Below are 72,089 nucleotides of genomic sequence, written 5' to 3'. Positions count from 1 at the left end.
TGGGAAAGATGAACCTACAGCCTGAGAAAAGAAGACCCCAAACACAGTAAGTTAAGAATAATGAAAAGACAGAGAAATTGGCGGCAGATGAAGGAGCAAGGTAAAAACTCACCAGACCAAACAAATGAAGAGGAAATTGGTAGGCTACCTGAAAAATAATTCAGAGAAATAATAGTAATGATGATCAAAATTCTTGGAAATAGAATGGAGAAAATACAAGACCCATTTACGAGGACTTGGAAGAACTAAAGGGCAAAAAAAAAAAAATGATGAAAAACACAGTAAATGAAATTAAAAATTCTTTAGAAGGAATCATAAGCAGAATAACTGAGGCAGAAGAATGTATGAGTGACCTGGAAGATAAAATAGTGCAAATAACTACTGCAGAGCAGAATAAAGAAAAAAGAATGAAAAGAACTGAGGACAGTCTCAGAGATTTCTGGGACCACATTAAATGCACCAACATTCAAATTATAGGGGTATCAGAAGAGGAAGAGAAAAAGAAAGGGACTGAGAAAATATTTCAAAAGATTATAGTTGAAAACTTCCCTAATATGGGAAAGTAAAGAGTCAATAAAGTCCAGGAAGGATAGCGAGACACATACAGGACAAATCCAAGGAGAAACACGCCAAGACACATATTTACGAAACTATCAAAAATTAAACACAAAGAAAAAATATTAAAAGCAGCAAGGGAAAAACAACAAATAACACAAAAGGGAATCCCCATAAGGTTAACAGCCAATCTTTCAGCAGAAACCCTGCAAGCCAGAAGGGAGTGGCATGATACACTTAAAGTGATGAAAGGGAAGAACCTACAACCAAGAATACTCAACCCGGCAAGGATCTCATTCAGATTCTATGGAGAAAATAAGGGCTTTACAGACAAGCAAAAGCTAAGAGAATTCATCACCACCAAACCAGATTTACAACAAATGCTAAAGGAACTCCTCTAGTCAGGAAACACAAGAGAAGCAAAAGATCTACAATAACAAACTCAAAACAATTAAGAAACAGGTAATAGGAACATACATATCGATAATTACCTTAAATGTAAATGGATTAAATGCTCCAACCAAAAGACATAGACTGGCTGAATGGATACAAAAACAAGACCCATATATATGCTGTCTACAAGAGACCCACTTCAGACCTAGAAACACATACACACTGAAAGTGTGGGTATGGAAAAAGATATTCCTTGCCAATGGAAATCAAAAGAAAGCTGGAGTAGCAATTCTCATATCAGAAAAAATAGACTTAAAAATAAAAATTATTACAAGAGACAATGAAGGAAACTACATAATGATCAAGGGATCTATCCAAGAAGAAGATATAACAATTGTAAATATTTATGCACTGACAGAGGAGTACATCAATACATAAGGCAAATGCTAACAGTCATAAAAGGGGAAATCGACAGTAACACAACAATAGTAGGGGATTTTAACACCCCACTTTCACCAATGGACAGGTCATCCAAAATGAAAATAAATAAGAAAATAGAAGCTTTAAATGATACATTAAACAAGATGGACTTAATTGGTATTTACAGGACATTCCATCCAAAAACAACAGAATACACATTCTTCTCAAGCGCTCACAGAACGTTCTGCAGGATAGATCATATCTTGGGTCACAAATCAAGCCTTGGTAAATTTAAGAAAATTGAAGTCATATCAAGTATCTTTTCCGACCACAACGCTATGAGACTAGATATCAATTACAGGAAAAAATCTGTAAAAAATACAAGCACATGGAGGCTAAACAATATGCTACTTAATAACCAAGAGATCACTGAAAAAATCAAAGAGGAAATCAAAAAATACCTAGAAACAAATGACAATGAAAACACGACGACCCAAAACCTATGAGATACAGCAAAAGCACTTCTAAGAGGGAAGTTTATAGCTATACAATCCTAACTCAAGAAACAAGAAACATCTCAAATAAACAACCTAATCTTAAACCTAAAGCAATTAGAGAAAGAAGAACAAAAGAACCCCAAAGTTTGCAGAACGAAAGAAATCATAAAGATCAGATCAGAAATAAATGAAAAAGAAATGAAGGAAATGATAGCAAAGATCAATAAAAAGAAGCTGGTTCATTGAGAAGATAAACAAAATTGATAACCATTAGCCAGGCTCACCAAGAGAAATAGGGATAAAACTCAAATCAATAGAATTAGAAATGAAAAAAGAAGTATAACTGACACTGCAGAAATACAAAAGATCTTGAGAGATTACAGCAAACAACTCTATGCCAACAAAATAGACAATCTGGAAGAAATGGACAAATTCCTAGAAATGCACAACCTTCTGAGGCTGAATCAGGAAATAACAGGAAATATAAACACACAAATCACAAGCACTAAATTTGAAACTATGATTAAAAATCTTCCAACAAAGCAAATCCCAGGACCAGATGGCTTGACAGGCAAATTCTCTCAAACATTTAGAGAACAGCTAACACCTATCATTCTCAAACTTTTCCAAAATATAGCAGAGGGAGGAACACCCCCAAACTCATTCTATGAGCCCACAATAACCCTGATACCAAAACCAGACAAAGATGTCACAAAGAAAGAAAATTACAGGCCAATATCACTGATGAACATACATGCAAAAATCCTCAACAAAATGCTAGCACACAAAATTGAACAGCACATTAAACGAATCATACACCATGATCAAGTGGGGTTTATCCTAGGAATACAAGGATTCTTGAAGATACGCTAATCAATCAATGTGATATACCATATTAAACAATTGAAGGAGAACACCATCTGATCATCTCAATAGATGCAGAAAAAGCTTTCAACAAAATTCAACACCCATTTATGATAAAAACCCTCCAGAGAGTAGGCATAGAGAGAATTAACATCAACATAATAAAGGCCATATACGACAAACCGACAGCCAACATCGTTCTCAATGGTGAAAAACTGAAACCATTTCACTAAGATCGGGAACAAGATAAGGTTGCCCATTCTCAGCACTATTATTCAACAGAGTTTTGAAAGTTTTAGCCACAGCAATCAGGAAAGAAAAAGAAATAAAAGGAATCTAAATCAGAAAAGAAGAAGTAAAGCTGTCACTTTGCAGATGACATGATACTATACATAGAGAATCCTAAAGATGCTATCAGAAAACTACTAGAATTAATCAACGAATTTGGTAAAGTAGCAGGATACAGAATTGATGCACATAAATCTCTTCCACTCCTATACACTGATGATGAAAAATCTGAAAGAAATTAAGGAAAGAGTCCCATTTATCATTGCAACAAAAATAGTAAAATACCTAGGAATAAACCTACCTAAGCAGACAAAAGATCTGTGTGCAGAAAACTATAAGACACTGATGAAAGAAATTAAAGATGATACAAACGGATGGAGAGATATACCATGTTCTTGGATTGGAAGAGTCAACATTGTGAAAATGACTATATTACCCAAAGCAATCTACAGATTCAATGCAATCCCTATCAAACTAGCAATGGCATTTTTCTCAGAACTAGAACAAAAAATTTCACAATTTATATGGGAACACTAATGACCCTGGATAGCTAAAGCAATCTTGAGAAAGAAAAACGGGGCTAGAGAAATCAGATGCCTTAACTTCAGACTATACTGCAAAGCTACAGTAATCAAGACAGTATGGTACTGACACAAAAAGAGAAATATAGTTCAATGGAACAGGATAGAAAGCCCAGAGATAAGCCCACTCACATATGGTCAACTTATCTTTGTTAAAGGAGGCAAGAATATACAATGGAGAAAAGAGAACCTCTTCAATAAATGGTGCTGGGAAAACTGGACAGCTACATGTAAAAGAATGAAATTAAAACACATGCTAAGTCCATACACAAAAATAAACACAAAATGGAGTAAAGACTTAAATGTAAGGCCAGACACTATAAAAGTCTTAGAGGAAAACAAAGGCAGAACACTCTTTGACATAAATCACAGCAAGATCCTTTTTGAACCACCTCCTAGAGAACAGGAAATAAAAACAAGAATAAACAAATGGGACCTAATGAAACTTAAAAGCTTTTGCACAACAACGGAAACCATAAACAAGATGAAAATACAACCCTCAGAATGGGAGAAAATATTGGCAAATTAAACAACTGACAAAGGATTAATCTCCAAAATATTCAAGCAGCTCATGCAGCTCAATTCTAAAAAACAAACAACCCAATCCCAAAATGGGCAGAAGACCTAAGTAGATATTTCTCCAAAGAAGTTATATAATTGCCAACAAACACATGAAAGGATGCTCAACATCACTAATCATTAGAGAAATGCAAATAAAAAACTACAATGAGGTATCATCTAACACCAGTCAGAATGGCCATCATCAAAAAAATCTACAAACAATAAATGCTGGAGAGGGTGTGAGAAAGGAGAGCCCTCTTGCATTGTTTGTGAGAATGTAAACTGATACAGCCACTATGGAGAACAGTATGGAGGTTCCTAGAAAAGTAAAAATAGAACTACCATATAACCCAGCAATCCCACTACTGGGCATATACCCTGAGAAAACCATAATTCAAAAAGAGTCATATACCACAATGTTCATTGCAGCTTTATTTACAATAGCCAGGATTGGAAGCAACATAAGTGTCCATTGATAGATGAATGGATAAAAAGATGTGGCACATATATACAATGGAATATTATTCAACCATAAAAAGAAACGAAATTGAGTTATTTGTAGTGAGGTGGATGGACCTTGAGACTGTCATATAGAGTGAAGTAAGTCAGAAAGAGAAAAACGTATACCGTATGTTAACACTTATATATGGAATCTATGAAAAAAAAAAACCGGTCTGAAGAACCTAGGGGCAGGACAGTAATAAAGACTCAGATGTAGAGAATGGTCATTAGAACACGGGAGGGGGAAGGGTAAGCTGGGATGAAGTTAGAGAGTGGCATGGACATATATACACTACCAAATATAAAATAGATAGCTAGTGGGAAGCAGCCACATAGCACAGGGAGATCAGCTCGGAGCTTTGTGTCCACCTAGAGGGGCTGGATAGGGAGGGTGAGAGGGAGAAGCAAGAGGGAGGAGATATGGGGCTGTATATATACAAATAGCTGATTCACTTTGATATACAGCAGAAACTAACACAACAATGTAAAGCAATTATACTCCAATAAAGATGTTAAAAAAAAAGAAAAATGGGAAAAGCACCTTAGAACTGAATAATAATGAAAACACAACATTATGAATTAGGGAAATAGAGGGAAAGCTGTTTCCAGTCAAATTTATGGACATAATTGCTTTTATTATAAAATTAGAAAGTTAGAAAAGGTAATAATTATATATCTATCTCAAGATATTTTTGAAAAGTACAACATAAAATAGGGAGAGGGAAGATAATTCAAATATGATCAGGAATTGATAATATGGAAAATAAATATATAATTTTGAAAAACCAACGTGCCAAAAACTCGTTCTTTGAAAAAGCAGTCAAAAAGCTGGCTATCTGCTAAGATAAAGAAAAAAGAGAAAAGAAATTTTATGTTTACATAGAAATTGAATATATATATATATATTCAATCTAAAGGAGAAATAGAGAAATTTATTCTAGTCAATCTGAGGATTGTAACCCAGGAGAGAGTCTTTCAGAAAACCCTGAGGACTGTTCTGTTTTTAGAAGTTGAAGACACAGTCATATCCATATTTGAACGAAAGGATTGTACATCAAAATAACACACTGACATTTTACATAAAGTTCACTAATGATGCATAGTCCAGATCTGCATGTACAAGGTGAGTGGTAGGTCACGATGACCACTTACAGAATTATGAAAGAAAAATTAATCTTCTCAGGAGTTACATTGTTGGCATCAGCATAAGGAAAAATACATTGATTTTTTAAAAAACATCTTTATTGGAGTATAAATGCTTTACAATGGTGTGTTAGTTTCTGCTTTATAACAAAGTGAATCAGTTATACATATACCTATATCCCCATATCTCGTCCCCCTTGCATCTCTCTCACTCCCACCCTCCCTATCCCTCCCCTCTAGGTGGTCACAAAGCACCGAGCTGATTACATTAATCTTTATGGTCATGCAGGCATTCCCAACTTAGAGGAGATCTGGTTAATATACAATGCAAATGCACATTGCACATTAAGGAGTGTTCAATATGGGCAGGGAGTATGTTATGCTTACATTTCCTTGTCCTGCCTTAAACATTAATTTTTTTCCATCAGATATTATTTTTTATAACACTTTCAACAAACTTTCTACAAAGGACTGGGGAGTAAATATTGTATGTTTTGAGGGCAATATAGACTCTGTTGCAACTATTTAATTCTTCTTAGCAAGAAAACAGCCATGGAGAATACATAAATGAGTGGGCGTGGCAGTGGCTGTGTCCTAATGGAACTTTATAAAAATACTTTTTATAAATTGTAAAAAACAGGTGGCATGCTGGATGTGGCAGAAGCTGTATAATATCTTCTTCTTATATTGCTAATGTCTGTTTTACTTTCATTCCCAATATTAATAATGTGTGCTTTGTCCCGCTTTTACTGAATAGTTTCTGTAGAAGTCTATTAATTATGCTGGCCTTTTCAAAGAAAAAGTTTGTGTTCTTTTATCTCTGTTGAGGTTTAACCGTGCTGTTCTTTTACCAGCTTCAGAAAGACTATCTAAAGTATGTATTTATTGCTATACATTTCTCTCTAATGAGTTCTTAGCCTTATTTAATAAATTTTGATGTATTTGATGTATTATAATTTTAATGATTCAACTAAAATTAAAAAAATCAGTTCCATTGTGATTTCCTCTTTGATGCAAGGGTTATTTAGAAGTGTATTGTTGAAATTTCAAGCACTTGAGGATTTTCTTGCTACATTTTATTTTTTAATTTCTAGCTTTATTTTACACGGTCATATAAGATTCTGAATGATTCAAACTTTAACATTTTTGAAACTTGGTTTATGCCAGTCATGCGGTCATTAAAAAAATATTCCACATGCATTAAATTAATTAATTAATTAATTAATTTTTAACATCTTTATTGGAGTATAATTGCTTTACAATGGTGTGTTAGTTTCTGCTATATAACAAAGTGAATCAGTTATACACATACATATGTCCCCATATCTTTTCCCTCTTGCGTCTCCCTCCCTCCCACCCTCCCTATCCCACCCCTCTAGGTGGTCAAAAAGCACGGAGCTGATCTCCCTGTGCTATGCGGCTTCCCCCTCCCCATATCCTCAAGTCCATTCTCTAGTAGGGCTGGGTCTTTCTTCCCGTCTTGCCACTAGGTTCTTCGTGACCATTTTTTTTTTTTTAGATTCCATATATATGTGTTAGCAAACGGTATTTGTTTTTCTCTTTCTGACTTACTTCACTCTGTATGACAGACTCTAGGTCCATCCACCTCAGTACAAATACCTCCATTTCGTTTCTTTTTATGGCTGAGTAATATTCCATTGTATACATGTGCCACATCTTCTTTAACCATTCATCTGTTCATGGATACTTAGGTTGCTTCCATGTCCTGGCTATTGTAAATAGAGCTGCAATGAATATTTTGGTACATGAGTCTTTTTGAATTATGGTTTTCTCAGGGTATATGCCCAGTAGTGGGATTGCTGGGTCGTATGGTAGTTCTATCTTTAGTTTTTTAAGGAATCTCCATACTGTTCTCCATAGTGGCTGTATCAATGTATATTTCTACCAACAGTGTAGGAGGGTTCCCTTTTCTCCACACCCTCTCCAGCATTTATTGCTTGTAGATTTTTTGATGATGGCCATTCTGACTGGTGTCAGATAATATCTCATTGTAGTTTTGATTTGCATTTCTATAATGTTTAGTGATGTTGAGCAACCTTCATGTGTTTGTTGGCAATCTGTATATCTTCTTTGGAGAAATGTCTATTTAGGTCTTCTGCCCATTTTTGGACTGGGGTGTTTGCTTTTTTGATATTGAGCTGAATGAGCTGCTTGTAAATTTTGGAGATTAATCCTTTGTCAGTTGCTTCATTTGTAAATATTTTCTCCCATTCTGAGGGTTGTGTTTTCATCTTGTTTATGGTTTCCTTGCTGTGCCAAAGCTTTGAAGTTTCATTAGGTCCCATTTGTTTATTTTTGTTTTTATTTCTATTTGTGTAGGAGGTGGGTCAAAAAGGATCTTGCTGTGATGTATGTCATAGAGTGTTCTGCCTATGTTTTCCTCTAAGAGTTTGATAGTGTCTGGCCTTACATTTAGGTCTTTAATCCATTTTGAGTTCATTTTTGTGTATGGTGTTAGGGAGTGTTCCAATTTCATTCTTTTAAAGGTAGCTGTCCAGTTTTCCCAGCATCACTTATTGAAGAGGGTGTCTTTTCTCCACTGTTTGTTCTTGCCTCCTTTATCAAAGATAAGGTGACCATATGTGCGTGGGTTTATCTCTGGGCTTTCTACCCTGTTCCATTGATCTATATTTCTGTTTTTGTGCCAGTACCATACTGTCTTGATTACTGTAGCTTTGTAGTGTAATCTGAAGTCACAGAGCCTGATTCCCTCAGCTCTGTTTTTCGTTCCCAAGATTGCTTTGGCTATTCGGGGTCTTTTGTGTTTCCGTACAAATTGTGAAATTTTTTGTTCTAATTTTGTGAAAAATGCCAGTGGTAGTTTGATAGGAATTGCATTGAATCTGTAGATTGCTTTGGGAAGTAGAGTCATTTTCACAATGTTGACTCTTCCAATCCAAGAACATGGTAAATCTCTCCATCTATTTGTAACATCTCTAATTTCATTCATCAGTGTCTTATAATTTACCGCATACAGTTTTTTGTCTCCTTAGGTAGGTTTATTCCTAGATATTTTATTATATTTGGAGTGTTTTCTTAATTTCACTTTCAGATTTTTCTTCATTAGTGTAGAGGAATGCAAGAGATTTCTGTGAATTAATTTTGTATCCTGCTACTTTACCAAATTCATTGATTAGCTCTAGTAGTTTTCTAGTAACAACTTTAGGATTGTCTGTGTATAGTATCTTGTTATCTGCAAACAATGACAGCTTTACTTCTTCTTTTCCAATTTGGATTCCTTTTATTTCTTTTTCTTCTCTGATTGCTGTGGCTAACACTTCCAAAACTATGTTGAATAATAGTGGTGAGAGTGGTCAACCTTGTCTTGTTCCTGATCTTAGTGGAAATGGTTTCAGTTTTTCACCATTGAGGGCAAATTTGGCTGTGGGTTTGTCATATATGGCCTTTATTATGTTGAGGAAAGTTCCCTCTATGCCTACTTTCAGCAGGAATTTTATCATATATGGGTGTTGAATTTTGTCAAAAATTTTCTCTGCATCTATTGAGATGATCATATGGTTTTTCTCCTTCAGTATGTTAATATGGTGTATCACATTGATTGATTTGCGTATATTGAAGAATCCTTGCATTCCTGGGTAAACCCTACTTGATCATGGTGTATGATCCTTTCAGTGTGATGGTGGATTCTGTTTTCTAGTATTTTGTTGAGGATTTTTGCATCTATGTTCATCAGTGATATTGGCCTGTAGTTTTCTTTCTTTGTGACATCTTTTTCTGGTTTTGATATCAGGGTGATGGTGGCCTCGTAGAATGAGTTCAGGAGTGTTCCTCCCTCTGCTATATTTTGGAAGAGTTTCAGAAGGATAAGTGTTAACTCTTCTCTAAATGTTTGATAGAATTCGCCTTGAAGCCATCTGGTCCTGGGCTTTTGTTTTTTGGAAAGTTTTTAATCACAGTTTCAATTTCAGTGCTTGTGATTGGTCTGTTCATATTTTCTATTTCTTCCTGGTTCAGTCTCGGAAGGTTGTGCATTTCTAAGAATTTGTCCGTTTCTTCCAGGTTTTCATTTTATTGTCATATAGTTGCTTGTAGTAATCTCTCATGATCCTTTGTATTTCTGCAGTGTCAGTTGTTACTTCTTTTTCATTTCTAATTCTATTGATTTGAGTCTTCTCCCTGTTTTTCTTGATAAGTTTGGCTAATGGTTTATCAATTTTGTTTTTCTTCTGAAAGAACCAGCTTCTAGTTTCATTGATCTTTGCTATCATTTCTTTCATTTCCTTTTCATTTATTTCTGATCTGATCTTTATGATTTCTTTCCTTCTGCTAACTTTGGGGTTATTTTGTTCTTCTTTCTCTAATTGCTTTATGTGTAAGGTTAGGTTGTTTATTTTAGATATTTCTTGTTTCCTAAGGTAGGATTGTATTGTTATAAACTTCCCTCTTGGAAGTGCTTTTGCTGCATCACATAGGGTTTGGGTCGTCGTGTCTCCATTGTCATTTGTTTCTAGGTATTTTTTGATTTCCCCTTTGATTTCTTCAGTGATCTCTTGGTTATTAAGTAGTGTGTTGTTTAGCCTCCATGTGCTTGTATTTTTTACAGAATTTTTCCTGTAATTGATATCTAGTCTCATAGTGTAGTCTTTGGAAAAGATACTTGATATGATTTCAATTTTCTTAAATTTACCAAGGATTGATTTGTGACCCAAGATATAATCTATCCTGGAGAATGTTCCATGAGCACTTGAGAGGAATGTATGTTCTGTTGTTTTTTTTATAGATGTCCTATAAATATCAATTAAGTCCATCTTGTTTAATGTATCATTTAAAACTTGTGTTTCCTTATTGATTTTTATTTCGGATAATCTGTCCATTGGTGAAAGTGGGTGTTAAAATCCCCTACTATGATTGTGTTACTTTTGATTTGCCCTTTTGTTGCTGTTAGCATTTGCCTTATGTATTGAGGTGCTCCTATGTTGGCTGCATAAATATTTTCAATGGTTATGTCTTCTTCTTGGATTGATCTCTTCATTATTATGTAGTGTCCTTCTTTGTCTCTTCTCATAGTCTTTGTTGTAAAGACTATTTTCTGATATAAGAATTGGTACTCCAGCTTTCTTTTGATTTCCATTTGCATGGAATATCTTTTTCCATCCCCTCACTTTCAGTCTGTATGTGTCCCTAGGTTTGAAGTTGGTCTTTTGTAGACAGCATATATACGGGTCTTGTTCTTGTATCCATTCAGCCAATGTAGGTCTTTTGGTTGGAGTATTTATTCCACTTACATTTAAGGTAATCATCGATATGTATGTTCCTATTACCATTTTCCTAATTGTTTTTCGTTTGTTATTGTAGGTGTTTTCCTTCTCTTGTGTTTCCTGCCTAGAGAACTTCCTTTAGTATTTGTTGTGAAGCTGGTTTGGTGGTGCTGAATTCTCTTAGCTTTTGCTTGTCTGTAAAGGTTTTAATTTCTCTGTCAAATCTGAATGAGATCCTTGCTGGGTGGGGTCATCTTGGCTGTAGGTTCTTCTCCTTCATCACTTTAAATATGTCCTGCCACTCCCTTCTGGCTTGCAAAGTTTCTGCTGAAAGATCAGCTGTTTACCTTATGGGGATTCCCTTGTGTGTTATTTGTTGGTTTTCCCTTGTTGCTTTTAATATGTTTTCTTTGTATTTAATTTTTGTTAGTTTGATTAATATGTGTCTTGGCGTGTTTCTCCTTGGATTTATCCTGTATGGACTCTCTGTGCTTCCTGGACTTGATTAACTCTTTCCTTTCCCATATTAGGGAAGTTTTCCACTATAATCTCTTCAAATATTTTCTCAGTCCCTTTCTTTTTCTCTTCTTCTTCTGGGATCTCTGTATTTCAAATGTTGGTACATTTAATGTTGTTTCAGAGGGCTCTGAGACTGTCTTCAATTCTTTTCATTTTTTTCCTTTGTTCTGCTCTGCAGTAGTTATTTCCACTATTTTATGTTCCAGGTCACTTATCCGTTCTTCTCCCACAGTTATTCTGTTATTGATCCCTTCTAGAGAATTTTAAATTTCATTTATTGTTTTGTTCATCACTGTTTGTTTGCTCTTTAGTTCTTCTATGTCCTTGTTAAACGTTTCTTGTATGTTTTTGCATTCTATTTCCAAGATTCTGGATCATCTTTACTATCATTATACTGAATTCTTTTTCAGGTAGAGTGCCTATTTCCCCTTCTTTTGTTAGGTCTGGTGAATTTTTGCTTTGCTCCTTCATCTGCTGTGTGTTTCTATGTCTTCTCATTTTACTTAACTTACTGTGTTTGGGGTCTCCTTTTTGCAGGCTGCAGGTTCGTAGTTCCTGTTGTTTTAGGTGTCTGTCCCCAGGGGCCAAGGTTGGTTCAGTGAGTTGTGTAGGCTTTCTGGTGGATGGGACTAGTGCCTGTGTTTTGGTGGATGAGGCTGGATCTTGTCTTTGTGGTGGGCAGGTCCAGGTCTGATGGTGTGCTTTTGGGTGTCTGTGGCCTTATTATGGTTTTAGGCAGCCTCTCTTCTAGTGGATGGGGTCGTGTTCCTGTCCTGCTGATTGTTTGGCATAGGGTGTCGAGCACTGTAGCTTGCTGGTCGTTGAGTGGAACTGGGTCTTGGGGTTGAGATGGAGATCTCTGGGTGATTTTTGTCTTTTGATATTACATGAAGCTGCAAGGTCTCTTGCGGACCAGTGTCCTGAACTTTCCTCACCCACCTTAGAGGCACAGCCTAGTGCCAGGCTGGAACACCATGAGTCTGTCCTCCACACGGCTCAAATAAAAGGGAGAAAGAAAGAAAGCAAGAAAGAAGATAAAATAAAATAAAATAAAGTTATTAAAATTAAAAATATTAAACAATTATTTAGAAAATTTTTTTTAAAGTAAAAAAAACAAAACAAAGAAAAAACGGACAGACAGGACCCTAGGACAAATGGTAAAAGCAAAGCTATACAGACAAAATCACCCTCAGAAGCATACACATACACAGTCACAAAAAGGGAAAAAAAATATATATCATTGCTCGCAAAATCCACTTCCTCAATTTGGGATGATTTGTTGTCTATTCAAATATTCCACAGATGCAGGGTACATCAAGTTGATTTTGTAGATTTAATCCGCTGCTCCTGAGGCTGCTGGGAGAAATTTCCCTTTCTCTTCTTTGTTCACACAGCTCCCGGGGTTCAGCTTTGGATTCTGCCTGCCTCTGCATGTAAGTTGCCTGAGGTCATCTGTTTTTTGCTCAGCCAGGACAGGGTTAAAGGAGCAGCTGATGTGGGGGCTCTGGCTTACTCAGGCCAGGGGGAGGGAGGGGTACAGATTTGGGCCAAGTCTGTGGCAGCAGAGGCCAGCGTGACATTGCACCAGCCTGAGCTGGGCCATGGGTTCTCCTGGGGAAGTTGTCCCTGGATCATAGGACCCTGGCAGTCGCAGACTACACAGGCTTCCAGGAGGGGAGGAGTGGATAGTGACCTGTGCTTGCACACAGGTTTCTTGTTGGCTGCAGCATCAGCCTTAGCGTCTCATGCCCACCTCTGGTGTCCACGCTGATAGCCACAGCTTGTGCCCATCTCTGGAGCTTGTTTAAGTGGCACTCTTAATCCCCTATTCTCACGCACCAGGAAACAAAGAGGCAAGAAAAAGTCTCTTGTCTCTTTGGCAGCTCCAGACTTTTTCCTGGGCTCCCTCCCGGATAACTGTGGTGCACTAGCCCTTTCGGGCTGTGTTCACACAGCCAACTCCAGTCCTCACCCTGGGATCCGACCTCTGAAGCCCAAGCCTCAGCTCCCAGTCCCTCCCGTCCTGGCAGGTGAGCAGACAAGCCTCTCAGGCTGGTGAGTGCTGGTTGGCACCGATCCTCTGTGTGGGAATCTCTCCACTTTGCCCTCTGCACCCCTGTTTCTGCGCTCTCCTCCACGGCTCCAAATCTTCCCCCCTCTGCCACACACTGTCTCCACCTGCAAAGGGGCTTCTGACTGTGTGGAAACCTTTCCTCCTTCAGAGCTCCCTCCCACTGGTGCAGGTCCCATCCCTATTCTTTGTCTCTATTTTTTGTTTTGCCCTACCCAGGTACGTGGGTAGTTTCTTGCCTTTTGGGAGGTCTAGGTCTTCTGCCAGCATTCAGTAGGTGTTCTGTAGGAGTTGTTTCACATGTAGATGTATTTCTGATGTATTTGTGGGGAGGAGGTTGATCTCCACTTCTTACTCTTCTGCCATCTTGAAGCTTCTCCCCACATGCATTTTAAAAGAATGTGCCTAGATATTTTCATCCACCAGAGGACAGACAGCAGAAGCAAGAAGAACAAGTATTGTGTTGCTTGTGGAATGAAAACCATATTCATAGAAAGATAGACAAAATGAAAAGGCAGAGGACTATGTACCAGATGAAGGAAAAAGATAAAACCCCAGAAAAACAACTAAATGAGGTGGAGATAGGCAAGCTTCCAGAAAATGAATTCAGAAAAATGATAGTGAAGGTGATCCAGGGCCTTGAAAGAAGAATGGAGGCAAAGATCAAGAAGATGCAAGAAAAGTTTAACAAAAACCTAGAAGAATTAAAGAACAAACACCTAGAAGAATTAAAGACAAACAAAGAGAGATGAACAATACAATAATTGAAATGAAAAATACAGTTGAAGGAATCAATAGCAGAATAACTGAGACAGAGAAACAGATAAGTGACCTGGAAGACAGAATGGTGGAATTCACTGCCATGGAACAGAATAAAGAAAAAAGAATGAAAAGAATTGAGGACAGTTTCAGCGACTTCTGGGACAACATTAAACACAACAACATTCACATTATAGGGATCCCAGAAGGAGAAGAGGGAAAGAAAGGACGAGAGAAAACATTTGAAGAGATTATAGTCAAAAACGTTCCTAATATGGGTAAGGAAATAGCCCAACTCCAGGAAGCACAGAGAGTCCCAGGCAGGATAAACCCAAGGAGAAACATGCCAAGACAGATAGTAATGAAACTGACAAAAATTAAAGACATAGAAAAATTATTGAATGCAACAAGGAAAAAAATGACAAATAACATACAAGGGAACTCCCCTAAAGTTAACAACTGATTTCTCAGCAGAAACTCTGCAAGCCAGAAGGGAGTGGCATGATATACTTAAAATGATGAAAGGGAAGAAAGTACAGCCAAGGTTACTCTACCCAGCAAGGATCTCATTTAGATTCGATGGAGAAATCAAAAGCTTTACAGACAAGCAAAAGCTAAGAGAATTCAACACCACCAAACCAGCTCTACAACAAATACTAAAGGAACTTCTCTAAGTAGGAAAAACAAGAGAAGAAAAGGACCTACAGAAACAAACCCAAAACAATTAAGAAAATGGTCATAGGAACATACTTATCGATAATTACCTTAAACGTGAATGAATTAAATGCTCCAACCAAAGGACACAGGCTCGCTGAATGGATACAAAAACAAGACCCATATATATGCTGTCTAAAAGAGACCCACTTCAGACCTAGGGACACATACAGACTGAAAGTGTGGGAATGGAAAAAGATATTCCATACAAATGGAAATCAAAAGAAAGCTGGAGTAGCAATACACATATCAGGTAAAATAGACTTTAAAATAAAGAATGTTATAGGGACAAGGAAGGACACTACATAATAAGCAAGGGATCAATCCAAGAAGAAGATATAACGATTATAAATATAATGATCAAGGGATCAATGAAGAAGAAATAAGAATTATAAACATATATGCGCCCAACATAGGAGTACCACAATACACAAGGCAACTGGTAACAGCTATAAAAGAGTAAATCAACAGTAACACAATAATAGTGGGGAATTTTAACACCTCACTTACACCAATGTACAGATCACGCAGATAGAAAATTAATAAGGAAACAGAAGTTTTAAATAACACAATAGACCTGAAAGATTTATGTGATACTTATAGGACATTCCATCAGAAAAATTTATAGGACATTGCATCTGAAAATTTAAGTGATATTTATAGGACATTCCATCTGAAAAGCCTTGGTAAATTTAAGAAAATTGAAATCATATCAAGCATCTTTTCTGACCACAACGCTATGAGATTAGAAATCAATTACAGGGGGAAAAACGTAAAAAACAGAAACACATGGAGGCTAAACAGCATACTACTAAATAACCAAGAGATCACTGAAGAAATCAAACAGGAAATGAAAAATTGCTTAGAGACAAATGACAATGAAAACACGACGATACAAGACCTATGGGATGCAGCAAAATCAGTTCTAAGAGAGAAGATTATAGCAATGCAATGCTACCTCAAGAAACAAGACAGATCTCAAATAAACTATCTAACCATACACCTAAAGGAAATAGAGAAAGAAGAACAAACAAAACCCAAAGTTAGCAGAAGGAAAGAAATCATAAAGATCAGAGCAGAAATAAATGAAATAGAAACAAAGAAAACAATAGCAAAGATCAATAACACTAAAAACTGGTTCATTGAGAAGATAAACAAAACTGATAAACCCTTAGCCAGGCTTGTCAAGAAAAAAAGGGAGGAGACTCGAATCAATAAAATTAGAATTAAAAAAGAGAAGTTACAATGGACACCACAGAAATACAAAGCATCTGAAGAGATTACTACAAGCAATTCTATGCCAATAAAATGGACAACCTGGAAAGAAATGGACAAATTCTTAGAAAAGTACAAACTTCCAAGACTGAACCAGGAAGAAATAGAAAATATGAACAGACAAATCACAAGTAATGAAATTGAAACTGTGATTAAAAATTTTCCAGCAACCAAAAGTCCAGGACCAGAGGGCTTCCCAGGTGAATTCTATCAAACATTTAGAGAAGAGCTAATACCCATCCTTCTCAAATGCTTCCAAAAATTTGCAGAGTACGGAACACTCCCAGAGTCATTCTATGAGGTCACCAGCACCCTGATATCAAAACCAGACAGAGATACTACAAAAAAAGAAAATTACAGACCAATATCACTGATGAATATAGATGCAGAAATCATCAATAAAATACTAGCAAAGAGAATCCAACAACACATTAAAAAGATCATACACCATGATCAAGTGGGATTTATCCCAGAGATGCAAGGATTCTTCAATATATGCAAATCAAATAATGTGATACACCATATTAAAAAAGTGAAGAATAAACACCATAAGATCATCTCAATAGATGCAGAAAATGCTTTTGACAAATTTCAACACCAATTTATGAAAAAACTTTCTTTAAAGTGGGCATAGAGGGAACTTAACTCAACATAATGAAGGCCATATATGACAAGCCCAAAGCAAACATCATTCTCAATGGTGAAAAACTGAAAGCATTTCCTCTAAGATTAGGAACAAGACAATGATGTGAACTCTCGCCACGATTATTCAACATAGTTATGGAAGTCATAGCCATGGCAATCAGAGAAGAAAAAGAAACAAAAGAATACAAATTGGAAAAGAAGAAGTAAAACTGTCAGTGTTTGCAGATGACATGATACTACACATAAAGTATCCTAAAAATGCCACCAGAAAACTACTAGACCTAATTAATGAATTTGGTAAAGTAGCTGGATACATAATTAACACCCAGAAATTTCTTGCATTCCTATACACTAACAACAAAACATCAGAAAGAGAAATTAAGGAAACAATTCTGTTCACCACTTCAACAAAAAGAATAAAATACCTAGGAATAAACCTACCTAAGGAGGTAAAAGTCCTGTACTCTGAAAATGATAAAACACTGATGAAAATAATCAAAGATGACACCAACAGATAGAGAGAAATACCAGGTTCTTGGATTGGAAGAATCAATATTGTGAAAATGACTGTACTACCCAAAGCAATCTACAGATTCAACACAATCCCTATCAATTTACCAATGGCAATTTTTACGGAACTAGAACAAAAAATCTTAATCTTATGGAGACACCAAAGACCCTGAATAGCCAAAGCAGTCGTGAGGGAAAAAAATGGAGCGGGAGGAATCAGACTACCTGACTTCAGCCTATACTACAAAGCTACAGTAATCAAGAAAATATGGTACTGGCACAAAAACAGAAACATAGATCAATGGAACAAGATAGAAAGCCCAGAGATAAACGCACACACCTATGGTCAACTAATCTATGACAAAGGAGGCAAGGATATACAATGGAGAAAAGACAGTGTGTTCAATAAGTGGTGCTGGGAAAACTGGACAGCTACATGTGAAAGAATGAAATTAGGACACTCCCTAACACCATACACAAAAATAAACTCAAAATGGATTAGAGACCTAAATGTAAGACCGGACACTATAAACCTCTTAGAGGAAAACATAGGAAGAACACTCTTTGACATAAATCACAGCAAGATCCATTTTGACCCACCTCCTAGAGAAATGGAAATATAAAGAAAAATAAACAAATGGGACCTAATGAAACTTCAAAGCTTTTGCACAGCAAAGGTAACCATAAACAAGATGAAAAGACAACCGTCAGAATGAGAGAAAATATTTGCAAATGAAGCAACTGACAAAGGATTAATCTCCAAAATTTACAAGCAGCTCATGCAGCTCAATATCAAAAAAACAAAAACCAAATCCAAAAATGGGCAGAAGACCTAAATAGACATTTCTTCAAAGAAGATATACAGATTGCCAACAAATACATGAAAGAATGCTCAGCATCACTATTCATTAGAGAAATGCAAATCAAAACTTCAATGAGGTATCACCTCACACCAGTCAGAATGGCCATCATGAAAAAATCTACAAACAATAAATGCTGGAGAAGGTGTGGAGAAAAGGGAACCCTCTTGCACTGTTGGTGGGAATGTAAGTTGATACAGCCACTATGGAGAACAGTATGGAGGTTCTGTAAAAAACTAAACATAGAGTTACTGTTGCACTCTTGGTGGGAATGTAAGTTGATACAGCCACTATGGAGAACAGTATGGAGGTTCTGTAAAAAACTAAACATAGAGCTACCATAAGACCCAGCAATCCCACTACTGGACATATACCATGAGAAAACCGTAATTCAAAAAGAGTCATGTACCACAATGTTCATTGCAGCTCTATATACAATAGCCACGCCATGGAAGCAACCTAAGTGTCCATCGACAGATGAATGGATAAAGAAGATGTGGCACATATATACAATGGAATATTACTCAGCCATAAAAAGAAACGAAATTGAGTTATTTGTAGTGAGGTGGATGGACCTAGAGTATGTCATACCGAGTGAAGTGAGTCAGAATTAGAAAAACAAAAACCATATACTAACACATATATATTGAATTAAAAAAAATCTTTCTGAAGAACCTAGGGGCAGAACAGGAATAAAGAAGCAGACTTAGAGAATGAACTTGAGGAATCGGGGAGGGGGAAGGGTAAGCTATGATGAAGTGAGAGAGTGGCATGGACATATAAATACTACCAAATGTAAAATAGAGAGCTAGTGGGAAGCAGCCACATAACACAGGGAGATCAGCTCGGTGCTTCATGACCACTTAGAGGGTTGGGATGGGGGGAGTGGGATGGAGACACAAGAGGGAGGAGATATGGGGATATATGTATCTGTATAGCTGATTCACGTTGTTATAAAGCAGAAACTAACACACCATTGTGAAGCAATTATACTCCAATAAAGATGTTAAAAAAATGGATTAAAGACCTAAATGTAAGACTGGACACTATAAAACTCTTAGAGGAAAACATAGGAAGAACACTCTATGACATAAATCATTGGAAGGTCTTTTTTAACTCACCTCTTAGAGTAATGGAAATAATTACAAAAATAAACAAATGGGACCTAATGAAACTTAAAAGCTTTTTCACAGCAAAGGAAACTATAAACAAGATGAAAAGACAACCCTCAGAATGGGGGAAAATATTTGCAAATGAATCAACAGAAAAAGGATTAATCTCCAAAATACATAAACAGCTCATGTAGCTCAATATTAAAAGAATAAACAACCCAATCAAAAAATAGGCAGAAGACATAAATAGATACCTCTCCAAAGAAGACATACAGATGGCCAAGAGGTACATGAAAAGCTGCTCAACATCACTATTTATCAGAGAAATGCAAATCAAAACTACAATGAGGTATCACTTCACACTAGTTAGAATGGGCATCATCAGAAAAATCTACAAACAACAAATCCTGGAGAGAAAAGGGAACCCTCTTGCACTGTTGGTGGGAATGTAAATTGATACAGCCACTATGGAGAACAGTATGGAGGTGCCTTAAAAAACTTAAAATAGAATTAGCATATGACACAGCAATCCCACTACTGGGCATATATCCAGAGAAAACCATAATTCAAAAAACACATGCACCCCAATGTTCATTGCAGCACTATTTATAATAGCTAGCTCATGGAAGCAATCTAAATGCCCATCTAGAGACGAATGGATAAAGAAGATGTGGCACATATATACAATGGAATATTACTCAGCCACAATAAGGAACGAAATTGGGTCATTTGTAGAGATGTGGATGGACCTAGAGACCGTCATACAGAGTGAAGTAAGTCAGAAAGAGAAAAACAAATATCATATATTAACATATATGTGTGGAATCTAGAAAAATGGTACAGATGAACCGGTTTGCAAGGCAGAAATAGAGACACAGATGTAGAGAACAAGCGTATGGACACCAAGGGGGGAAAGTGGAGGGGGGTGGTGGTGGTGAAAAAAAAAGAAAAGAAAAAAAAGGAAGAATGTGCCTTTTTTAGATGTTGTGTGTGATGTTTTTGACCTGTCAACTAGGTCAAGTGTGCTAACTATGTTTTTCAAATCCTTTCTATCCTTACGGATTTATACCTATTTATTTTATCAGTTATTGCAAAAGGTGTGTTAAAGTTTCCCACTATGATTGTGGATTCATCTATGTCTTCATTTATTTCTGTCAGTTATTTACAAATTTTAAGTTATGTTATATGGGTCATGCAAATTTAGATTTGTTATACTTACTGATCGATTGACTTTTTCTTATTTTTGAAATATCCTTTTTTATGTCTGAGGTAAATAGATTTATGTCTAGAAAATGGTGGGCCTCTTTTGCAAGGATGTTAGTATGGGGATTGTGTTACTCTACTAAGGAATTGAGGTGAATTTGGGATTTTTTGTTGTGGTTATGTCCGTACACCTCAGATTTTAATTTCTTCTAGTATTATCTTGTGCTTAGGGTGGTGGCTGGGGTGCTGGAGGGTTTCTCTCAATTTTCCTACTCTACCCTCAGCTCTGGGCCTTCCTGGTACACCTGCCCAACAGAGTTGGTCTCTTTCTACACTCTTACCTCTCCTCCACTGGTAGAGTACTACTGCTTGTTATTTGATGCTTATGAGCCTGGTAAGGGGACGAGGGCATTATTTATTTTCTGGTCCATCCTCAGTCTTAGGCAGGCGCCCAGTGCTTGTGTCTTGAGTATGGTGCTTTCTCAGTGGTCTTGTGTCTGCTTCCTCTAGCAGCCAAACTCTTCTTTGTATTGTTGGTAGATCTATGTGAGAGAGAATTTCTGCCCTCTCCTAGTATAAAGGATCTCTAATTATATCGGTACAGGAATCTGGGACCAAGACTTTCCCCCCTGTCTTCCCTAGGAGTAGAAGGCTCTTTTCTTCTACTTCTCCCCCAGCCACGATGCCCCCTTCCCCTGGAGGCAACAGAGTTTGCTTCCTTGTTCGCCGATAGCTTAAAGCTCTTTTCTCCCACGGAGAAGAAAGGTCTTAGTGGGGCTTGGTGCCTTTCTTACAGTGATGGCTGCTCCCTCCCCTATGTCAGCACCACTGAGGGGGGCATTCTCTGATCTACTTGCCTGTTCCCAGGATTTCTCATGAACACCAAGTGGAGAAGCTTGCAGAACCTTTAAGAGGGTGCAACATCCTCTGTTTCTGTGACACCCGGGCTCCCATACTGTCATGCTAGCCCATACTCAGGTTTTAGCAATTTGTTAGACACTTTAACTGTGTTCTTCTTGTTCGATTTACAGCACTTGACATCTCTTTCTCTGAGGTCTGACATAGGTAATCAGTGCTCACATTCTGCCTCCCTGTGAGCTTCAAGCTGTTTGATTATTTTGAAACCTCTTCTCTGTTAGCTTTGAGAAAGGTTTTGCTTTTATAGTTTATGTGCCTTTTACTTTTTGTTAAGGTGAACGTGAATCTCTCTCCAGCTTTTTTCATTCACAGTGGAACCGGAACTCTTCTCCCATTGCTTTAACATCCCTTTATGTCTCCTCTCTTGCCTCCTTTTAGATTGATTAAATGTTATTATTCCTCCCTCCTCATTTGTTTTTCAGAGTTTTAAAAAACAATTCTTTTAGAGGGTGCTGCATAGCTTACAACATACATCCTTGATTTATAATCTAATACATATGAGTGCTTACCCTCTTTCTCAGAAAACCATAGGAACCTTAGAATGCTTTAATTTTGCTAACTTACTCCCAGGCTTGTGTGTTATTGTTAACATGCAATTTAATTATACAAAAGCTTTAAACCCCACACATCATTATTATTAACATACTGTATTTATTTACATTGATAGACATCTAGATTTCCTTTGCTCTGCATTTTTCCCTCTCCATGTGGAGAGTTTCCCATCACCCCTGTGTTTTAGACCCACCCTAGACTGAGGCTTATATGATGGAGGAGTTCATTTTTGGCTTTTGCCCACTTACTGAGCTAGTCATTCATGAATCAAGCCTGGGCTCTCCCTGCCCATCATCTGGTCACAGGGACTCCCTACTAGCCAAGGAGAAGGTGCTGGTGACCAGCTGGCCTCAGGGATCGACACTGGGTGGCTGGAGGAGCCATCAGGGAGCTCTTCACTTTATGGCAGCTGCTCCTGCGGCTGACTCAGTGCCTGAGGAGAAGTTCATAGACCCTGTGGGACCAAGACTGCAAGAGACATTTGCTTTGAGTGGTCTTCATTGTCATGGACAGCAGCCACCTTTTGGTAGGTGTGCCCTCAGAAACGGATGCCCCTGACATTTTGATCCAGATTTAAGCAAATGATTCACAAATTCTGGATGGTGGAAATCAGGCATTCCTTCAAGAAATTATGTTTTGGGTGTGTTATGAGGAAACGAGGAGTCACTTTCTGTTAGGGAAAGTCCCTTGGTGTAACCAAGAGTGTGTCTCAGTAATCATGGACTCAGTGGCAATGACTCAGTTTGCAGATACCTGTTCTTAAGCTGTTGAGGGTGGAGGCCTTATTCCCAGTTGTCATGACCAATGGTGACCTCACACAAAACTCCGTGTTTCCTATGAGGTCAGGTACCTGCTCCCCTGAGTGGGAGCTTAGATAATTCAGTGTTTCTGCCCTACCTAGAGCTCGCCTGGAGAGCAAGGGGGCACAGGTGTTCTTTCTTTGCCCTGTCCTGCCCATACTTCTTCTCCCGTTGGAAAACTACATGCTAGGAAAGATTTTTGATGATCTCACTAGATCAAGTAAGTTCAAATAGGGTTACCTCTGAGATTGAGGAGAGAAATATAGGCTAATAGAATCAATTCAATAAACCTTTATTCATGGTCTACTATTTACCAGACTCTATTCTCGATCATGTGGATATATCAGTAAGAGGTAACCAAGGTCTCAGCTCTGTCCTCCTGGAACTTATGCTTGGAGGTTGTGGTAGAGGGTCTGTGTATATGGCTGGTGGGGAATATAAAGAAAAGATAGGTATTAAACAAGTGTATAATATCAAACATGAAATTCCTCACTTTGAGGGACTTAGAGCCTAGGTTTGCAAAGAGAAAACACATACACCAGTCCCACAGGCATTAGGCCTCTTGTACTCTGCTGTATCTGCTCCCCTTTTAAATCTACAGTCAGTCATACATGTGTCTGTGTGCAAACAAATATTACCTTACACTTTTCTTAGGTTTTGTGCATGTTGAACCTTGTTTTATTTCCTGAGTTTAGGATGTATAGGGCATGGGATATGCAGAAGGTGTCTTGAGATTCAGTGATAGAGGTGGCCCCCTTTCTGCACTTTCATAAACAAGCTAGGGATCCTCAACCATTCATGTCAAAAATGGAACAGCCTCAGTGAAGGGCCCATAGAAGAAAAGCAACAGTGGTGAGTTTCTGAGCCAGGGTAAGGTAGGAAACTACCAGGGCTTTTTGTGGCAGGGATTTTAATGCAGGTACATCTCTGAGTAAGCAGAAATTCGGTTATTCTGGAAGGACCTGAGGACATATTACGGAGGTATTTCCCAAACTTCAGTAAATTCCATACCGATTTTCTTATTTCTGCATATTGCCAACATTATTACATACTTAACAGTTTTCATTGAAATTACCTTCAAATCAATAGACCTTAAAAAACATAGTAATTTTAGGCAGTATTATATATTACATAAGTTTGAAATTCAACTTATGAACTTTTCAAATATAGATTAAGATAGATTATACTTAAGATGTAAGACATTGTTTGCCATGTGGGATTGCCTTCTGTAACAAGTCATACTCTTGCAAACATTGGGACATGCTGCAACAGGAATTCGTGTTTACAAATGGTGGCTATTATAAAAATAAAATAAAATTAAAATGGAGGTTTGCCTTCCTAGGAGATTCTTCTCTTTCCAAAAAGCTGTCACTCACTTCTTTGATCCTTTCTTTTAAGGTGACACTTGCAGTGTGCAGTAGAAATGAAAGACAGGGGAATGCACATTTCAAGGGGGCACCAGAAGAGGGGTGGGTTAGGCCTTGTTCTTCCCTGATTAAATTTACAGGCTGAAGCAATGGGAGGAGGGGCAGGGAAGAGTAAGGGACAGTAGAAGTTATTGGAGGCTGGGGGAAGGGAGGCAGGGAGAAGGGCTTCTGGCTATGGTCTTGCAGGGCACACCAGGGGCACTCTACAAGAAAGTCCAGGTTGTTGTCTACCTGGCCCCTCCACTAGCCTGTAACTGTTGGAAGGCAGGTTCTGCTCCTAATAAAGCATGCATTCATGTTTCTATAAGGAATTATTAAATAAATATTTTAAAATGTTTCCTTTATACTAATTATAAGCAGTAAAATTACTAAAAGGAAAAGATCTAAGTAATCTTTCTGGAGGAAAGTAAAGATAGAGCAAGCTGAGGAGCTGGGGTACTGCAGGCAGTTCTGGGGAGAGACAAGCCTCCAGGGATGAGACTGGAAACAGCATCACTAAAGGAGTGTCCAATGTCTTTTAGCAAGCAAGCAGACCCAGGAGGTAGTTAGGGTTTGAGCTGTGTCAAAGGCACGTTCAATGTGATCTCACCCCAGGGCTCTTGTCCACTCAGCCATATTGCCGGAGTATATAAAACAGAGAACTAGAAACAGATGGTGATAAGTCTCTTTGAGGAATATGATCACTAGGAACAGTGTTGAAAGCCATAATAATTTAACAATAATTCATGACTAAAATGTTCAGTTCATAAAATGGCAGTTAGTAATAATGACCAAATTATGAATAATTTGACATAAACACTTTCCTGAATTTATGCCTGATTTCCCTGACAATCATATTGTCATTTAAGTACATAGATTAATTAAAATAATAAACATATTTGTCCTTTGAGTGGCTGACTTAAGAGGTAATTTGGAGACTGAGTTTTTCAGAGATGACACAGGGGGTCAAAATGTGTTTTCCCTTCAAAAGTTGAAGAAGTTGAAGGAGATCTCCTGGGAGTAATTCTGTAGGAGAAAACAAAATGGAACATAAAGGGAGAACTATGAGGAAAACTTATTCCTGGGGCAGGCCCAGAGGCTGCAGATTGGAGACCCGAAATGCAGAAGGTCTTGGAGTTCCTGGTGAATTTCAAATACCCACAGTGGTGCAGGCTTTACTAATACTTCAATGCCAAGCTCAGACCATGTTTGTGTTCTATTCAGAGAAATGTGGCCTGTGAAAATATGGCCCCAGTAATCACTGTTGGGGGATATTCATATGTCTCTAATTGTAAAAAAATTTAAGAATACTTTCAATGTCACATAAATTCTTTGGGATCATTAAAAGAGTATTGAGACAAAAGGGGAGTAGAAAGGAGAGGAATATATTAGAAGTGTGACTTGGAGAGATGTCTAGGATGGGACCAGGTATCCAATTATATGGGCAAGGAGAGCTAAAAAGAATGGCCAGGCTTACGATGCAGATAATCTGAGATGATGTGAAATGGGTACTAACCCCATTCATTCAAACACTCCATTAGTTGCCAATTAGAGAACTTCCCTACCCTCAAATTGGAACAAGGACCTAAAAGTGCCAGGCAAGGCAGGGTTCCAGTTAAGGTAAACTCCACACTAAGCATGTGCCCCAGGGAAGAGGATCTTGGTGCAGAATGCTTCCAGTAACAGGGTACATGTCAAGTCCTTTTTAGAATTTCAGGTGAATTGAATTGAGCTGTGCAGTTTTGGAGCTGCCCAGGCCTGGGCTGTTCTCTTTTTCATTAGGGTTCTCTGCAATATAGCCTCCATCTCAGTTCCCGATCAGCTTTGGGGAATCTACAGAGTCTGACTGGTGGGGTGTGGTGGAGGGGTCATATCATGCTTCAGGTGCTCCAAAGTGTTTTATTTAATATGGAGGCCCAAAATGTTTTTTTTAAATAAATTTATTTAGTTTTATTTATTTTTGTCTACGTTGGGTCTTCGTTGCTGCACGTGGGACTTCTCTAATTGTGGTGAGCAGAGGCTGTTCTTTGTTGTGGTGTGTGGGCCTCTCATTGCAGTGACTTCTCTTGTTGCAGAGCATGGGCTGTAGGTGTGCAGGCTTCAGTAGTCGTGGCACTCAGGCTTAGTTGCTCTGCGGTATGTGGGATCTTCTTGGATAAGGGCTCGAACCTGTGTCCCCTGCATTGGCAGGCGGATTCTTAACCACTGTGCCACCAGGGAAGCCCCCCAATTGTGTTTAATGTCATTCATTTGGTCACTGGAAGTTGCAAATGATGATATATATATCTTTCTACCTCCCCCCGACCCTCCATGCCTTTTTTGAGAATTGTATTAAAGATCACAGGAGCAAATAAATGAATGGGAAATAAAAATGAGTGAGAGACAGAAGACTCTCCCCTTTCCCGTGATCATTTTAAGAGTATCTAGAGGTACAATTTTAAAAATAAGTTGGGGTGGTTCCTGCATTCAAGGAGACACATGAAGCTGACATTGTCTTCCCTTAAGACATCTTCTCTCTTGTCAGCAGAACTTTTTTTCCCTCATGTATGCTCAGTGGCAACTCTTAAAGAAAAACTGATTGCATCAGTTGCAGAGGAAGAGGCAACTGTCCCAAACAATGAGATGACTGTAGAGGGATACTCCTATAGGCATATAAGCCAAAGCTCATGTAAAAAATTGTGTAATTATCCTTTTGATTTTCAAGAATCTGCTTTGATTTCTTAATACCTTCTTGATGACTGTCTGGATTCCACACCCTTTCCCTGAGACATGGCAGCCCTGAGAACCTCCTCCTGTCTTCTCCTCAAGAGTCCTGAACCATGCCCACCTCCAAATGCCCACCTATACAGCGCCCACTTGTGCAGTGCCAGAAGGGCCCTTCTGTTCAGTAACCCTTATCCTGCCAGAAGAAAGGCCCACCAACATCATTTTCAGCTCCCAAACTTTCAGGACCATGAAATAAGAACAAATGTGGCATTATAATTCATGGGTTCTAAATCCTACTATTGTGTCTTTTTTGTATCCTTACTCATCTTTGCCCCTGCTCTGCCTGGAATAATATGTGACAGACAAGTGACTTTTCCGAAGTGGTAGAAAGCTTCTCTCTGACCAAGAACCACCCCTGATTCCAAGCTTCCTGAGACCTCAGAAAGAGAAGCAAGATCAAACCCTATTGTGTGCATTCTGCCTATGATACAGATGGGATACCAATCCTCCAGCAATGTATATTCCTTTCAGCATCATGAATAAAGGATATAGTTCATGGTCAAATGTAAATTTAGTTTCTTTTTCTCTTTTTTGGTCATTTTTTAAAACTTGCTTTTGGTAACTATAGTTGATCAGTGTTTTTGTTATGGTGGTGAGGGAGATAGTAGTGGTCTGTATATGTGTGTGTGTGTGTGTGTGTGTGTGTGTGTGTGTGTGTGTGAATCTTTTATCTTTTTTCCCATTTGATCCAGAGTTTTAGGCTCTTACAATAAAATGTTTCATGAATCTTGCTTAAATTGGATCTGTTACAATGGATAAAAGAATATATCTTCATTGTTTCAAATTCATATTCTACTAAATACTTACATCCCTTATGAGTCCTGTTGGGATATTTTAAAATACTGTTCTGATTTCTTTAATAATTTTAAAGGTAATAAAGATATTATTGTTTCTAAAGTAAGTTTTTTTACAATATAGTTTAATTTTACTTAAAAATTCCAGGCTAAGTAAAATCTATATAACACAAATAAGTTTCTGGAATAAAAATCATTAGTGAAAATTTCTTAATGTTCTAGATATCTTTCCCCCCTTCTACTAACTTTTTAACATAACCTTTTCTCATTGTGTTGTTTTATATTCAATTGTATGAACCGTTTATGTATTTTGATATATCCCCGTATCAGACATATCATTTGCAAATATCTTCTCCCGCTCAGTAGGGTTTTTTTCCATTTTGTTGATAGTTTCCTTCACTGTGCAAAAGCTTTTAAGTTTGATTAGGTCACATTTGTTTATTTTTTGCTTTTGTTTCTCTTGGCTGAGCAGACAGATCCCCCCCCACCCCCAAATGTTGTAAGACTATGTCAAAGAGTGTACTGCTTTTTGTATGTTTTCTTCTAGGAGTTTTATGGTGTCCAGTCTTACATTTAGGTCTTTAATCCATTTGAGTAAATTTTTGTATATAAAATGTTCTAATTTCATTCTTTTACATGCAGTTGTCCAGTTTCTCCAACACCACTTATCGAAGGGACTGTCTTTTATCCATTGTTTATTTTTGCCTCATTTGTGGTAGATTAATTGACTGTATAGACATGGGTTTACTTCTAGACTCTCTTTTCTGTTCCATTGATCTATATGTCTGTTTCTGTGCCAGTACCATACTATACTTTTGTAGTATAGTCTGTAGCCAGGGAGCATGATACCTCCAGCTTTGATTTTTTTCTCAAGACTGTTTTGGTTATTTGGTGTTTGGTGTCCTTTGTGGTTCAATACAAATTTTAGGATTATTTGTTCTAGTTCTGGGAAAAATGTCAAGGGTATTTTGATAGGGATAGCATTAAATCTGAAGATTTCTTTGGGTAGTATGGCCATTGTAAGAAAATTAATTCTTCTAATCCATGAACATGGGTCATCTTTCCATTTCTTTGTATCAACAAATTTCCTTCAACAACATGTTATAGTTTTCAGAGTATAGGCCTTTCACCACTTTGGTTAAGTTTATTCCATGGCATTTTCTTCTTTTTGATGCAATTTTAAACTGGATTGTTTTCTTGCTTTCTTTTACTGATAGTCCATTACTAGTGTATAGAAAAGCAACAGATTTCTGTATATTAATCTTGAATCCTGTAACTTTACTGAATTCATTTATTAGTTCCAATAGTTTTTGGTGGAGACTTTTGCGTCATATATATATATATATATGATTTTATATATATATGCTATCATGCCATCTGCAAGTAGTGACAGTTTTACTTCTTCCCTTCCAATTTGGACACCTTTTATTTTATTTTTTTCTTTTCTTTTCTTTTTTTGGTCTGATTGATATGGTTAAAACTTCAAATTCTATGTTAAATAGAAATGGTGAGAGTGGGCAATCTTGTCTTTTTCCTAATTTTGGAGGAAAATCTTTTAATTTTTCACCACTGAGTATCATTTTAGCTGCGGTTTTGTCATAAATGTCCTTTATTATGTTGAGATATAACACTCTATATCTATAACACTCTATATCTAGTTTGTTGAGAGTCTTTATCATGAATGGGTGTTGAATTTTGTCAAATGCTTTTTCTGCATCTGTTGAGATGATCATGTGAGTTTATGCCTCCTTTTGCTAATGCAGGGTATCCATTGATTGATTTGTGAATATTGAACCATCCTTGCATCCCTGAAATAAATACCACTTGATCAGGAAGTATGATCCTTTTTACATATTGCTGAATTCCTTTTGCTAATATTTCATTGAGGATTTTTGCACCTATGTTCATTAGTGATATAGGCTTGTAATTTTCTTTTTTTCATAATATCTTTGTTTGGTTTTGGAATCAGGCATATTGTGGCCTCATAGAATGAGTTTGGGAATGTTCCCTTCTCTTCAATTTTTTGGAATAGTTTGAGAAAAATAGGTATTCACTCTTCTTTATATTTTTGGTAGAATTCCTCTGTGAAGCTGTACTATTCTGTTTTGTTTGCTGGGAGTTTTTGGATTACTGATCGAATTTCAACACTAGTAATTAGTCTGTTCAAATTATGTCTTCCTGATTCAGTCTTGGAAGGTTGTATGTTTCTAGGAATTTATCCATTTCTTCTAGGTTGTCCAATTTGTTGGCGTATAACTGTTCACAGTATTCTCTTATGGTTGTTTGTATTTCTAGGATATCAACTGTAATGTCTACTCTTTCATTTCTTATTTTATTTATTTTGATCCTCTCTCTCCTGTTTTTTCTTAATAAGCCTGACTAAAGGCTTAACAATTTTTATTTTTTCAAGAAACAACCTCTTGGTTTCATCAATATTTTCTATTTTTTGACCTCTATTTTATTTATTACCTCTCTGATCCTTATTATTTCCTTCCTTCTGCCTTTCGGCTTTGTTTGTTCTTTATAAAAATTCTTTCAGATGGTGGGTTAGGTTGTTCATTTGAGATTCTTCTTGTTTCTTGAAGTAGACCTGTATTGCTATAAACTTCCCCCTTAGAACTGATTTTGCTGCATCCTACAGATTTTGGAATGTTGTGTTTTTGTTTTCATTTGTCTCAAGGAATTTTCTGATTTTCTCTTTGATATGTTTGTTGCTCTATTGGTTTTTAGTTGCATGTTGTTTAATTTCCATGTGTTTTAGTTTCTTCCATTTTTCTTTCTGTAATTGATTTCTAGTTTCATATTGTTGTAGTTGACAAAGATGTTTGATATAATTTATATCCTCTTGAATTTGTTGAAAGTTGTTTTGTGGCCTGGCATGTGATCCATCCTGGAGAACATTCCATGTGCATGTGAAAAGAGTGTGTATTCTGCTGTTTTTGGATGTAATGTTCTGTAGATATTTATTACTAAGGAATTTGTAGTTTTATCTCTTACATTTAGGTATTTGATGCATCTTGAGTTAATTTTTGCATATGGTGTAAGGTGTGGGTCCAAATTAATTCTTTTGCTTGTGGATATCAAGTTTTCCCAGGACTATTTGTGGAAAACACTGTCCCTTTCCCCACTGAATGGTCTTGGCATCCTTGTCAAAAGTCAACTGGCCATATATGGAAAGATTTACTTCCAGATTCTCTAGTTTATTTCATTGATCTATATGACTGTCTTTATGTCAGCACTATAGGGTTCTTTTTTTTCTAATCTATGATGGTTTTATTGATTATTTCACAATAACCTATATCATTATTAAATTGGAATGGTATTTTATTAATGAATAGAAAATATGACCAAACTTTGGGTGTTTTGGAGTGTATTAAAATAATACCAAGGTAAATTTACAGTGTCACCTTGTTCAGCCCATGTCTTTCTTTTCTTTTTTTTTTTTTAACATCTTTATTGGAGTATAATTGCTTTACAATGGTGTGTTAGTTTCTGCTTTATAACAAAGTGAATTAGTTATGCATATACATATATCCCCATATCTCTTCCCTCTTGCATCTCCCTCCCTCCCACCCTCCCTATCCCACCCCTCTAGGTGGTCACAAAGCACTGAGCTGATCTCCCTGTGCTATGCGGCTACTTCCCACTAGCTATCTATTTTACATTTGGTAGTGTATATATGTCCATGCCACTCTCTCACTTTGTCCCAGCTTCCCCTTCCCCCTCCCCTTGTCCTCAAGTCCATTCTTTAGTAGGTCTGCCTCTTTATTCTCATCTTGCCCCTAGGTTCTTCATGACCATTTTCTTTTTCTTTTTAGATTCCATATATATATGTTAGCATACATTTGTTTTTCTCTTTCTGACTTACTTCACTCTGTATGACAGACTCTAGGCTCATCCACCTTGCCACGAATAACTCAATTTCGTTTTTTTAATGGCTGAATAATATTCCATTGTATATATGTGCCATATCTTCTTTATCCATTCATCTGTTGATGGACACTTAGGTTGCTTCCATGCCCTGGCTATTGTAAATAGAGCTGCAATGAACATTGTGGTACATGACTTTTTTTGAATTATGGTTTTCTCAGGGTATATGCCCAGTAGTGGGATTGCTGGGTCATATGGTAGTTCTATTTTCAGTTTTTAAAGGAACCTCCATAGTGTTCTCCATAGTGGCTGTATGGAGAACAATCTACATACCCACCAACAAACACTACAGGGTTTTGATTACTGTAGATTTGTACAAAGTTTTGAGTCAGGGAGCATGAGACCTCCCTATGTGCTCTTCTTTTTCAAGAATTATTTAGCTATTTGGGATTCATTGAAGTTCCATATGAATTTCAGAATGAGATTTTTCTACTTCTGCAAGATGCACATTTGGGATTTTAATAAGGATTGCATTGAAAATGTAGAGCTTTTGGATATTACTATTATCTTAACAATATTGTATTCTAATCTATGAATTTGGGTGTCTTTCCAATTATTTACATCTTTAATTTTTATCAGTTTTTTTTTAGTTTTTAGTGTATGGGTATTTCACATCATTGATTAAATTTATTCCTAAGTATTTTATTCTTTTTGATACTATTGTAAATAGAATTCTTATCTTAATTTTCTTTTTAGATGTTTATTATTAGTACATGGAAATACAACTGATTTTGTATCCAGCTATTTTGGTGAATTTGTTAATAGCTCTCACAGATGTTCTTAGTGAAATTTTAAAGTTTTCTACATGTAAGATCATATCTTCTGCAAACAGGGATCATTTTACTTCTTTCTTTACAGTTTGGATGCGTTTTATTTCTTCTTCTTACCTAATTACACTGGTTAAGTTTTCGAATGTTGAATAGAAATGGCAGATGTGGTTATCCTTGTCTTAGTCCTGATCTTAAGGGAAAAATTTCAGTATTTCATCATCGGATATGATGTTAGCTGTAGGTTTTTAATGGATGGCCTTAATCAAGTTGAGGATGTTTCCTTTTATTCACACTTTATTGTGTCTTTTTAAAAAGAAATAAGTTAATTTAATTAATTTATTTATTGGCCACCCCACACGGCACGCGAGATCTTATTTCCTAGACCAGGGATTGAACCCGTGCCCCCTGCAGTGGAAATGTGGAGTCTTAACCACTGGACCACAAGGGAAGTTCCTTATTGAATGGCTTTTTTTATCATGAAAGGTATTGAATTTTGTCAAATGCTTTTTCTTCATTGGTTGAAATGAAGAAATGTGTTTTTCCTCTTCTTTTTATTAATGTAGTATATTATATTGATTGATTTTTGTATATTCGATAATAATTGCATTCAGGAATAAATTCTACTTGTGCATGTTGTATAATGTTTTTAATATGTTGCAGAATTTGATTTGCTAAATGTTGATAAAAACTTTTCTGCATCAGAATTTGTCAGGTATTTTAGTCTGTAGATTTAATTTCTTATAGTGTCTTTGTCTGGCTTTTATATCAGGGTAATGCTAGCTTCATAAAATAAGCTAGGAAGTGTTCCCCTTTTTCAATTTTTTGAAGAATTTGAAAAGGATTGGTGTATATTCTATAGGTATTTGCTTTGTGGTTACAGTGGTTATTACGTCCTAAAGTTATAACAACCTAGTTTGGATTGATGTCAACTTAACTCCAATTGCATTAAAAAAGTTTATTCCTATGAGGCTCCATCCCCTTTTTATGCTAATGATGTCATAAATTACATCTTTCTACTTTTTGTGGTCACAAATATAGTTTTACAATTATTTTTAATAAACTTGTCTTTTACATATAGTAGAAAGTAGAAACTGAAGTTATAAACTAAAATTACCATAATACTGGCTTTTGTATTTTCCCATGCACTTACTTTTACTGGAAATTTTAATATATTCAAATGATTTCAAGTTTTGTTCTTTTTAAGCATCCTTTCATTATCAACATAAAGGGCTCCCTTTAACATTTCTTGTAGGGCAAATCAGATGGTAATGAACTCCCACAAGTTTTGTTTATCTGGAATATCATCAATTCTCCCTTGTTTTTAAAGGACAGTTTTGCCAGATATAGAATTCTGGGTTGACAGGGTTCTTCTTGCAGCACTTTAAACATATCATATCCCACTGCCTCTTGGCCTCCAAAGTTCTGAGGAGAAATTGGCTGACAGTTTTATTGAGGACCCCTTATACATTAGAGTCTACTCATTTCTTGCTGCTTTCAAGATTCTCTCTTTTTACTGTTTGATTATGATGCTGGTTTCTTTGGATTTAACTTACATGGATTTGTTGAGTTTCTTGGATGTGTAGTTCTGCTTTTTCCGGAAGTCATATTAATAGAATCATACAGTATGTAGCCTTTCAGACTGACTTCTTTCACTTAGCAATTTGCATTAAATATTCAACTAAGTCTTTGTGTGGCTTGATAGTTCATTCCTATTTATCACTGAATAGTATTCCATTGTGTGGGTCCACCACAATTTATTTACCCATTCATCTATTGAAAGGCATCTTGGTTGTTGCCAGTTCTTGGAAATTACAAATAGAGCTGCTATAAACATTACCTTGCAGATTTTTGTGTGGGCGTATTTTGAAAGCAGTTGGGTAAATTTCTAGGAGGGTTATAACTAGATCATATGGTAAAATTATATTTAGCTCTGTAAGTTCTTGGGTCAGTTTTGATTTTAGAATTTTATAAGAATTTTTATATCTCACTTATCTTTTCTGTAAGTTATCCTCTTATTGTTCCATCAGCTCTGTCAGCCCTCTCTGTCCAGGAAGCACATTTTCTTTATTTTTCTTTATGACATTTTGTGAAGCGACCTAACAGCCCATGTACTTTCACTGTCTTGGAAAGACTGTTATGAGAAGTGTCTGATTCATTCCATTTTTTACCTCATATTCTTCTTACTCTCACTAGCACACACCACATGGGATCAGTTCATATTTTTTTTTTTTTTTAGGTGCCCAACCAATATTTATTTATAAGAGAAGCTGCCTTTCCCCTCCCTGCCCAGAGCAGAAGACCCCAATCACACAGGCATGGAGGGTGGAAAGAGCCCTGCAGGGTGAGAGCCAAGAGACCTGAATCATGCTTTCACTCCATCAGCCTGGTGGCTTTGGACACTCCCTTCTCTTTCTGGACCTCAGTTTTCTTATCTGAGACTTGGACTTGATTGGACTTGAAAATCTACCTTTCTTGTGCCGAAGAAAGATTTTGTAAAGTATCATGATTAATACATAAAGATGATTAATACATGAAAGTTTTGAATCACAGTCATAAACCTTGGCATGTTAGCCTTTCTTTTTTACTCATGACCAAGAACCATAGGTATTTTTATCTACCCTCCCCATTCTAAAAAGAGTCCATCTCCTCAACCATCCATGTAAGGCCTCTGTGCCCACAAAATTAGGTAATTGATTAATTCACTCCCACTCTCATTTCATTCAACAAATATTTACGGAATGTCTGTCATGAGTCAGGGATGAATTGTGTATTTCCTTCACTGTCTTTTTGGGAAGCTCAGAGAGAGCTAGTAGGTACCAAAGATGGCATAGAATTTCATATGGGCATGGAGGTGGGTCAGGGGAGGGCCCTCCCTCATCACCTGCCCATTTCACTCCTTCTGTTGTTGAGCAACGGTGCTCTTCTTGGGAGAGATGGCCCTGTTGCACTGAGCAGAGGTCTGGCTGCTTCACAGGCTTCCCATGGGGCAGGTGGTGACATCTGATTCAGGGATTAAAAGCTCAGAAGTCTGGAAAGAGCAGAGGGCCAGGTAACCTCCAGACCTTTCCACATGGCCCAATGGAGAACCACTCATATCCATCAACTACACATACCAGCCAGATGTAGGTAAGAAGCATCATTAGGTTCCTCTCCAATGGGGCTGACCTGGAGCAAAGCCTCTGAGCCCAGGAACTCCGCAAAGGATTTTCCTGAGTCAGACTCACTGATGCGTGGAGGATGGACCGACAACCTAAGGCAGGATGAATGTGTTCACCTTCCAACTCAAGGTTGAATGCTAAATAGGACCCACCAAGGACTCTGGCTAGAACTGAAAGGGCCTTCCCTCTGAGTGCTGGGTTCTGGTCTGGCAGCGTGTCTTTCCCCCACATAGCCATGGAAACTATCTGACAGTGTCCTCGCTCTTCTGTCCACAGTCTGTTGGTACAACCATAGCTTCGTACAATGTGGCAAACACAGCATTCACATAACCAGAGTCAAAGCCACAGCAAACAGCAGTCTATTCCTTCCAAGAATCCCTTGGATATTTCAGCCTTCCTAAAACCTCCTCTCTCCCTTTGGTCTTAGGTACAAATGGGCTCAGAATAGTTTGTCTGCAGGGTGAAGAGGAGGGGAAACTTTCATTTATGCCATCCGGGTTGAAGATGCCGGCTCAAGGGTGGCGGGCTGTCTGTGGAGCCCCAGATGGGGAATGTAGGGCAGCTCCTCCCGACGTGTCCCATGGGCGACACCTAGCAGCACTGGGCTAGGTGCATTGCTAAATTTGGCCAGGTTGTTTTCCCTTTGGAAAGAGAAGCTGCTGCGGGCAGCTGGAGAGAGTACACCCAACCGCATCCACTAGGCCCTCAACAGCTTCCTCCCTCAGGCTCAGGTTGGGGTCCTATGGCTGCTTGGCAATCCTTTTACAAAACAAGTGTTATTCAACTTACCAAAAAAAAAAAAAAGGCAATACAAACACATCATAGAAAATTTAGAAAGTCAAGGTAAGTAAAAAGAAAAATCACCCTTGATTCCACATTGCACCACCCAGAAACATCAGTTCATATTTTTATCAGCCCTTGAAATCACTCCTTTAAATATTCTGATCTCACATGTAGGGAATACAAACCTAGGATTTATAAAGTCCATTTGCAACTGAAAAGTTAGTGCTGATGGCTATTCATTTTCTTCTAAGGACTTAGCCTGACATTAGGGTAAACTGCCACAAAGAGGAATGTGATATTTAAACTAGAGATTTTCCTGTTGTCTTAAACAGCTAACCATAGTGTTAGTAAAATGAACCAGAGATTACATCATATTTTTAATACAGAATAATAAATATTTATAAATGTTATTTTATCCACCAACAAAATTAACATGTTAGATTTTATTGGATTGGGATTTTTTTTGGTATTTAACAATATTCAGAGGAAGGCTTAAGTGAATCCAAATACCTAGGAACAATTATATTGTCCTGTTTCTATACTATGTTCTAAATTTCTGCTTAGATTAACTCTCATTTCACCACATAAGAATAAGTGTCTATGATAGTCCATTTTATTATTTCTTTATACCTAATTCAAGATGGGTGTTCTTTTTAGCTTTCTCCTAAAAACTTTTGGAAGTGACTTAAAATAGAAATGATATAAAAATTCTTTTAAAAAATGAAGCATGGTGTTGGGGACTGTTCTAATTTCATTCTTTTACATGTAGCTGTCCAGATTTCCTAGCACCACTTATTGAAGAGGCTGTCTTTGCTCCATTGTGTATTCTGGCCTCTTTGTCATAGATTAGGTGACCATAGGTTCCTGGGTTTGTCTCTGGGCTTTCTATCCTGTTCCATTGATCAATGTTTCAGTTTTTGTGCCAATACCATACTGTCTTGATTACTGTAGTTTTGTAGTATAGTCTGAAGTCAGGGAGACTGATTCCTTCAGCTCCACTTTTGTTTCTCAGAACACTCCCAAACACCATACAGAAAAATAAACTCAAAAGGATTAAAGACCTAAACATGAGGCCAGACACTACAAAACTCTTAGAGGAAAACATAGACAGAACATTCTTTGACATAAATTGCAGCAAGATCTTTTTGGACCCACCTCCTAGAGTAATGAGAATAAAACCAAAAATAAACAAATGGAACCGAATGAAACGTAAAAGCTTTTGCACAGCAAAGGAAACCATAAACAAGATGAAAAGACAACCCTCAGGATGGGAGAAAATATTTGCAAACAAAGCAACAGAAAATGGATTAATCTCCAAAATATACACACAGCTCATACAGCTCAATATCAAAACAACCAAACAAACAAACAACCCAATCATAAAATGGGTGGAAGATCTAAATAGACATTTCTCTAAAGAAGACATACAGATGACCAAAAAGCATATGAAAATATGGTCAACATTGCTAGCTATTAGAGAAATGCAAATCAAAACTACAGTGAGGTGTCACCTCACACTGGTCAGGATGGCCATCATGAAAAAGTCTACAAGTAATAAATGCTGGAGAGAGTTTGGAGAAAAGGGAACCCTCATGCATTGTTGGTGGGAATGCAAATTGATACAGCCACTATGGAGAACAGTATGGAGATTCCTTAAAAAACTAAAAATAGACCTACCATATAACCCAGCAAGCCAACTACTGGGCATATACCCTGAGAAAACCATAATTCAAAAATGCACCCCAATGTTCATTGCAGTACTATTTACAAGAGCGAATACATGGAAGCAACCTAAATATCCACCAACAGAGGAATGCATAAAGAAGCTGTGGTACCTATATACAATGGATAGTTACTCAGCCATAAATAGAATGAAACTGGGTCATTTGTAGAGACATGGTTGTACCTAGAGACTGTCATACAGAGTGAAGTAAGTCAGAAAGAGAAAAACAAATATTGGATATTAATGCATATATGTCAAAATTGAAAAAAATTGGTATAGACAGTCTTATTTCCAAAGCAGAAATAGAGACACAGATGTAGAAAACAAATGTATGGATACCAAGGGGAAACGGGGGGTGGTGGGATGAATTGGAAGATTGGGATTAACATATAGGCATAGTGATACTATGTATAAAATAGATAACTAATTAGAACCTACTCTATAGCACAGGGAACTCTACTCAATGCTCTGTGGTGACCTAAATGAAAAGGAAATCCAAAAGAGAGAGGATATATTTATGCGTATAGCTGATTCACTTTGCTGTACAGTATAAAGTAACACAATATTGTAAAGCACCTATACTCCAATAAAAATAAAAAAAATAAAAACAAACAAAAAACAAAGCAAGGATAAAGGATATATAGAAAAATAAAATAAAACCTTTTATGGAGTGGTGTTGAAAATATTCTAAAAAAAAATGAGACAAATAACTTCCTCAACTATCAAACACAACTTGAACTTGATGTTTTACCTTTACTTGATTAACAATTTATTATTTAACTAATTGTATACTTTCTGCCACCTGTGGTAAGTGCTTTATATAGTTTCATTTTAAAATTTATTTCTCATAACAGTTTAAAGGTAGGTACTATTTTTACTGCTATGTTATTATCATCACTACCTCTTTTACTACCATCCTCTTTTACCTAATTTATCACACTCTGACTAATTTTAGGATTTCTATCTGTCTGACTTTTGAAGTCTGGACAAACTCATTCCTCATTAGTTTTTTAAGCTAAGTATGATCCTCCATTTTTGATTGAACTGTTGCATAGATACATATGACTTTCAGGGGCCTGTGGCTTTTGTGTGTCAATGCTGGGAGGAGGGTGGATTATCATTGGGATTTTTCTTCAAGAAGGATTATATTGAGATGTGGTCAAATATGGAGACAATAGCAATAAAACATCTACCACCTTCAGTCCCAAATTTGATGACTAGCCAGAAATGTTGGTGTAGAACGTCTGGTCTGGAAAAGAGGAAGAGTATTTTCCCTCTAATTGAGGAATAGATAGATTTGTCTCTTGTTCCCTTTTCAAAGTAACATTTTAAGATTCTTTACTCATTAGCAGATATTCTTTGGAAAATATTTTGAAAAGAAAAATACAAAATAAAAATTATCTGTAATTACACCAGTAAATCACTCTTAGCAAATTATATGTATTTCCTGTCTTTTCTCGAATATATGTTAATAAAAATCTCATCATGTTTTACATATGATTTTAAATTATAATTTGAATATTTTTGATAATATTAAAACAACTTCTAAAAGTGCTCTTTGGTGATCTTAAGAATTCAACCATATGAATGTACTGTAATTTGTCCAATTCAGCAAGATTATGGAAGGTTGGTGGAGAGTGAGCCTGACACTCAGAAATAAAAGCAAAAGGCAGAAATTCAAGGATACTTGCAGTTACCTTTTTTCTTTCCCTACAAATATCAGGAATATCTTACCATAATTCTCATTTACTCATTTTTATTTCTTCCCTATTTTATTGTAGAATCTTAATTCTCACGATTATTCTGTTCAATGGTGTATAACATACAGTAGTAATATGTGAGATAAAATGTTGAAGCAAAAATTGGACAAAATTTTTAAAAATGTTTTTTCCTTTCATTTTTCTTATAGTAATAATTCATAGTAAAACCCTCAGAAAGCTACAGAATGGAGAAAGTAGTCTTCATTGCAGCATTTCATGAAGTTAATCTTGAGACACTCTTGAGTGTTCAAGTTCACCACTGCAACCAATAAAGTGACCTCTGCCTGACATGTTGGGGGCACCAGGCTTGCTGTGACTTTGGTGCTTTGACTATAATGATCTGTGCCCTTTTTGAGAGATGTGTCCTCAGCGGGAATGACCCCAGGTATGAGCAAAGCTGGAGTACCTGACACTGCAATCCCATTTGAGCAGTTAATTCTCAAATGTTTTGATGAGAGAAATCAGACATTTCTCTAAGGATTTATGTTTTAGATGTGATGTGAAACTATGGGGAGTAGTAACTGATCTGTTGAGTAAAGTTCCTTCTGTTTGTTCTCTGAAATACTCTATATGATTGATCTGGTGATGACATTGCTTGTAGACACCTTTCCTGAAGGTGGTCTAGTCATGGCTCTGTCCCTGGATGGTCATGGCCAATGGTAATGTGGGTTAAAAGCTTTTCCTTATTGACAGGAACAAAACAGTTCTGGGAACCCAACCTGTTTAACTGATGGGATGTGATGCTGGGTTGATCCTTCACTTTCCGAAGCATAGATGGTGACTCTTTCATAGGTTTCAAGGGCTTCCTCTTTCTATTCCTCCCCTCCTCATTCTCCTCTTCTTCCTCCTTTCCCATTATAAAACCGCAGTCCTGAAAAGCTTACTGACAAGGAAGGGCATTTAGTAACATCATTTTAAACTTTTAATTTGAAACTGGTCAGCTCTACTGACTGCAAGAATTTTTAAAAATATGAAAGTACTAATCACTAAATGCATTGACATGAAAATGTACAAAATTGGACAGTTAGGAGTACATGTTGGGGAGCAAAGGGTAATATGGCAGGTTGAGGGGACTGGAGGGTTGAAGGAGAAGACAGAAAATGAGCATGAAAATACATTTTTAAAATTACTGTCTTTTAAAGACCTAAAACATAACTGGAAAGAGTAGAAGAAAGCAAAGAGATCAACCCTAAGTTTGTAATTCACCTAGAATTCGGACCTTTAGTGCTCTGATCCTCTCTCCCCTCCCCAAACCTACTCTCAGTCACTTATATGTGATGGTTTGAGTCATAAATGGTATCTTACATTTATTTTTGGTTTCACACAATTTAAATCTGATATTTATTGTTGGAATAAAAAATATTTATTTTCCTTGATAAAGGAATTTTAAGGATATGACAGCAGTCAAGAGGAGTGTTGGGGTCAGGTGAGATGGGACATCCTGATTCTATTAAAAATGTGTTACCACGTTCTACAGTAATAAAAGCCAGTGTTGAAAACTTTTCCTAAATGAGACAGGGCCGCTCAAGAGGAATGACACATAAAGAAAAGTTTCGGTACCCAAGGGGACAGAGGATAGTTCAGGTTCAGGACTGAAAAGGCAGAAATGAAATCTTTTGCCAGGATTGGAGAACATACTAGGGCATTGTTTCTTGAACTTCAGTTATTCCCTAAAGGCTCATTATAGTTGTTATAATTACACATCACAAGTATCATGTAATATTGATATTTTTTACTTTAAATTCACTTTAAACTAACGTTTTGAATTTTTAATTTAATTGGCCATAGGGAATGAAGTGGATGAAATGGCAGAAGAAATATTCAATTTACATATATATGTGTATATATACATATATATATGAATAGAGAGAGAGACACACACACACACACAGTAAGAGAGAGAGAGAGAAAAGAGACAGAGAAAGAGACAAATATAGAGAGAGAGATTAGGAAGGCTGGAAAGTCCAAAATATGCTGGGCCAACCCTAGCTGGAAGGCCATCAGGCAGGGGAATTGTCTCTTACCTGGATGGGGGAGGGGTCAGGCTTTTGTTCTATTCAACAGACTATATGAGGCCTACCCACTTACAGAGGGCAAACTCCTTTACTCAGGGCACTGATTTAAATATCACTCTCATCTAAAAGCATCCTTAGAGAAAAAGCCCGAAAAAAGATTGACCAAATATTTGAGCAACCTGTTCCAGTCAAGTTGACCCATAAAAAATATCAAAAATTCCTTCCAGCATATGGACAAACTGTATAAAGAAAGTAGAGCAGGAAATAGGTTAATTTCACGTATATTCCACTGTGATCAATATGGAAGAATCTACAGATAGGTTAACATTATAGTAAAATTATTATTAACCATTAAGAAGTAGTGTATGAATGGCAATTAACATCAACGACCGAATTATTAATAAAGTGATTTCAACTATCTCTTGAATTTACCCCTAGATTTGATGTGAATCAATGTGCTTAAATAATTCATAAATAATAAATAGATTTAAAACTCGTTATTTGAATGGCATTGCCTATTAGATAGGGTTTTCCAATGATTTCAAAGAGACAGGAAGACAGAAAATTTAAACACTCGTCTGAGCTTTCTTCAAAAGTTGAAGAATCCAAAGAGGTCCTTTGGGGGAAATTAGGTAAGAGCAAGTGGGATGTCACGTTTGGGAGGTATGAGTAAAAGGCTTGGTTTCTATTGTAAGTCTAGGTTCTGATCTGCCAGCTGATTGGAATTATGGTAGGTGATGCTACGCTCCCAGTGAATTCCTTGTGGCCGGAAGTGAAACAGATTTATAAAGTTCATAGGAATCTGACTGTTGGATGTTCTTAACCTGAAGGAACAAAGCAGTGAAAGGAGGGCCCTAGAGGTCACCACTTTACTAAACGTATCTAAGTATCATGATGGGAAGTCATCTGAGATCATCTGCAAACATCTCTCAGTCCATTTTAGAAGAGGAGAAGAGATTTCACTTAGCAAGCCTTGGATCAAGGCGAAATGTATTGTAAGAAGGACTTGAGGTAAAGGGAAAGGTGTCACCAGGTAGCCAGGCCATTTTCAAACCAGTATGTACAACAAAATGGCCACCAGATCAAGTGCAACTAGGCAGGCAGTTTTAGAAGTCAAAGAAGGTGACAGATAGAAAAGGGTCATCTTCCCCAATCAAGAAAGGGAACACTTGCCTACAAGTTAGAGAACCCCTGAAATTCTCCCACTGCCATAAACCACTGAAACGGAGAGCTAAGGCAGGGACTCTGTGAGTCATGAGAACATAATCTAGTGAGGAGATCCTGGCGCAAGACATTTCCTGTTTTCAGAGTCCCTGCCAAGCCAGTTATGGATAGATTTGCATTTGGGTTGGGAAATGACTGCACGAGGCTAGTTTGGACAGCTCCGCTTCCCCTTGGGTGGGGCAGCAAGCCCCAATAAAAAGGTCCTCTGCTGCACGACAGCTATCCTCCTGCTACTCGAGTTCCGATTGACTTTGGAGAACCTGGTGAGTCTGATTCTTCCGTTCAACTTTGTTCTCGGGCCCCCGAATGTTGAGTTTATGCTGGAGACAGCAAATTTGATGGGTCCAAAGTTATGATCATGGGTATAATGCTACTTAGTGGATGGGAACTTGGAATATGGGCACAATGTTATATTGTATTTACTAGATTTCTAATACCTAGTTTGAATTCCTCTATTGAAAAAGAAATTAATAGGAAATTTTGACATGAAGGGATAAAGAGCAAAGGGGTTACCTTTTTCTATACCTTTTTCTTAGACCTCTGCTGTGATTTCAGAGGCATTTATCTTAGAAGGTGTGAGGCTCTTACATTCATCCTGATTGCCGTTTGCTCTGTACAAAGTTCTCCTGTCGGGTCCTCATGAGAGAAAATGGTGATAGGAATTGCTTGTGAGCTTGCCCAGAATTTTAGAACTTTTGATAGCCTTTTAAAAATATGTTGTTTCCATAAAAAATAAAAAGAAAGAGAAATAAAACTGAAACCATCGCTTGTTTCTTCAAAACAAAGATATTTTCTTTGGAAAAGTTGTATGAGAAAAGAAAGTTTTCTCTGGGCTGATGAATAGATTTGCTAAAGAATGAGAGAGGTGTCAGAAATTCATTAAAAGGTATTAAAGCGATTAAAACACATGCTTTGAGGTTGGAGAGATATTGTCTGTTTGTGTTACACAAGCTTTTGCTCTTTTCTATGTAGGGATTCCTTATTGTGAACATGGTCATATACTTTCTTTCAGATATTAAGACTGCAGAAAGATGTCTTCTCAAGAGCAGCAGTGCAAGCAGAAGTGCAAGACAACTCCAGTGTGCGTAACTAAGTGCCCTGATCCTTGCTCACCTAAGAAGGATTCAGACCCTTGCCCACCTCAGCCGTGCCAGCAGAAATATCCTCCTGGGACACCTATCCAGCAATGCCAGCAGAAGTGCCCACCCAAGGAAAAGTAACAGCTTCAGCTTTTATCTGCATCTGGAAAGGATAAGGGCAATCGGCTGACCTAGTTCCACAGCTCCACCTTCATCTTGTCTTCAAAGCCTATCATGGATACAGAAGAAGCTTTCCACCCTTCAGCCTGCAGTATGCGTGTGGTGATTCCTGACGGTCAGAGGTTTCCTATCTGAGTCTGCTATGCCGCTTCCCTCTGGAGGTACCTGAGAAAGCACCACAGAGCCTCCGGAGGAAAAGCAGCAGCTCTCCTCCTGGGGGCCCTCTGAGGATTCTCTCGCTGTCTTCTGTGTCTGTCTGTCACCTGGGCAGCGGTTTCTACCAGATGAGCAATTGTTACTTATCCTCCATTTCCTGAATAAAATACATTTCTTCTTGTGATGGTAAAAGCATTTTCATTCTTTTAAAACCTGCTTTTAGCAATATTATATCATAATTTTGGTTGATTTCTATCCTTCTTCGATCTCAATTTTCAGGCTCTCACAGTCAGTGTTATCTGAATTTAGAGTTATATAGATGATCGTTTGTATATAATTTCAAATCCAGGTTATTTTCTTAATTATTGCTTGATTGATTTGAGGAACAAACTGTTTAACTCCTCAGATGTTCAATCCCTCTACTAAAATGTGGTGAAAACCACATTTACAGTGCCTACTTGCTTAGGCATAAAATTTACATGAATGTGTGTAATTCAGTTGGCACAATGCCGGGCACATAATTGGCATTTGAGAGGTGGCCGATCATCATTGTCTCTGTCATCATCACCGTCACCACCATCACCACCACCACCATGTTTGCTCCGGCAGGAAAGAGGCTCAGACATACCTAATACAGCACAGAAAGAGATTCTTAAACTATATTACACTTTCATATTGTGTGTTCCTTTTTTATTCCAACTTAACTGTATTTATAATCTGATATGACACATTAAATGCTTTGGGAAATATTGGGATATTGTGCATAAAATTATAGTAGTTCTGAAAACATGGGTAGTACAAATAATGGGAAGTTTAAAGTGTCCTTACCAGGCAAAGCGCTGCCTGCTCTCCATGTGCACAACATGCTCTTCTTACTGTGAAACTCAACAACCTCAGGGTCCTATTATAATTTTTCGCCTCTGAAGTTACTTTCTTGATTGATTTGACCCCACCTTTGAGGTCCACCGGGGTTTCCAATGTTTATCTAGATTTACAAAATGACTGTTGCTATGCAGCTTGTTTTCTAAGTGCTTAGCTTAGTGGTCCAGTAAGCTGTGAATAGGGATGTGTTCTTTAAGCATATCTCTTCTTGTGGTTCTAGAAGTAAAAGAGTCCAAGATGCCAGAACTGCAGAAGAAAAAGATCCCCAGATTACTGCCCAAAGCTCATCAGAGTATTACATGAGTGAGAAATCAACACTGATATTTGGGAGTTGTCTCTACTTTAGTTAGTGTTATTTGACCTGACAGAGAATTTAGTTCTGTGAGGTGTGATGCTCCTGTAGAAATCTTAAAATTAGGGCATTGGCTTAAGAGTCTGGAGGTATTTGGCAAGGAATCTGATATTGGAAGCCATAAATGTGGTGATACATTTTATTCAATGGCAAAATGTTTGCAGTAATGGTTGTCCATGGTAGCCTGAGAGGCAGACTAAATGTTGGTCACTTGTTGACTTGACCAGGGTATGTCAATAGACATATGTTCAGGAAAAACTTTCTAGTTGGCAGGTCGGAAATTTAAAAAAATAAAAAGGAAAAAATACAGCCCAGATATTCAAAAGCTTGTTGAATTAGGAAACACAACACTTGTAAGCCCTAAAGAGTAAGAGATGAGATTAGAAGTGTTTTTTAGAAAAATAATTAATTAATTAATTAATTTTTGGCTCTGTTGGGTCTTTGTTTCTGTGTGAGGGCTTTCTCTAGTTGCGGCAAGCAGGGGCCACTCTTCCTCACGGTGCGTGGGCCTTTCCCTCCCGTGGACTCTCTTGTTGCAGAGCACAGGCTCCAGTCGCGCAGGCTCAGCAGTAGTGGTTCATGGGCCTAGGTGCTCCGCGGCATGTGGGATCATCCCAAACCAGGGCTCAAACCCGTGTCCCCTGCATTAGCAGGCAGATTCTCAACCACTGTGCCACCGGGGAAGCCCTAGAAGTGGTTTTGAACTTGAAGCCCAATTTCAGTTGACTGTAACAATAGAGAAAAGATACAAAAGTTGTAGTCTTTCCACCTGTGTGCCAGGGAGCCTCATGGTAATTGTATTATGTTCAGGGATCAAGGCAGCAATTTAATCAGGCCAGAAAATTACTTCCAGAAAAGGACCTGAGTGAGGTCTCTAGCACATAGTAATGACGGGAGGAACGAATGATGTCAGGTGCCTACTAAGTGTTTGAGGGAATTGACAACTAAATAAACTATATGCCAAAACGAAAAAGACTGATTTTTCAAGAATTGTAATGACTTTCCAGCCCTCCTTTCCCCACTTTCCACCCTACCTACTTCAGATGTGGTCAGTACAGGTGATTAAAAGTGAATATCCACTATGAGGTGGATACAGGGCCCCAGAGAATAATGGATAAGGGAAGCTCTCTCAGAGAATAGTATCAGAGCCTAAGAGAGGCAAGGAGGAGAAGGAACACAGAGCTTCTCAAACGTTGTTACTCTTTTGTATGATGGTTATTCTTTCATCTTTCCCCTCCAGTTTTATTGAGGTATAATTGATTAAATTGTACACATTACGGTGTATAATGTGACAATTTGACATATGCGTACTTTGTGCAGTGATTTACACCATAAGTTACATAATATATTAATTACTTCAACAGTAGCCATTTAACTGTGTGTATGGCTGAGTGTTTGCGTGTGTGTGTGTGTGTGTGTGTGTGTGTGCTTTTGTGTTTGGTGAGAATGCTTAAGGTCTACTTTCTCAGCAAGTTTCAAGTACACAACACAGTGTTAATATCAAGACTCACCATGCTGTACCTCAGACTCCCAGAGCTTATTCATCGTATGACTACAGACTTGTACCCTTTGCCCAACATCTCCATTTTTCCCGCATCCCCCAGGCCCTGCTGACCACCATTCTACTGTCTGTTTCTGTGACATCCCTGACTTTGGCTACATAATCCTAAATAAACATTGGCTCAAAGAAGAAATAACAAATACATATAAAATACTTTGTGATGAATGAAAATGAAAAGAAAACATAGACGAACTTTAAGGATAAATGTAACGCAGTGCATAGAGAGCAACTTACGGCTGGAGGCATGTGTTTTACAGAAGATAAAAGATCTCAAATCAGTAACCTGAGAGACATGTAGGCATGTGTGTGGGTTTATGAAAATTGAAAACTCCTAACACTAAAAACAGCAAAATATAAGCAGTGATTATTTTTGGCCGTTTAATAAACATGCTTATTTTTGAACAGCTTTATGTTTTCCCCATTATATTATATGAGGTAATATTTTTATGACAATTTATCATAATATTTAAAAAATATGTAGTAGTCACTGAAGATGTGGCTGAGATGGAGGGAAAGGTTATGTCTTGGCCTTCTCGTGCATGCCCAACTGGTGACTCTTTCACAGGTTTCAAGTGTCTCCTCTTTCTCTTCCTCTCCTCCTCATTGTCCTCGTCTTCCTCCTTTCCCGTTATAAAACCACATTCCTGAAAATCTTCCTGATTATTTGGCCAAGACAAGTTACTAGGCCACTTCTTCCTCCTGACTGCAGGAAGAATTATGAAAGATATTAAAGGACTATTACTAAATGCATGGGCAACATTTCAAAGTACTAAATTGAACAGTTAAGGTGTATATATTGGGCAGTGAAGGTAATATGGCCGGTGGAGGTTTCCGGAGAGTTGAAGAAGAAGACAGAGAATAAACGGTGGAAAAAATTTTTTTCTATTACTGTCTTCAAAGCCATAAAGCATGTTTGGAAAGAGCAGAAGAAAGCAAGTATATCAGATGAGCCCTAAGTCCATATTTCATCTAGATTTCAGACCTTAGTGCTCTGATCTTCTCTCCCCTCCCAACCGCACTCTCAATCACTTATATGTGATGCTGTGAGTCTTACATGGGATCTTATATCTATTTTTGTTTTCACACAATTGAAATCTGATATTTACTTATGGACTACAACAGTTTTATTTCCTGATAAAGGAATTTTAAGCACACGAGAGCAGTCTAGGGAAGCATATATGTACATATATACATATAGAAATATGTTACAGAATGAGAGAGATGGGGGTGGGGAGAGAGAGAGAGAGAGAGAGAGAGAGAGAGAGAGAGAGAGAGAGAGAGAGAGAGAGATTACAAAGTTTGGTAAACTCAAAACCTGCAGAGCTGAAACGCTGCTGGAAGTCGATCCGACAGGGGAATTATCTTTTACCTGGGTGAAGTTCAGTCTTGTTCTAGTCTGGCCATCAGTGGATTGGATGAGGACTTCCCACCTTATAGAGGGCAACCACCTTTACTCAGGTCACTGCAGGTCACTGATTTAAAAAATACTCTCATCCAAAAGAATCTGTACAGGAGCACCCAGAATAATGTTTGACCAGATAACCAGGGACCCTGTGCCACTGAAGCTGACCCATAAATTAACCATCAAAACTTCCTTCCAGCACAGTAACAAATTGTATGAAGAAAATAGAGCAGGAAATAGGTTTATTTGACATATGTTTCACTGTGACCAAAATGGAAAATGTAAAAACTAAGTTAAAATTATAATAAAATTGTTATTAATGATTGAAAAATTGTATATGAATGGCAATGAACTTCAGTGACTGCATTTTTAATAAAGTGAGTTCAACTTCCTCTTAAATTTATCCCTAGATTTGCTGTGAAACAACATGTGTTTAAATAATTCATAAATATTAAATACATATAAAATTAGTTATTTGAATGGCATTGCATATTGGGATTCCCAATAATTTCAAAGGGATAGGAAGTCAGAAGATTTGAACGATCCTCTGGGGTTTCTTAAAGGTGAAGCAATCCAAAGAGGTTAGTTGGGAGAAATTAGGCAGGAGCAGGTGTTATATCACTTTTGGGCGGTATGAGCAAAAAGCTTGATTTCTGTTGAAAGTCTAGGGTCTGAGCTGCCAGCTCCTCTTAGTTATGGTAGCTCAGGTTATGCTCTTAGTGAATTCCTTTTGGCCTGAAGTAAAACAGTTTTATAAAGGTCACAGGAATCTAACTGCTGGAGGTTCATTATTTGAGGGAGCAAAGCAGTGAAAGGAGGACCCTAGAGGTCACCACTTTACTGAACGTGTCTAAGTATCATGATGGGACATCATCTGAGATGATCTGCTAACTTCCCTCAGTCCATTTTAGAAGAGGAGAAGAGACTTTGCTTGGCAAGCCATGAATAAATGGGAAATGCATTGTAAGAAAAACTTGATGTAAAGAGAAAGGTGTCACCACGTAGCCAGACATTTTTGAAACCAGTATGGGCATCAAAATGGTCACCAGATCAAGTGCAACTAGGAAGGCAGTTTTAGAAGTCAAGGAAGGTGAAAGATAGAAAAGGGTCATCTTCCCCAATAAAGAAAGGGAAATTTTGATTACAAGTTAGAGAACCTCCCAAATCCCCCCACTGCTATAAACCACAGAAACGGAGAGTTAAGGCAGGGACTCTGTGATTCATGAGAACGTAATCCATTGAGGAGATCCTGGAGCAGGACATTTCTTGTTTTCAGAGTCATTGCCAAGCCAGTTATGGATGGATTTGCATTTTGGTTGGGAAATGATTGGACCAGGCCAGTTTTGGCAGCTCCCCTTCCTCCTAGGTGGGACAGCAAGCCCCAATGAATAGGTCCTCTGCTGCATCACAGCCATCCTCCTGCTACTGTAGTCCCAATTGAATTTGGAGAACATGGTGAATAGGATTCTTTAGTTCAAATTTGTTCTTCAGCTTCTGAATGTAGCATTTATCCTGGAGACAGCAAATTTGATGGGTGCAAAGTTACCATATCATGGGTTTAATGCTCCTTATTGGATGGGAACTTGCAATTTGGGCACAAAGTTATATTGTATTTATTAGATTTCTGATACCTTGTTTGAATTCTTGTATTGAAGAAGAAATTAATAGGAAATTTTGACATGAAAGATAAAGAATAAAGTATTTTCCCTTTCCTGTGCCTTTTTGGTGTCCCTCTGCTGTGATGTTAGGGGCATTTATCTTAGAAGGTGTGAGGTCCTTCAGTTCTTCCTGATTGCCCTTTGCTCTATATATGTCATTCTGTTGGTACCTCATGAGAGAAGATGATGATAACAATTGCTTGTGAGCTTGCCCAGGATTTTAGAACTTGTGTTGGCCTTTTTTGAAGATGTTGTTTTCATGAAAAAAAAAAAAAGAAATTAAAGTAAAAACACCTGCTTGTTTCTTTCAAATAAAGATATTTTCTTTGGAAAAGTTGTGTGAGAAAAGAAAAGTTTTTCTCTGGGGTGATGTATCGATTTGCTAAAGAGCAAGAGAGAAGTCAGAAATTTATTAAAAGGTATTAAAGATATCAAAGCCCATGCTTAGAGATTGCCGAGATAGTATCTGTTGTTATTACACAAGCTTTTCCACTCCTCTCTGTAAGAATTCCTTCTTGTGAACACGGTCATATACTTTCTTTCAGATATTAAGACTCCAGAAAGATGTCTTCTGAACAGCAGCAGTGCACGCAGCCTTGCCAGCCACCTCCAGTGTGCCCACCTAAGGGCCCTGATCCTTGCTCACCTCCCAAGTGTCCAGAACCTTGCCCACGTATAAAGTGCCCTGAGCCATGCCCACCTCAGCAGTGCCAGCAGAAATGCCCTCCTGTGCCACCTCCCCAACAATGCCAGCAGAAGTGCCCACCCAAGAACAAGTAACAGCTTCAGCGTTTATATGGATCAGGAAAGGATAAGGACAATTGGCTCACCGAGTTCCACAGCTCCACCTTCATCTTCTCTTTAAAGCCTATCATGGATACAGAAGAAGCTTCTCCACCCTTCAGCCTGCAGTATGCGTGCGGTGATTCCTGTCCGTCAGAGGTTTCCTATCTGAGGCTGCGTTATACCGCTTCCCTCTGAGACGTACCCGAGAAAGCACCACAGAGCCTCAGAAGGAAGAGCAGCAGCTCTCCTCCTGGGCGCCCTCTGAGGAATCTGATGATGTCTTCTGTGTCTGTCTGTCACCTGGACAGGGGTTCCTACCAGCTGAGCATTTGTTCCTTATCCTCCACGTCTTGAATAAAATACAATTCTTTTGTTTGATGGTAAAAATATTTTCTTTCTTTTACAACCTGCTTTTTGCTATACCATATCATAATTTTGGTTGATTTCTATCCTTCTTTGACCCCACGTTTCAGGCTCTCACAAGAAGTTTCATCTGAATTTTGAGTCCTATCGATGATTATTTCTGTATAATTTCAAATCCAGGTTATTATTATTATTATTTTTTACATATTGGTTGATTGATTTGAGGAACAAATTGTTTAACTCCTCAGGATTTGAATCCCTTCTTAAAATGTAGGGAAAATCACATTTAGAGTGCCCACTTTCTTATGCTTAGAAATTAAATGAATCTGTGTAATTCAGTTAGCACAATGATGGACACATAATTAGCATTTTGTGAGGTGGCCCATCATCACTGTCTGCTTCATCATCACCATCACCACCATCACCACCATCACCGCCACCGCCATGTTTGCTCCAGCAGGAAAGTGGCTCAGACATACCTAGTACAGAAAACAGGGAGATTCTTAAACTCTATTACCCTTTCATATTCTGTGTTCATTTTCCTTTCCAATTTAACTGTATTTTTAAAAAACATCTTTATTGGAATATAATTGTTCTGCACTGGTGTGCTAATTTCTGCTTTATAACAAAGTGAATCAGCCATACATATACATATATCCCTATATCTGCTCCCTTTTGCATCTCCCTTCCTATCCCATACCTCTATGTGGTCACAAAGCACCGAGCTGATCTCCTTGTGCTATGTGGATGCTTCCCACTAGCTATTGATTTTACATTTGGTAGAGTATATATGTCCATGACACTCTCTCACTTCGTCCCAGCTTACCCTTCTCCCTTCCCGTGTCCTCAAGTCCATTCACTATGCCTGTGTCTTTAATCCTGTCCTTCCCCTAGGTTCTTCACAATTTTTTTTTTTTTTACATTCCATATATATATTATCATACGATATTTGTTTTTCTCTTTCTGACTTCCTTCACTCTGTATGACAGACCTCAGGTCCATCCACCTAATTACAAAAAACTCAATATCTTTTCCTTTTATGACTGAGTAATATTCCATTGTATATATGCACCACATTTTCTTTATTCATTCATCTGTCGATAGACACTTAGGTTGTTTCCATGTCCTGGCTATTGTAAATAGAGCTGCGATGAAGATTGTGGTACATGACTATTTTTGAATTATGGTTTTGTCAGGGTATATGCCGAGTAGTGGGATTGCTTGCCCATATGGTAGCTCTATTTTTAGTATTTAAGGAACCTGTACACTGTTCTCCATAGCGGCTGTATGAATTTACATTCCCACCAAGAGTGCAACAGAGTTCCCGTTTCTCCACACCCTCTTCAGCATTTGTTATTTGTAGATTTTTGATGATGGCCATACTGACCAGTGTGAAGTGATACCTCATTATAGTTTTGATTTGCATTTCTCTAATGATTAGTGAGGTTGAGCAGGCTTTTATGTGTTTGATTTCAATCTGTATATCTTTTTTTGAGAAATGTCTATTGAAGTCTTCTGTCCATTTTTGGATTGGTTTGTTTGTTTTTTTGATAATGAGCTGCATGTGCTGCTTGTAAATTTTGGAGACTAATCTGCTGTCAGTTGCTTCGTTTACAAATATTTCCTCCCATTCTGAGGGTTGTCTTTTCGTCTTGTTTATGGTTTGTTTGTTGTGCAAAAGCTTTTAAGTTTCATTTGGTCCCATTTGTTTATTTTTCTTTTTATTTCCGTTTCCCCAGGAGGTGGGTCAAAAAGGATCTTGCTGTGATTCTTTTCGTAGAGTGTACTGCCATTGTTTTCCTCTAAGAGTTTGATAGTGTCTGGCCTTACATGGAAGTCTTTAATCCATTTTGAGTTTATTTTTGTGTATGGTGTTAAGGAGTGTTGTAATTTCACTCTTTTACATGTAGTTGTCCAGTTTTCCCAGCACGACTTATTGAAGAGGCTGTCTTTTCTCCATTGTATATTCTTGCCTCCTTTATCAAAAATGAGACCATATGTATGTGGGTTTATCTCTGGGCTTTCTGTCCTGTTCCATTGATCTATATTTCTCTTTTTGTTCCAGTACCATACTGTCTTGATTACTGTAGCTTTGTAGTATAGTCTGAAGTCCAGGAGCCTGATTCTTTCAGCTCCATTTTCTTTCTCAAGTTTGCTTTTGCTATTTGGGGTCTTTTTTGTTTCCATAGAAATTGTGAAAGTTTTTGTTCTAGTTCTGTGAAAAGTGGCATTGGTACTTAGATCAGTGTTGCATTGGATCTGTAGATTGCTTTGGGTAGTATAGTGATTTTCACAATGTTGAATTTTTAAAAATATGAAAGTACTAATCACTAAATGCATTGACATGAAAATGTACAAAATTGGACAGTTAGGAGTACATGTTGGGGAGCAAAGGGTAATATGGCAGGTTGAGGGGACTGGAGGGTTGAAGGAGAAGACAGAAAATGAGCATGAAAATACATTTTTAAAATTACTGTCTTTTAAAGACCTAAAACACATCTGGACAGAGTAGAAGAAAGAAAAGAGATCAGCCCTAAGTTTGTAGGTCACCTAGATTTCAGACCTTTAGTGCTCTGATCCTCTCTCCCCTCCCCAAACCTACTCTCAGTCACTTACACGTGATGGTGTGAGTCTTAAATGGTATCTTCCATTTCTTTCTGGTTTCACACAATTTAAATCTGATATTTATTGTTGGAATAAAAAGTATTTATTTTCCTGATAAAGGAATTTTAAGCATATGACAGCAGTCTAGGGGAGTGTTGGGGTCAGGTGATATGGGACATCCTGATTCTATTAAAAATGTGTTACCACGTTCTACAGTAACATAAAGCCAGTGTTGAAAACTTTTCCTAAATGAGACAGGGCTGCTCACCAGCCATGACCCATAAAGAAAAGTTTCAGTGCCCAAGGGGACAGAGGATAGTACAGGTCCTGGACTGAAAAGGCAGAAATGAAATCTTTTGCCAGGATTGGAGAACATACTAGGGCATTGTTTCTTGAACTTCAGTTATTCCCTAAAGGCTCATTATAGTTGTTATAATTACACATCACAAGTATCATGTAATATTGATAATTTGTACTTTAAATTCACTTTAAACTAACTTTTTGAATTTTTAATTTAATTGGCCATAGGGAGTCAAGTGCATGAAACGACAGAAGAAATATTCAATTTACATATATGTATGTATATATGCATATATATATGAATAGAGAGAGAGACACTCACACACACATAGCAAGAGAGAGAGAGAGAGAGAAGAGACAGAGAAAGAGACAAATATAGAGAGAGAGATTAGGAAGGCTGGAAAGTCCAAAATATGCCGGGCCAACCCTAGCTGGAAGGCCATCAGGCAGGGGAATTGTCTCTTACCTGGATGGGGGAGGGGTCAGGCTTTTGTTCTATTCAACAGACTATATGAGGCCTACCCACTTACAGAGGGCAAACTCCTTTACTCAGGGCACTGATTTAAATATCACTCTCATCTAAAAGCATCCTTAGAGAAAAAGCCCGAAAAAAGATTGACCAAATATTTGAGCAACCTGTTCCAGTCAAGTTGACCCATAAAAAATATCAAAAATTCCTTCCAGCACATGGACAAACTGTATAAAGAAAGTAGAGCAGGAAATAGGTTAATTTCACGTATATTCCACTGTGATCAATATGGAAGAATCTACAGATAGGTTAACATTATAGTAAAATTATTATTAACCATTAAGAAGTAGTGTATGAATGGCAATTAACATCAACGACCGAATTATTAATAAAGTGATTTCAACTATCTCTTGAATTTACCCCTAGATTTGATGTGAATCAATGTTCTTAAATAATTCATAAATAATAAATAGATTTAAAACTCGTTATTTGAATGGCATTGCCTATTAGATAGGGTTTTCCAATGATTTCGAAGAGACAGGAAGCCAGAAAATTTAAACACTCGTCTGAGCTTTCTTCAAAAGTTGAAGAATCCAAAGAGGTCCTTTGGGGGAAATTAGGTAGGAGCAGGTGGGATGTCACGTTTGGGAGGTATGAGTAAAAGGCTTGGTTTCTATTGTAAGTCTAGGTTCTGATCTGCCAGCTGATTGGAATTATGGTAGGTGATGCTACGCTGCTAGTGAATTCCTTGTGGCCGGAAGTGAAACAGATTTATAAAGTTCGTAGGAATCTGACTGTTGGATGTTCTTAATCTGAAGGAACAAAGCAGTGAAAGGAGGGCCCTAGAGGTCACCACTTTACTAAACGTATCTAAGTATCATGATGGGAAGTCATCTGAGATCATCTGCAAACATCTCTCAGTCCATTTTAGAAGAGGAGAAGAGATTTCACTTAGCAAGCCGTGGATCAAGGCGAAATGTATTGTAAGAAGGACTTGAGGTAAAGGGAAAGGTGTCACCAGGTAGCCAGGCCATTTTCAAACCAGTATGTACAACAAAATGGCCACCAGATCAAGTGCAACTAGGCAGGCAGTTTTAGAAGTCAAAGAAGGTGACAGATAGAAAAGGGTCATCTTCCCCAATCAAGAAAGGGAACACTTGCCTACAAGTTAGAGAACCCCTGAAATTCTCCCACTGCCATAAACCACTGAAACGGAGAGCTAAGGCAGGGACTCTGTGAGTCATGAGAACATAATCTAGTGAGGAGATCCTGGCGCAGGACATTTCCTGTTTTCAGAGTCCCTGCCAAGCCAGTTATGGATAGATTTGCATCTGGGTTGGGAAATGACTGCACGAGGCTAGTTTGGACAGCTCCGCTTCCCCTTGGGTGGGGCAGCAAGCCCCAATAAAAAGGTCCTCTGCTGCACGACAGCTATCCTCCTGCTACTCGAGTTCCGATTGGCTTTGGAGAACCTGGTGAGTCTGATTCTTCCATTCAACTTTGTTCTCGGGCCCCCGAATGTTGAGTTTATGCTGGAGACAGCAAATTTGATGGGTCCAAAGTTATGATCATGGGTATAATGCTACTTAGTGGATGGGAACTTGGAATATGGGCACAATATTATATTGTATTTACTAGATTTCTGATACCTAGTTTGAATTCCTCTATTGAAAAAGAAATTAATAGGAAATTTTGACATGAAGGGATAAAGAGCAAAGCGTTTACCTTTTTCTATACCTTTTTCTTGGACCTCTGCTGTGATTTCAGAGGCACTTATCTTAGAAGGTGTGAGGCTCTTACATTCATCCTGATTGCCCTTTGCTCTGTACAAAGTCATCCTGTGGGTCCTCATGAGAGAAAATGGTGATAGGAATTGCTTGTGAGCTTGCCCAGAATTTTAGAACTTTTGATAGCCTTTTAAAAATATGTTGTATTCATAAAAAAAAAAAAAGAAATAAGAAAAACTGAAACCATCGCTTGTTTCTTCAAAACAAAGATATTTTCTTTGGAAAATTGTATGAGAAAAGAAAGTTTTCTCTAGGCTGATGAATAGATTTGCTAAAGAACGAGAGAGATGTCAGAAATTCATTAAAAGGTATTAAAGCAATTAAAACACATGCTTAGAGATTGGAGACATACTGTCTGTTTGTGTTACACAAGCTATTGCTCTTCTCTATGTAGGGATTCCTTATTGTGAACACGGTCATATAATTTCTTTCAGATATTAAGACTCCAGAAAGATGTCTTCTCAAGAGCAGCAGTGCAAGCAGAAGTGCAAGACACCTCCAGTGTGTGTAACTAAGTGCCCTGATCCTTGCTCACCTAAGAAGGATTCAGACCCTTGCCCACCTCAGCCGTGCCAGCAGAAATGCCCTCCTGTGACACCTACCCAGAAATGTCAGCAGAAGTGCCCACCCAAGGACAAGTAACAGCTTCAGCTTTTATCTGCATCTGGAAAGGATAAGGGCAATCGGCTGACCTAGTTCCACAGCTCCACCTTCATCTTGTCTTCAAAGCCTATCATGGATACAGAAGAATCTTTCCACCCTTCAGCCGGCAGTCTGCGTGTGGTGATTCCTGACGGTCAGAGGTTTCCTATCTTAGTCTGCAATACCGCTTCCCTCTTGAGCTACCCGAGAAAGCACAACAGAGCCTCAGGAGGAGAAGCAGCAGCTCTCCTCCTGGGGGCTCTCTGAGAATTCTCTCGCTGTCTTCTCTGTCTGTCTGTCACCTGGGCCGCAGTTTCTACCAGATGAGCAATTGTTACTTATCCTTCATTTCCTGAATAAAATACATTTCTTCTTGTGATGGTAAAAGTATTTTCATTCTTTTAAAACCTGCTTTTAGCAATATTATATCATAATTTTGGTTGATTTCTATCCTTCTTCGATCTCAATTTTCAGGCTCTCACAGTCAGTGTTATCTGAATTTAGAGTTATATAGATGATTGTTTGTATATAATTTCAAATCCAGGTTATTTTCTTAATTATTTCTTGATTGATTTGAGGAAAAAACTATTTTACTCCTCAGAAGTTCAACCCCTCTACAAAATGTGGGGAAAACCACATTTACAGTGTCTACTTGCTTAGGCATAACATTTACATGAATGTTTGTAATTCAGTTGGCACAATGCCGGGCATATAATTGGCATTTGAGAGGCGGCTGATCATCATTGTCTCTGTCATCATCACCATCACCACCATCCCCACCACCACTATGTTTGCTCCAGTAGGAAAGAGGCTCAGACATACCTAGTACAGCACAGAAAGAGATTCTTAAACTATATTACACTTTCATATTCTGTGTTCCTTTTTTATTCCAACTTAACTGTATTTATAATCTGATATGACACATTAAATGCTTTGGGAAATATTGGGATATTGTGCATAAAATTATAGTAGTTCTGAAAACACGGGTAGTACAAATAAAAGGAAGTCTAAAGGGCCCTTACCAGGCAAAGTCCTGCCTGCTCTCCATGTGCACAACATGCTCTTCTTACCGTGAAACTCAACAACCTCAGGGTCTCATTATAGTTTTTCACCTCTGAAGTTACTTTCTTGATTGATTTGACCCCACCTTTGAGGTCCACTGGGGTATCCAATGTGTTTATCTAGATTTACAAAATGACTGTTGCTATGCAGCTTGTTTTCTAAGTGCTTAGCTTACTGGTCCAGTAAGTTGTGAAAAGGGATGTGTTCTTTCAGTATATCTCTTCTTATGGTTCTGGAAGTAAAGGAGTCTAAGATTTCAGAACTGCAGAAGGAAAAGATCCCCAGATTACTGCCCAAAGCTCATCAGAGTATTACATGAGTGAGAAATCAACACTGATATTTGGGAGTTGTCTCTACTTTAGTTAGTGTAATTTGACCTGACAGAGAAACTAGTTCTGTGAGGTGGGATGGCCTGTAAGAAAGCTTAAAATTAGGGCATTGGATTAAGAGTCTGGAGGTATTTGGCAAGGAATCTGATATTGGAAGCCATAAATGTGGTGATGCATTTTATTCAATGGCAAAATGTTTGCAGTAATGTTTGTCCATGGTATCCTGAGAGGCAGACCAAATGTTGGTCACTTGTTGACTTGACCAGGGTATTTCAATAGATATATGTTCAGGAAAATCTTTCTGGTTGGCAGGTCAGAAATTAAAAAAATTGAAAAGAAAAAGATACAGCCCAGATATTCAAAGCCTTGTTGAATTAGGAAACTCAAAACTTGTAAGCCCTAAAGTTTAAGAGATGAGATTAGAAGTGGTTTTGAAGTTGAAGTCCAATTTCAGTTGACTGTAACAATAGAGAAAAGATACAGAAGATGTAGTCTTTCCACCTGTGTGCCAGGGAGCCTCATGGTCATTGTATTATGTTCAGGGATCAAGGCAGCGATTTAATCAGGCCAGAAAATTACTTCCAGAAAAGGACCTGAGTGAGGTCCCTAGGACATAGAAATGATTGGAGGAATGAATTATGTCAGGTGCCTACTAAGTTTTTGAGGGAATTGACAACTAAATAAACTATATGCCAAAACAAAAAAGACTGATTTTTCAAGAATTGTAATGACTTTCCAGCCCTCCTTTCCCCACTTTCCACCGTACCTATTTCAGATGTGGTCAGTACAGGTGATTAAAAGTGAATATCCCCTATGAGGTGGATACAGGGCCCCAGAGAATAATGGATAAGGGAAGCTCTCTCAGAGAATAGTATCAGAGCCTAAGAGAGGCAAGGAGGAGAAGGAACACAGAGCTTCTCAAACGTTGTTACTCTTTTGTATGATGGCTATCCTTTCATCTTTTCCCTCCAGGTTTATTGAGGTATAATTGATTAAATTGTACACATTATGGTGTATAATGTGATGATTTGACATATGTGTACTTTGTGCGGTGATTACCACCATAGGTTACATAATACATTAATTACTTCAACAGTAGCCATTTAACTGTGTGTATCTCTGAGTGTTTGCCTGTGTGTGTGTGTGCGTGTGTGTGTGTTTGTGTTTGGTGAGAATGCTTAAGGTCTACTTTCTCAGCAAGTTTCAAGTACACAACACAGTGTTATTATCTAGACTCACCATGCTGTACCTCAGACTCCCAGAGCTTATTCATCGTATGATTGCAGACTTGTACCCTTTGCCCAACATCTCCATTTTTCCCCCATCCCCCAGGCCCTGCTGACCACCATTCTATTCTCTGTTTCTGTGACATCCCTGAGTTTGGCAACATAATCCTAAATAAACATTGGCTCACAGAAGAAATAAGAAATACATATAAAATACTTTGTGATGAATGTAAATGAAAAGAAAACATAGAAGAACTTTACGGATAAATGTAACACAGCACATAGAGAGCAACTTGTGGCTGGAGGCATGTGTTTTACAGAAGATAAAATTTCTCAAATCAGTAACCTGAAAGACATGTATGCATGTGTGTGGGTTTATGAAAATTGAAAACTCCTAACACTAAAAACAGCAAAATATAAGCAGTGATTATTTTTGGCCGTTTAATAAATGTGCTTATTTTTGAACAGCTTTAGGTTTTCCCCATTGTATTATATGAGGTAATATCATTTCTATAACAATTTATCATAATATTTAAAAAATATATAGTAGTCAGTGAAGATGTGGCTGAGATGGAGGGAAAGGTTATGTCCTGGCCTTCTGGCGCATGCCCAGCTGGTGACTATTTCACAGGTTTCAAGTGTCTCCTCTTTCTCTTCCTCTCCTCCTCATTGTCCTCGTCTTCCTCCTTTCCCGTTATAAAACCACATTCCTGATTATCTTCCTGATTATTTGGCCAAGAGAAGTTACTAGGCCACTTCTTCCTCTTGACTGCAGGAAGAATTATGAAAGATATTAAAGGACTATTACTAAATGCATGGGCAACATTTCAAAGTACTAAATTGAACAGTTAAGGTGTATATATTGGGCAGTGAAGGTAATATGGCCGGTGGAGGTTTCCGGAGAGTTGAAGAAGAAGACAGAGAATAAACGGTGGAAAAAATTTTTTTCTATTACTGTCTTCAAAGCCATAAAGCATGTTTGGAAAGAGCAGAAGAAAGCAAGTATATCAGATGAGCCCTAAGTCCATATTTCATCTAGATTTCAGACCTTAGTGCTCTGATCTTCTCTCCCCTCCCAACCGCACTCTCAATCACTTATATGTGATGCTGTGAGTCTTACATGGGATCTTATATCTATTTTTGTTTTCACACAATAGAAATCTGATATTTACTTATGGAGTACAACAGTTTTATTTCCTGATAAAGGAATTTTAAGCACACGAGAGCAGTCTAGGGAAGCATATATGTACATATATACATATAGAAATATGTTACAGAATGAGAGAGATGGGGGGGGGGAGAGAGAGAGAGAGAGAGAGAGAGAGAGAGAGAGAGAGAGATTACAAAGTTTGGTAAACTCAAAACCTGCAGAGCTGAAACGCTGCTGGACAGTCGATCCGACAGGGGAATTATCTTTTACCTGGGTGAAGTTCAGTCTTGTTCTAGTCTGGCCATCAGTGGATTGGATGAGGACTTCCCACCTTATAGAGGGCAACCACCTTTACTCAGGTCACTGATTTAAAAAATACTCTCATCCAAAAGAATCTGTACAGGAGCACCCAGAATAATGTTTGACCAGATAACCAGGGACCCTGTGCCACTGAAGCTGACCCATAAATTAACCATCAAAACTTCCTTCCAGCACAGTAACAAATTGTATGAAGAAAATAGAGCAGGAAATAGGTTTATTTGACATATGTTTCACTGTGACCAAAATGGAAAATGTAAAAACTAAGTTAAAATTATAATAAAATTGTTATTAATGATTGAAAAATTGTATATGAATGGCAATGAACTTCAGTGACTGCATTTTTAATAAAGTGAGTTCAACTTCCTCTTAAATTTATCCCTAGATTTGCTGTGAAACAACATGTGTTTAAATAATTCATAAATATTAAATACATATAAAATTAGTTATTTGAATGGCATTGCATATTGGGATTCCCAATAATTTCAAAGGGATAGGAAGTCAGAAGATTTGAACGATCCTCTGGGGTTTCTTAAAGGTGAAGCAATCCAAAGAGGTTAGTTGGGAGAAATTAGGCAGGAGCAGGTGTTATATCACTTTTGGGCGGTATGAGCAAAAAGCTTGATTTCTGTTGAAAGTCTAGGGTCTGAGCTGCCAGCTCCTCTTAGTTATGGTAGCTCAGGTTATGCTCTTAGTGAATTCCTTTTGGCCTGAAGTAAAACAGTTTTATAAAGGTCACAGGAATCTAACTGCTGGAGGTTCATTATTTGAGGGAGCAAAGCAGTGAAAGGAGGACCCTAGAGGTCACCACTTTACTGAACGTGTCTAAGTATCATGATGGGAAATCATCTGAGATGATCTGCTAACTTCCCTCAGTCCATTTTAGAAGAGGAGAAGAGACTTTGCTTGGCAAGCCATGAATAAATGGGAAATGCATTGTAAGAAAAACTTGATGTAAAGAGAAAGGTGTCACCACGTAGCCAGACATTTTTGAAACCAGTATGGGCATCAAAATGGTCACCAGATCAAGTGCAACTAGGAAGGCAGTTTTAGAAGTCAAGGAAGGTGAAAGATAGAAAAGGGTCATCTTCCCCAATAAAGAAAGGGAAATTTTGATTACAAGTTAGAGAACCTCCCAAATCCCCCCACTGCTATAAACCACAGAAACGGAGAGCTAAGGCAGGGACTCTGTGATTCATGAGAACGTAATCCATTGAGGAGATCCTGGAGCAGGACATTTCTTGTTTTCAGAGTCATTGCCAAGCCAGTTATGGATGGATTTGCATTTTGGTTGGGAAATGATTGGACTAGGCCAGTTTTGGCAGCTCCCCTCCCTCCTAGGTGGGACAGCAAGCCCCAATGAATAGGTCCTCTGCTGCATCACAGCCATCCTCCTGCTACTGTAGTCCCAATTGAATTTGGAGAACATGGTGAGTAGGATTCTTTAGTTCAAATTTGTTCTTCAGCTTCTGAATGTAGCATTTATCCTGGAGACAGCAAATTTGATGGGTGCAAAGTTACCATATCATGGGTTTAATGCTACTTATTGGATGGGAACTTGCAATTTGGGCACAAAGTTATATTGTATTTATTAGATTTCTGATACCTTGTTTGAATTCTTGTATTGAAGAAGAAATTAGTAGGAAATTTTGACATGAAAGATAAAGAATAAAGTATTTTCCCTTTCCTGTGCCTTTTTGGTGTCCCTCTGCTGTGATGTTAGGGGCATTTATCTTAGAAGGTGTGAGGTCCTTAAGTTCTTCCTGATTGCCCTTTGCTCTATATATGTCATTCTGTTGGTACCTCATGAGAGAAGATGATGGTAACAATTGCTTGTGAGCTTGCCCAGGATTTTAGAACTTGTGTTGGCCTTTTTTGAAGATGTTGTTTTCGTGAAAAAAAAAAAAAAGAAATTAAAGTAAAAACACCTGCTTGTTTCTTTCAAATAAAGATATTTTCTTTGGAAAAGTTGTGTGAGAAAAGAAAAGTTTTTCTCTGGGGTGATGTATCGATTTGCTAAAGAGCAAGAGAGAAGTCAGAAATTTATTAAAAGGTATTAAAGATATCAAAGCCCATGCTTAGAGATTGCCGAGATAGTATCTGTTGTTATTACACAAGCTTTTCCACTCCTCTCTGTAAGAATTCCTTCTTGTGAACACGGTCATATACTTTCTTTCAGATATTAAGACTCCAGAAAGATGTCTTCTGAACAGCAGCAGTGCACGCAGCCTTGCCAGCCACCTCCAGTGTGCCCACCTAAGGGCCCTGATCCTTGCTCACCTCCCAAGTGTCCAGAACCTTGCCCACGTATAAAGTGCCCTGAGCCATGCCCACCTCAGCAGTGCCAGCAGAAATGCCCTCCTGTGCCACCTCCCCAACAATGCCAGCAGAAGTGCCCACCCAAGAACAAGTAACAGCTTCAGCGTTTATATGGATCAGGAAAGGATAAGGACAATTGGCTCACCGAGTTCCACAGCTCCACCTTCATCTTCTCTTTAAAGCCTATCATGGATACAGAAGAAGCTTCTCCACCCTTCAGCCTGCAGTATGCGTGCGGTGATTCCTGTCCGTCAGAGGTTTCCTATCTGAGGCTGCGTTATACCGCTTCCCTCTGAGACGTACCCGAGAAAGCACCACAGAGCCTCAGAAGGAAGAGCAGCAGCTCTCCTCCTGGGCGCCCTCTGAGGAATCTGATGATGTCTTCTGTGTCTGTCTGTCACCTGGACAGGGGTTCCTACCAGCTGAGCATTTGTTCCTTATCCTCCACGTCTTGAATAAAATACAATTCTTTTGTTTGATGGTAAAAATATTTTCTTTCTTTTACAACCTGCTTTTTGCTATACCATATCATAATTTTGGTTGATTTCTATCCTTCTTTGACCCCACGTTTCAGGCTCTCACAAGAAGTTTTATCTGAATTTTGAGTCCTATCGATGATTATTTCTGTATAATTTCAAATCCAGGTTATTATTATTATTTTTTTTACATATTGGTTGATTGATTTGAGGAACAAATTGTTTAACTCCTCAGGATTTGAATCCCTTCTTAAAATGTAGGGAAAATCACATTTAGAGTGCCCACTTTCTTATGCTTAGAAATTAAATGAATCTGTGTAATTCAGTTAGCACAATGATGGACACATAATTAGCATTTTGTGAGGTGGCCCATCATCACTGTCTGCTTTATCATCACCATCACCGCCATCACCACCATCACCGCCACCGCCATGTTTGCTCCAGCAGGAAAGTGGCTCAGACATACCTAGTACAGAAAACAGGGAGATTCTTAAACTCTATTACCCTTTCATATTCTGTGTTCATTTTCCTTTCCAATTTAACTGTATTTTTAAAAAACATCTTTATTGGAATATAATTGTTCTGCACTGGTGTGCTAATTTCTGCTTTATAACAAAGTGAATCAGCCATACATATACATATATCCCTATATCTGCTCCCTTTTGTATCTCCCTTCCTATCCCATACCTCTATGTGGTCACAAAGCACCGAGCTGATCTCCTTGTGCTATGTGGATGCTTCCCACTAGCTATTGATTTTACATTTGGTAGAGTATATATGTCCATGACACTCTCTCACTTCGTCCCAGCTTACCCTTCTCCCTTCCCGTGTCCTCAAGTCCATTCACTATGCCTGTGTCTTTAATCCTGTCCTTCCCCTAGGTTCTTCACAATTTTTTTTTTTTTTTACATTCCATATATATATTATCATACGATATTTGTTTTTCTCTTTCTGACTTCCTTCACTCTGTATGACAGACCTCAGGTCCATCCACCTAATTACAAAAAACTCAATATCTTTTCCTTTTATGACTGAGTAATATTCCATTGTATATATGCACCACATTTTCTTTATCCATTCATCTGTCGATAGACACTTAGGTTGTTTCCATGTCCTGGCTATTGTAAATAGAGCTGCGATGAAGATTGTGGTACATGACTATTTTTGAATTATGGTTTTGTCAGGGTATATGCCGAGTAGTGGGATTGCTTGCCCATATGGTAGCTCTATTTTTAGTATTTAAGGAACCTGTACACTGTTCTCCATAGCGGCTGTATGAATTTACATTCCCACCAAGAGTGCAACAGAGTTCCCGTTTCTCCACACCCTCTTCAGCATTTGTTATTTGTAGATTTTTGATGATGGCCATACTGACCAGTGTGAAGTGATACCTCATTATAGTTTTGATTTGCATTTCTCTAATGATTAGTGAGGTTGAGCAGGCTTTTATGTGTTTGATTTCAATCTGTATATCTTTTTTTGAGAAATGTCTATTGAAGTCTTCTGTCCATTTTTGGATTGGTTTGTTTGTTTTTTTGATAATGAGCTGCATGTGCTGCTTGTAAATTTTGGAGACTAATCTGCTGTCAGTTGCTTCGTTTACAAATATTTCCTCCCATTCTGAGGGTTGTCTTTTCGTCTTGTTTATGGTTTGTTTGTTGTGCAAAAGCTTTTAAGTTTCATTTGGTCCCATTTGTTTATTTTTCTTTTTATTTCCGTTTCCCCAGGAGGTGGGTCAAAAAGGATCTTGCTGTGATTCTTTTCGTAGAGTGTACTGCCATTGTTTTCCTCTAAGAGTTTGATAGTGTCTGGCCTTACATGGAAGTCTTTAATCCATTTTGAGTTTATTTTTGTGTATGGTGTTAAGGAGTGTTGTAATTTCACTCTTTTACATGTAGTTGTCCAGTTTTCCCAGCACGACTTATTGAAGAGGCTGTCTTTTCTCCATTGTATATTCTTGCCTCCTTTATCAAAAATGAGACCATATGTATGTGGGTTTATCTCTGGGCTTTCTGTCCTGTTCCATTGATCTATATTTCTCTTTTTGTTCCAGTACCATACTGTCTTGATTACTGTAGCTTTGTAGTATAGTCTGAAGTCCAGGAGCCTGATTCTTTCAGCTCCATTTTCTTTCTCAAGTTTGCTTTTGCTATTTGGGGTCTTTTTTGTTTCCATAGAAATTGTGAAAGTTTTTGTTCTAGTTCTGTGAAAAGTGGCATTGGTACTTAGATCAGTGTTGCATTGGATCTGTAGATTGCTTTGGGTAGTATAGTGATTTTCACAATGTTGAATTTTTAAAAATATGAAAGTACTAATCACTAAATGCATTGACATGAAAATGTACAAAATTGGACAGTTAGGAGTACATGTTGGGGAGCAAAGGGTAATATGGCAGGTTGAGGGGACTGGAGGGTTGAAGGAGAAGACAGAAAATGAGCATGAAAATACATTTTTAAAATTACTGTCTTTTAAAGACCTAAAACACATCTGGACAGAGTAGAAGAAAGAAAAGAGATCAGCCCTAAGTTTGTAGGTCACCTAGATTTCAGACCTTTAGTGCTCTGATCCTCTCTCCCCTCCCCAAACCTACTCTCAGTCACTTACACGTGATGGTGTGAGTCTTAAATGGTATCTTCCATTTCTTTCTGGTTTCACACAATTTAAATCTGATATTTATTGTTGGAATAAAAAGTATTTATTTTCCTGATAAAGGAATTTTAAGCATATGACAGCAGTCTAGGGGAGTGTTGGGGTCAGGTGATATGGGACATCCTGATTCTATTAAAAATGTGTTACCACGTTCTACAGTAACATAAAGCCAGTGTTGAAAACTTTTCCTAAATGAGACAGGGCTGCTCACCAGCCATGACCCATAAAGAAAAGTTTCAGTGCCCAAGGGGACAGAGGATAGTACAGGTCCTGGACTGAAAAGGCAGAAATGAAATCTTTTGCCAGGATTGGAGAACATACTAGGGCATTGTTTCTTGAACTTCAGTTATTCCCTAAAGGCTCATTATAGTTGTTATAATTACACATCACAAGTATCATGTAATATTGATAATTTTTACTTTAAATTCACTTTAAACTAACTTTTTGAATTTTTAATTTAACTGGCCATAGGGAGTCAAGTGCATGAAATGGCAGAAGAAATATTCAATTCACATATATGTATGTATATATGCATATATATATGAATAGAGAGAGAGACACACACACACACACACAGCAAGAGAGAGAGAGAGAAAAGAGACAGAGAAAGAGACAAATATAGAGAGAGAGATTAGGAAGGCTGGAAAGTCCAAAATATGCTGGGCCAACCCTAGCTGGAAGGCCATCAGGCAGGGGAATTGTCTCTTACCTGGATGGGGGAGGGGTCAGGCTTTTGTTCTATTCAACAGACTATATGAGGCCTACCCACTTACAGAGGGCAAACTCCTTTACTCAGGGCACTGATTTAAATATCACTCTCATCTAAAAGCATCCTTAGAGAAAAAGCCCGAAAAAAGATTGACCAAATATTTGAGCAACCTGTTCCAGTCAAGTTGACCCATAAAAAATATCAAAAATTCCTTCCAGCACATGGACAAACTGTATAAAGAAAGTAGAGCAGGAAATAGGTTAATTTCACGTATATTCCACTGTGATCAATATGGAAGAATCTACAGATAGGTTAACATTATAGTAAAATTATTATTAACCATTAAGAAGTAGTGTATGAATGGCAATTAACATCAACGACCGAATTATTAATAAAGTGATTTCAACTATCTCTTGAATTTACCCCTAGATTTGATGTGAATCAATGTGCTTAAATAATTCATAAATAATAAATAGATTTAAAACTCGTTATTTGAATGGCATTGCCTATTAGATAGGGTTTTCCAATGATTTCAAAGAGACAGGAAGCCAGAAAATTTAAACACTCGTCTGAGCTTTCTTCAAAAGTTGAAGAATCCAAAGAGGTCCTTTGGGAGAAATTAGGTAAAAGCAGGTGGGATGTCACGTTTGGGAGGTATGAGTAAAAGGCTTGGTTTCTATTGTAAGTCTAGGTTCTGATCTGCCAGCTGATTGGAATTATGGTAGGTGATGCTACGCTCCCAGTGAATTCCTTGTGGCCGGAAGTGAAACAGATTTATAAAGTTCGTAGGAATCTGACTGTTGGATGTTCTTAACCTGAAGGAACAAAGCAGTGAAAGGAGGGCCCTAGAGGTCACCACTTTACTAAACGTATCTAAGTATCATGATGGGAAGTCATCTGAGATCATCTGCAAACATCTCTCAGTCCATTTTAGAAGAGGAGAAGAGATATCACTTAGCAAGCCGTGGATCAAGGCGAAATGTATTGTAAGAAGGACTTGAGGTAAAGGGAAAGGTGTCACCAGGTAGCCAGGCCATTTTCAAACCAGTATGTACAACAAAATGGCCACCAGATCAAGTGCAACTAGGCAGGCAGTTTTAGAAGTCAAAGAAGGTGACAGATAGAAAAGGGTCATCTTCCCCAATCAAGAAAGGGAACACTTGCCTACAAGTTAGAGAACCCCTGAAATTCTCCCACTGCCATAAACCACTGAAACGGAGAGCTAAGGCAGGGACTCTGTGAGTCATGAGAACATAATCTAGTGAGGAGATCCTGGCGCAGGACATTTCCTGTTTTCAGAGTCCCTGCCAAGCCAGTTATGGATAGATTTGCATTTGGGTTGGGAAATGACTGTACGAGGCTAGTTTGGACAGCTCCGCTTCCCCTTGGGTGGGGCAGCAAGCCCCAATAAAAAGGTCCTCTGCTGCACGACAGCTATCCTCCTGCTACTCGAGTTCCGATTGGCTTTGGAGAACCTGGTGAGTCTGATTCTTCCATTCAACTTTGTTCTCGGGCCCCCGAATGTTGAGTTTATGCTGGAGACAGCAAATTTGATGGGTCCAAAGTTATGATCATGGGTATAATGCTACTTAGTGGATGGGAACTTGGAATATGGGCACAATGTTATATTGTATTTACTAGATTTCTGATACCTAGTTTGAATTCCTCTATTGAAAAAGAAATTAATAGGAAATTTTGACATGAAGGGATAAAGAGCAAAGGGGTTACCTTTTTCTATACCTTTTTCTTAGACCTCTGCTGTGATTTCAGAGGCATTTATCTTAGAAGGTGTGAGGCTCTTACATTCATCCTGATTGCCGTTTGCTCTGTACAAAGTTCTCCTGTCGGGTCCTCCTGAGAGAAAATGGTGATAGGAATTGCTTGTGAGCTTGCCCAGAATTTTAGAACTTTTGATAGCCTTTTAAAAATATGTTGTTTTCATAAAAAAAAAGAAAGAGAAATAAAACTGAAACCATCGCTTGTTTCTTCAAAACAAAGATATTTCCTTTGGAAAAGTTGTATGAGAAAAGAAAGTCTTCTCTGGGCTGATGAATAGATTTGCTAAAGAACGAGAGAGGTGTCAGAAATTCATTAAAAGGTATTAAAGCGATTAAAACACATGCTTAGAGATTGGAGAGATACTGTCTGTTTGTGTTACACAAGCTTTTGCTCTTCTCTATGTAGGGATTCCTTATTGTGAACATGGTCATATACTTTCTTTCAGATATTAAGACTGCAGAAAGATGTCTTCTCAAGAGCAGCAGTGCAAGCAGAAGTGCAAGACAACTCCAGTGTGCGTAACTAAGTGCCCTGATCCTTGCTCACCTAAGAAGGATTCAGACCCTTGCCCACCTCAGCCGTGCCAGCAGAAATATCCTCCTGGGACACCTATCCAGCAATGCCAGCAGAAGTGCCCACCCAAGGAAAAGTAACAGCTTCAGCTTTTATCTGCATCTGGAAAGGATAAGGGCAATCGGCTGACCTAGTTCTACAGCTCCACCTTCATCTTGTCTTCAAAGCCTATCATGGATACAGAAGAAGCTTTCCACCCTTCAGCCTGCAGTATGCGTGTGGTGATTCCTGACGGTCAGAGGTTTCCTATCTGAGTCTGCTATGCCGCTTCCCTCTGGAGGTACCTGAGAAAGCACCACAGAGCCTCCGGAGGAAAAGCAGCAGCTCTCCTCCTGGGGGCCCTCTGAGGATTCTCTCGCTGTCTTCTGTGTCTGTCTGTCACCTGGGCAGCGGTTTCTACCAGATGAGCAATTGTTACTTATCCTCCATTTCCTGAATAAAATACATTTCTTCTTGTGATGGTAAAAGCATTTTCATTCTTTTAAAACCTGCTTTTAGCAATATTATATCATAATTTTGGTTGATTTCTATCCTTCTTCGATCTCAATTTTCAGGCTCTCACAGTCAGTGTTATCTGAATTTAGAGTTATATAGATGATCGTTTGTATATAATTTCAAATCCAGGTTATTTTCTTAATTATTGCTTGATTGATTTGAGGAACAAACTGTTTAACTCCTCAGATGTTCAATCCCTCTACTAAAATGTGGTGAAAACCACATTTACAGTGCCTACTTGCTTAGGCATAAAATTTACATGAATGTGTGTAATTCAGTTGGCACAATGCCGGGCACATAATTGGCATTTGAGAGGTGGCCGATCATCATTGTCTCTGTCATCATCACCGTCACCACCATCACCACCACCACCATGTTTGCTCCGGCAGGAAAGAGGCTCAGACATACCTAGTACAGCACAGAAAGAGATTCTTAAACTATACTACACTTTCATATTCTGTGTTCCTTTTTTATTCCAACTTAACTGTATTTATAATCTGATATGACACATTAAATGCTTTGGGAAATATTGGGATATTGTGCATAAAATTATAGTAGTTCTGAAAACATGGGTAGTACAAATAATGGGAAGTTTAAAGTGTCCTTACCAGGCAAAGCGCTGCCTGCTCTCCATGTGCACAACATGCTCTTCTTACTGTGAAACTCAACAACCTCAGGGTCCTATTATAATTTTTCGCCTCTGAAGTTACTTTCTTGATTGATTTGACCCCACCTTTGAGGTCCACCGGGGTTTCCAATGTTTATCTAGATTTACAAAATGACTGTTGCTATGCAGCTTGTTTTCTAAGTGCTTAGCTTAGTGGTCCAGTAAGCTGTGAATAGGGATGTGTTCTTTAAGCATATCTCTTCTTGTGGTTCTAGAAGTAAAAGAGTCCAAGATGCCAGAACTGCAGAAGAAAAAGATCCCCAGATTACTGCCCAAAGCTCATCAGAGTATACATGAGTGAGAAATCAACACTGATATTTGGGAGTTGTCTCTACTTTAGTTAGTGTTATTTGACCTGACAGAGAATTTAGTTCTGTGAGGTGTGATGCTCCTGTAGAAATCTTAAAATTAGGGCATTGGCTTAAGAGTCTGGAGGTATTTGGCAAGGAATCTGATATTGGAAGCCATAAATGTGGTGATACATTTTATTCAATGGCAAAATGTTTGCAGTAATGGTTGTCCATGGTAGCCTGAGAGGCAGACTAAATGTTGGTCACTTGTTGACTTGACCAGGGTATGTCAACAGACATACGTTCAGGAAAAACTTTCTAGTTGGCAGGTCGGAAATTTAAAAAAATAAAAAGGAAAAAATACAGCCCAGATATTCAAAAGCTTGTTGAATTAGGAAACACAACACTTGTAAGCCCTAAAGAGTAAGAGATGAGATTAGAAGTGTTTTTTAGAAAAATAATTAATTAATTAATTAATTTTTGGCTCTGTTGGGTCTTTGTTTCTGTGCGAGGGCT

The 72,089-nt window shown here is 38.0% G+C and overlaps 3 protein-coding genes across 3 annotated transcripts; all 3 read left to right on the top strand.

The window, feature by feature from the left end:
* The first annotated feature begins 51,144 nt into the window (after positions 1-51,144).
* On the top strand, positions 51,145-51,360 carry LOC130707745 (small proline-rich protein 2E-like). Its single transcript, XM_057544588.1, has one exon. The coding sequence runs from the start codon at positions 51,145-51,147 to the stop codon at positions 51,358-51,360; it is 216 nt and encodes a 71-aa protein (XP_057400571.1).
* Positions 51,361-57,342: 5,982 nt separating this feature from the next.
* LOC114236529 (small proline-rich protein 2E-like) lies at positions 57,343-57,853 on the top strand. The gene has a single exon (XM_028164117.2). It carries the CDS (start codon positions 57,343-57,345, stop codon positions 57,529-57,531), a length of 189 nt encoding a protein of 62 aa, XP_028019918.1. The 3' UTR covers positions 57,532-57,853.
* A 5,961-nt stretch (positions 57,854-63,814) lies between these two features.
* LOC130708235 (small proline-rich protein 2E-like) lies at positions 63,815-64,030 on the top strand. The gene has a single exon (XM_057546677.1). The coding sequence runs from the start codon at positions 63,815-63,817 to the stop codon at positions 64,028-64,030; it is 216 nt and encodes a 71-aa protein (XP_057402660.1).
* The last annotated feature ends 8,059 nt before the right edge of the window (positions 64,031-72,089 follow it).

This window comes from Balaenoptera acutorostrata, chromosome 1 (assembly GCF_949987535.1).
Source record: "Balaenoptera acutorostrata chromosome 1, mBalAcu1.1, whole genome shotgun sequence".
Lineage (NCBI taxonomy): Eukaryota > Metazoa > Chordata > Mammalia > Artiodactyla > Balaenopteridae > Balaenoptera > Balaenoptera acutorostrata.
This window is presented reverse-complemented; position numbering and strand designations above follow the sequence as displayed.

Excerpts from the sequence above, each read along its gene's own strand:
- LOC130707745 (XM_057544588.1), top strand. The coding sequence starts at position 51,145 with ATGTCTTCTGAACAGCAGCAGTGCACGCAGCCTTGCCAGCCACCTCCA.
- LOC114236529 (XM_028164117.2), top strand. The coding sequence starts at position 57,343 with ATGTCTTCTCAAGAGCAGCAGTGCAAGCAGAAGTGCAAGACACCTCCA.
- LOC130708235 (XM_057546677.1), top strand. The coding sequence starts at position 63,815 with ATGTCTTCTGAACAGCAGCAGTGCACGCAGCCTTGCCAGCCACCTCCA.